The 70,183-nt window shown below is 49.8% G+C and overlaps 3 protein-coding genes and 1 long non-coding RNA gene across 6 annotated transcripts in view; 2 read left to right on the top strand and 2 right to left on the bottom strand.

Annotated features, from left to right (window-relative positions):
* The first annotated feature begins 18,677 nt into the window (after positions 1-18,677).
* On the top strand, positions 18,678-26,254 carry LOC124988076 (uncharacterized). The gene is made up of 3 exons (XR_007109354.1): positions 18,678-19,377; positions 19,735-20,453; positions 20,801-26,254. It is a non-coding gene; the product is annotated as an uncharacterized LOC124988076 (long non-coding RNA).
* Positions 26,255-37,051: 10,797 nt separating this feature from the next.
* Positions 37,052-48,841, bottom strand: Psmb1 (proteasome 20S subunit beta 1). Its single transcript, XM_047559525.1, has 6 exons — positions 48,680-48,841; positions 45,619-45,726; positions 44,500-44,581; positions 42,847-42,976; positions 38,200-38,306; positions 37,052-37,350 (listed from the first exon to the last, which is right to left on the bottom strand). Exons 1-6 carry the CDS (start codon positions 48,787-48,789, stop codon positions 37,165-37,167), a joined length of 723 nt encoding a protein of 240 aa, XP_047415481.1. The 5' UTR covers positions 48,790-48,841; the 3' UTR covers positions 37,052-37,164.
* Positions 48,842-50,193: 1,352 nt separating this feature from the next.
* Tbp (TATA-box binding protein) lies at positions 50,194-65,488 on the top strand. 3 transcript variants are annotated; one of them, XM_047557432.1, is made up of 8 exons: positions 50,249-50,398; positions 53,335-53,499; positions 55,667-56,043; positions 58,062-58,149; positions 62,462-62,553; positions 63,124-63,291; positions 64,238-64,332; positions 64,870-65,488. In XM_047557432.1, exons 2-8 carry the CDS (start codon positions 53,446-53,448, stop codon positions 64,947-64,949), a joined length of 954 nt encoding a protein of 317 aa, XP_047413388.1. In that variant the 5' UTR covers positions 50,249-50,398; positions 53,335-53,445; the 3' UTR covers positions 64,950-65,488. The 3 variants fall into 3 exon arrangements, with proteins under 3 accessions (XP_047413390.1, XP_047413388.1, XP_047413389.1); XM_047557433.1 differs by lacking the exon at positions 50,249-50,398 and adding an exon at positions 50,490-51,018; XM_047557434.1 differs by lacking the exon at positions 64,238-64,332 and having other exon boundaries at positions 50,194-50,398.
* Positions 65,489-68,870: 3,382 nt separating this feature from the next.
* Pdcd2 (programmed cell death 2) overlaps positions 68,871-70,183 on the bottom strand; it is a 6,086-nt gene continuing 4,773 nt past the window's right edge. Inside the window, exons 5-6 of the mRNA XM_047557431.1 lie at positions 69,304-69,417; positions 68,871-69,148 (exon numbers count right to left, since the gene is read on the bottom strand). Of these exons, the coding sequence (XP_047413387.1) occupies positions 68,990-69,148; positions 69,304-69,417 (273 nt within the window). The 3' untranslated portion in view covers positions 68,871-68,989. The remainder of the gene's footprint in view (positions 69,149-69,303; positions 69,418-70,183) is intronic.

Here is a 70,183-nt window from a genome sequence, read left to right as displayed (position 1 = left end):
TAAGACAGGAGCTGTAGCATGCTCTACAGTTATCCGATGACGGGTAAGGACGGTAGTTGACCACTCCGCCTAAGACAGGCTTGGTCCCGAGCTTTTCTTTTAAAAGAAAAAAGGGGGAACTGTCGGGGTTGCGTACGGACCCCTGGCCCTAGGTGGAGCCTGGCCAAGATGGCGCCTGGCAAGCTGCCAGTGCGGTTGGAAACTGCTATTCTGCACGCAAACAACTAACTTCACCTTGAGGAAGTCTCAGTAATTGGTCAGGGCCTCTGCATGATTCTTGCGTGATTCTTAGGTGCTTCAAGTTATACCCATATACGTCTATGTTCTCCCCACATATCATGAATATTCTAATTAGTTGATATAACCTATATAAGTGACAATAACTTCCCTAAGAGAAAGAAGAAGAATCTGCTGTTAATAAAGAAGTTTGCCACCCATCACGTCTCCGGGTCGTTCTTGCTGGCGAGAGCGACAATGAGGCAGGAGCAGGGCAGCGTCCTAGGTACCTGTGACCAGCTGCTGACGGTGCGCACTTTTAAGTGGGTACAAGTAGGGAGCAATGAGGCAGGAGCAGGGCAGCGTCCTAGGCACCTGTGACCAGCTGCTGACGGTGCGCACTTTTAAGTGGGTACAAGTAGGAAGCAATGAGTAGGAGCAGGGCAGCGTCCTAGGTACCTGTGACCAGCTGCTGACGGTGTGCACTTTTAAGTGGGTACAAGTAGGGAGCAATGAGGCAGGAGCAGGGCAGCGTCCTAGGCACCTGTGACCAGCTGCTGACGGTGTGCACTTTTAAGTGGGTACAAGTAGGGAGCAATGAGGCAGGAGCAGGGCAGCGTCCTAGGTACCTGTGACCAGCTGCTGACGGTGTGCACTTTTAAGTGGGTACAAGTAGGAAGCAATGAGGCAGGAGCAGGGCAGCGTCCTAGGCACCTGTGACCAGCTGCTGACGGTGCGCACTTTTAAGTGGGTACAAGTAGGGAGCAATGAGGCAGGAGCAGGGCAGCGTCCTAGGCACCTGTGACCAGCTGCTGACGGTGTGCACTTTTAAGTGGGTACAAGTAGGGAGCAATGAGGCAGGAGCAGGGCAGCGTCCTAGGCACCTGTGACCAGCTGCTGACAGTGCGCACTTTTAAGTGGGTACAAGTAGGGAGCAATGAGGCAGGAGCAGGGCAGCGTCCTAGGCACCTGTGACCAGCTGCTGACGGTGTGCACTTTTAAGTGGCTACAAGTAGGGAGCAATGAGGCAGGAGCAGGGCAGCATCCTAGGTACCTGTGACCAGCTGCTGACGGTGTGCACTTCTAAGTGGCTACAAGTAGGGAGCAATGAGGCAGGAGCAGGGCAGCATCCTAGGCACCTGTGACCAGCTGCTGACGGTGTGCACTTTTAAGTGGCTACAAGTAGGGAGCAATGAGGCAGGAGCAGGGCAGCATCCTAGGTACCTGTGACCAGCTGCTGACGGTGTGCACTTTTAAGTGGGTACAAGTAGGGAGCAATGAGGCAGGAGCAGGGCAGCGTCCTAGGTACCTGTGACCAGCTGCTGACGGTGTGCACTTTTAAGTGGGTACAAGTAGGGAGCAATGAGGCAGGAGCAGGGCAGCGTCCTAGGCACCTGTGACCAGCTGCTGACGGTGTGCACTTTTAAGTGGCTACAAGTAGGGAGCAATGAGGCAGGAGCAGGGCAGCGTCCTAGGTACCTGTGACCAGCTGCTGACGGTGCGCACTTTTAAGTGGCTACAAGTAGGAAGCAATGAGTAGGAGCAGGGCAGCGTCCTAGGCACCTGTGACCCAGGGCTGCTGCCCTTGCCTGGCAGAGCAGGGGCCAGGTGGGGGTCAGGGTAGGAGGAGGAGTGTGCGTGTGGCTCCTTGAGAGTGTGCCTGTCCTGCAGGTGTGTGACCCTCACCTGGCCAGCGTGTGGAGACAGGAACTTGCACGTGGCCACAGGGCTGATGGACCTTGCGCTTAGGTGAACTGATGTCGTGAGATGTTGAGAGAGAAGCCCAGGACTAGCCTTTTATCACTTCAGTTCAAAAATACAAGGATCTTTGAACACCCCACAAACAGGAATTTGTAATGAAATATTTGATTACAAATTAAAGGACCGGCACTTGAGACAGGTAAGAAATACACAAGAGGTGTAGAATACAGGCTGGACTTGGCGCCCCAACATGACACGAGGTCTGCCCCATCCTGCAATCCCTCTGTCCTTGAAGGAGTGAGCTAGAAACGGTTGCTCCCCTTGGGCTGGGACCTGGAGTGAGAAGGCTCCATGCTGTCCTCAGGCAGGCTAGGGGAGGCCAGGGGCAGCCAGCACCTCCCCAGGTGGAAGCCACTCACCTTGGCAGGCTCACAGGGCTTGGGACTTGGCACAGCGAGGTCTTGGACTCCTGAGAGGTCCAGGAAGGAGTCCGCTCAGGGGAGAGGCCACTTGCTGCCTGGTGCAGACCTGGGGGTCCAGAGTCCCTGGCAGACAGTGTGGGTGGGGGCCTTCGGTCAACAGGACATGGGTCAGAGCCAGGAAGTGGGAGGTGTGCAGAGAGGTGTGTGCTTTGCCACTTTGCCACAGGCGTGGCACCCAAACCATGCCCAGGCAGCCATTCCCCGACTTCTCGGCCTTCACAGGCAACCACCACCACAACTAGTACTGATCTCAAAAGGAGGAGATGGTAACACGCATGCCCGTGTCTACAGAGGCACAGTTCACAACAGCCAAACTCAAGAACCAGCCCAGCTGTCCATCAGTGGACGAGTAGACAAAGAAAATGTGGCGCATACACTGTGGTGCTTCGTTCAGCCATAAGGAAAAATGAAGGCGTTTGCAGGAAAATGGATGGAACTGAAGAGCTTCACGTCAAGCAAAAGAAGTCAAACTCAGAACGTGAAGGTTGTGTTTTCTCTCCTATATGGAAGCTAGAGAGGTAAAAAGGAAAGAAGGGTGTGGGCAGATATCCTAAAAATCAAAGGGAGATCAGTAGAGCGAAGGGACAGGGTGGGGGTGCTGGGGAGTGATGTTGGCCAAATGATATTATTATATTGTGTGCAGGTATGAATATGTAACAATTCCCATCAATACATACATCTATAATGCACCAATAAAAAGGAGGAAGAAAAAAAAAAGAAATACCCACAATACCACCACCAACATTCCCATTTTCGATATTTCAATGTATTTCTCTCCAGTCCATTTTCTGTGTGTGCATTTGCTTGTACATGATTTTAACTTCACAAAAGTCAATCACACAAACATGCTGCTTTTGACCCAGTTTAAAAGGTAACGGTGATGATAAGACCCCGTCTCTGAGGAGTGGTCCTTTGTTCAATCTCAGATCTGTGGATCTGAGTTGCCAGAGTTCCAACAACTACCTGTGAGACTGGTGCAGTCAGCAAATGCAGGTATCCTGAGGTTGTTCTGAATCTAGATCACAGTCTATATGTTTTAAAAGCACATCATTAAATGCAATTTAGCATTTGAAACTTTATACACATTCTTATATAAATCTGTTTACAAATCAGAAATCAATCCTGATTGGAGAGTTCAGTTTTGAGGTCTGAACATAGGAGTTGGCATATGACACTGGGCTCTTTACCAAATTTTGCACATAGGAAACTGCAAAACGGGCAGAAGATGAGAAAAGCAAGTACCAAATCTCAGAGCTGTTTGTCACAAAGTGACCCCTGGGACCTTGGGGAGTAGCCAGGGGATGGTGGCCAACTCCAAGGCAGCCAACAGAGCGTCAGGCCAGACAGAGGCAAAGCATTGAGGCCAACAGCGAGGTCCCTGGTCAGCTGCAGAGCGCTGGCCAGCCTCCCTGGCAGCTGCTGTTTCCTAAGCACAGAAAAGAAACACATACCATGGAGAACAAGCTCCCAGTGGATGGGAACAGGAGCCAGCTCAGCATTCCTCAGCTACCCAAGAGCCTTTCTGTCTCTTCCGCCCGACTTCTATTGCACGTTTGGAAGGTTTATTTTGCAAAACTGCATCTAGTAACACACATTCCTCAAGAATCAAAGATATTTATAATAGCCAGCTAAAGTTTTAGTCACAAAAAGACTACAAAATTGTTTAAAAAAAATTTAAAGAAACTGGCATTTATGTTTTGTAATCTTATTGCAATTTTGCTAATAAGTGTCTGCAGAACAGCTCAAGACCATTCAGTAGGAGGCTGCTAGGTAGGCACAGAGGGCACCTGCACACCTTCAGTGGCCGACTGGGCTCCCCAGTCTTCTGTAGGACACTGCTGGGTAGGTACAGAGGACACCTGCACACCTTCAGTGGCCCACTGGGCTCTCCAGTGTCTGTAGGACATGGAAGGGTATGCACAGAGGACACCTGCACACCTTCAGTGACCGACTGGGCTCTCCAGTGTCTGTAGGACACTGCTGGGTAGGCACAGAGGGCACCTGCACACCTTCAGTGGCCTACTGGGCTCTCCCGTCTTTTGTAGGACACTGTGGGGAGGCACAGAGGGCATCGGCCCACCTTCAGTGACCGACTGGGCTCTCCAGTCTTTTGTAGGACTCTGCTGGGTAGGCACAGAGGGCACCTGCACACCTTCAGTGGACGACTAGACTCTCCAATGTCTGGAGGACACAGCTGGGTAGGTACAGAGGGAACCTGCACACCTTCAGTGGCCGACTGGGCTCTCCAGTGTCTGTAGGAAACTGTTGGGTAGGAACAGAGGTCACCTGCACACCTTCAGTGGCCGACTGGGCTTCCACTCTTCTCTTGGACACTGCTGGGTAGGCACAGAGGGCACCTGACCACCTTCAGTTGCTGACTGGGCTCTGCAGTGTCTGTAGGGCAAAGCTTGATAGGCACAGAGGGCAGCTGCACAACTTCAGTGGCCGACTCGGCTCTGCAGTGTCTGTAGGACACTGCTGGGTAGGCACAGCAGGCCCCTGCACACCTTCACCGGCCGACTGGGCTCTCCAGTCTTTTGTAGGACACTGCTGCGTAGGCAGAGAGAGCTCCTGCACACCTTCAGTGGCCGACTAGACTCTCCAGTGTCTGTCGGGCATTGCTGGGTAGGCACAGAGGGCACCTGAACACCTTCAGTGGCTGACTGGGCTCTCCAGCGTCTGTAGGACCCTGATGGGTAGGCACAGCGGACACCTGTACAACTTCAGTTGCCTACTGGGCTCTCCACTGTCTATAGGACACTGCTGGGTAGGCACAGAGGGCACCTGCACAACTTCAGTGGCCGACAGGGCTCTCTAGTCTTCTGTAGGACCCTGCTGGGTAGGCACAGAGGGCACCTGCACACCTTCACCGGCCGACACGGCTCTCCAGTCTTCTGTAGGTCACTTCTGGATAGGCACAGAGGGAACCTGCACACCTTCAGTGGCCGACTCGGCTCTCCAGTCTTCTGTAGGACACTGCTGTGTAGGCACAGAGGGAACCTGCACACCTTCAGTGGCTGACTTGGCTCTCCAGTCTTCTGTAGGACACATCTGGTTAGGCACAGAGGTCGCCTGCACACCTTCAGTGGCCAACTAGGCTCTTCAGTGTCTGTAGGACACTGCTGGGTAGGTACAGAGGACACCTGCACACCTTCAGTGGCCAACTGGGTCTCCAATGTCTGTTGGACACTGCTGGGTAGGTACAGAGGACACCTGCACACCTTCAGTGGCCGACTGGGCTCTCCAGTCTTCTGTAGGACACTGTTGGGTAGGCATAGAGGGCACCTGCACACCTTCAGTGGCCGACTGGGCTTTCCAGTCTGTATGACACTGCTGAGTAGGCTCAGACGGCACCTACACACCATTAGTGGCCTACTGGGCTCTCCAGTCTTCTTCAGGACACTGCTTGGTAGGCACAGAGGGCACCTGCACAGCTTCAGTGGACTACTGGTCTCTCCAGTGACTGTTGGACACTGCTGTGTAGACATAGAGGGCACCTGCACACCTTCAGTGGCCGACTCGGCTCTCCAGTGTCTGTAGGACGCTGCTGGGTAGGCATAGCAGGCACCTAAACCCATTCAGTGGGCGACAGGGCTCTCCAGTCTTCTGTAGGACACTGCTGGTTAGGTTCAGCAGTCACCTGCACACCTTCAGTGGCCGACTGGCCTTTCCAGTGTCTGTAGGACACTGCTGGGTAGGCACAGAGGGCACCTGCACACCTTCAGCGGTCGACTAGGCTGTCCAGTGTCTGTAGGACACTGCTCAGTAAGATCAGCAGGCACCTGCACACCTTCAGTGGCCAACTGGGCTCTCCAGTGTCTGTAGGACACTGCTAGGTAGGCAGAGAGGGCACCTGCACACTTTCAGTGACCTCCTGGGCTCTCCAGTGTCTGTAGGACCCTACTGGGTAGACAGAGAGGACACCTGCACACCTTCAGTGGCCGACAGGGCTCTACAGTCTGTAGGAAACTGTTGCTTAGGCAAAGAGGGCACCGGCACACCTTCAGTGGCCACTGGGCTCTCCAGCGTCTGTAGGACACTGCTGGGTAGGCACAGAGGGCACCTGCACACCTTCAGTGGCCCACTGGGCATTACAGTGTCTGGAGGACACTGCCTGGTAGGCACAGCAGGCACCTGCACACCTTCAGTGGCCTACTGGGCTCTCCACTGTTTGTAGGACTCTGCTGGGTAGGCACAGAGGGTCGTGCACACCTTCAGTGGCCGACTGGGGTCTCCAGTCTTCTTTAGGACACTGGTGCATAGGCACAGAGAGCTCCTGCACAACTTCAGTGGCCGACTAGGATCTCCAGTGTCTGTCGGGCACTGCTGGGTAGGCACAGAGGGCACCTGCACACCTTCAGTGGCGGACTGGGCTCTCCAGTGTCTGTAGAGCACTGCTGAGTAGGCACAGAGACCACTTTCACACCTTCAGTATCCGACTGGGTCTCCAGTATCTGTAGGACCCTTCTGGGTAGGCACAGGGGGCACCTACACACCTTCAGTGGCCGACTGGGCTCTCCAGTGTCTGTAGGGCACTGCTGGGTAGGCACAACAGGCATATGCACAACTTCAGTGGCGGACTGGGCTCTCCAGTGTCTGTACGACACTGCTGGGTAGGCACAGAGTGTCGTGCACACCTTCAGTGGCCGACTGGGTTCTCCAGTGTCTGTCAGGCACTTTTGGGTAGGCACAGAGGGCACCTGCACACCTTCAGTGTCCGACTGGACTCTCCAGTGTCTGTAGAGCACTGCTGGGTAGGAACGGACACCACCTTCATACCTTCAGTAGTAGACTGGGCTCTCCAGTCTTTTGTAGGACACTGCTGCGTAGGCACAGAGGGCACCTGCACTTGTTCAGTGGCCGACTGGGTTCTCCAGTGTCTGTCGGGCACTGCAGGGTAGGCACCGAGCGCACCTGCAATCTTTCAGTGGCCGACTGGGCTCTCCAGTGTCTGTAGGACAGTGCTGGGTAAGCACAGAGGTCACCTGCACACCTTCCGTGGCCGACTGGGCTCTCCAGTCTGTAGGAAACTGTTGCGTAGGCACAGAGGGCACCTGCACACCTTCAGGGCCTACTGGGCGCTCCAGTGTCTGGAGGACACTACCTGGTAGGGACAGCAGGCACCTGCACACCTTCAGGGGCCGACTGGCCTCTCCGGTGTCTGTAGGGCAATGCTGGGTAGGCACAGAGGGTCGTGCACACCTTCAGGGGCCGACTGGGCTATCCATTCTTTTTTAGGACACTGCTGTGTAGGCACAGAGGGCATCTGCACACCTTCAGTGGCCGACTGGGATCTCCAGTGTCTGTCGGGCACTGCTGGGTAGGCACAGAGTGCACCTGCACACCTTCAGTGGCCAGCTGGACTCTCCAGTCTTTTGTGGGACACTGCTGCGTAGGCACAGAGGGCACCTGCACACCTTCAGTGGCCGACTGGGCTCTCCAGTCTTCTTTATGACACTGCTGGTAGGCATAGAAGGCACCTTCACACCTTCAGTGGCCGACTGGGCTCTCCATTATTCTGTAGGTCACTTCTGTGTCGGCACAGAGGGCACCTGCACACCTTCAGTGGCCGACTGGGATCTCCAGTGTCTGTCGGGCACTGCTGGGTAGGCACAGAGTGCACCTGCACACCTTCAGTGGCCGACTGGGATCTCCAGTGTCTGTAGAGCACTGCTGGGTAGGCACAGAGACCATCTTCACACCTTCAGTAGCCAACTGGGCTCTCCAGTATCTGAAGGACCCTTCTGGGTAGGCACACGGGGTACGTACACACCTTCAGTGGCCGACTGGGCTCTCCAGTCTTCTTTAGGACACTGGTGCATAGGCACAGAGAGCTCCTGCACAACTTCAGTGGCCGACTAGGATCTCCAGTGTCTGTCGGGCACTGCTGGGTAGGCACAGAGGGCACCTGCACACCTTCAGTGGCCGACTGGGCTCTCCGGTGTCTGTAGAGCACTGCTGAGTAGGCACAGAGACCACTTTCACACCTTCAGTATCCGACTGGGTCCCAGTATCTGTAGGACCCTTCTGGGTAGGCACAGGGGGCACCTACACACCTTCAGTGGCCGACTGGGCTCTCCAGTGTCTGTAGGGCACTGCTGGGTAGGCACAACAGGCATATGCACAACTTCAGTGGCGGACTGGGCTCTCCAGTGTCTGTACGACACTGCTGGGTAGGCACAGAGTGTCGTGCACACCTTCAGTGGCCGACTGGGCTCTCCAGTCTTTTGTAGGACACTGCTGTGTAGGCACAGAGGGCATCTGCACACCTTCAGTGGCCGACTGGGTTCTCCAGTGTCTGTCAGGCACTTTTGGGTAGGCACAGAGGGCACCTGCACACCTTCAGTGGCTGACTGGGCTCTCCAGTGTCTGTAGGGCACTGCTGGGTAGGCACAGAGGGAACCTGCACACCTTCAGTGGCCAACTGGGTTCTCCAGTCTTCTGTAGGACACTGTTGTGTAGGCACAGAGGGCACCTGCACACCTTCAGTGGTTTACAGGGCTCTCCAGTATTCTGTAGGACAATGCTGGGTAGGCACAGAGGGCACCTGAACACCTTCTGTGGACAACTGGGCTCTCCAGTGTCTGTAGGACACTGCTGGTTAGATACAGAGGGCACCTGCACACCTTCAGTGGCCAACTGGGGTCTCCAGTGTCTGTAGGACACTGCTGGCTAGGCATAGAGGGCACCTGCACACTTTCATTGGCCGACTGCGGTCTCCAGTGTCTGTAGGACACTGATGGGTAGGCACAGCCGGCACCTGCACACCTTCAGTGGCCGACTGGGCTCTCCAGTCTTCTGTAGGGCACTGCTGGGTAGGTTCAGCAGGAACCTGCACACATTCCATGTCCGACTGGTCTCTCCAGTGTCTGTAGGACACTGCTGGGCAGGTCCAGAGGGCACCTGCATACCTTCAGTGGAATACTGGGTTCTCCAGTTTTCCTTAGGACACTGCTGGTTAGGCCCAGAGGGCACATGCACTCCTTCAGTGGCTACTGGGCTCTCCAGTATTCTGTAGGACACTGCTGTGTAGGCACAGAGGGCACCTGCACACCTTCAGTGGCCGACTCGGCTCTCCAGTCTTATGTAGGATACTTCTGGGTAGGCACAGAGGTCACCTGCACACCTTCAGTGGCCGACTGCGCTCTTCAGTGTCTGTTGGACACTCCTGGGTAGGTACAGAGGGTACCTGCACACCTTCAGTGGCAGACTGGGCTCTCCAGTCATTTGTAGGACACTGCTGGGTAGGCACAGAGGGCACATGCACTCCTTCAGTGGCCGACTGGGCTCTCCAGTGTCTGTAGGAAACTGCTGGGTAGGTACGAGGGCACCTGCACAACTTCAGTGGTCAACTGGGGTCCCCAATGTCTGTTGGACACTGCTGGGTAGGCACCGAGGGCACCTGCACTCCTAAAGTGGCCGACTGCACTCTCCAGTCTCGGTGGGACACAGATGGATAGGCACATCAGGCACCTTCACACCTTCAGTGGCTGCCTGGACTCTCCGGTCTTCTTTAAAACACTTCTTTAAAACACTGTAGGCACAGAGGGCACCTAAACACCTTCAGTGGCGGACTCGGCTCTCCAGTGTCTGTAGGACACAGATGGGTAGGCACAGCGGGCACCTGCACACCTTATGTGGCCTACTGGGCTCTCCAGTGTCTGTAGGACATTGGTGGGTAGGCACAGAGTACACCTGCACACCTTCAGTGGACCAATGCTCTCTCCAGTGTCTGTAGGATACTGCTGGGTAGGCACAGCGGGCACCTGCACATCTTCAGTGGCCGACTGGACTCTCCAGTGTCTGTAGGACACATGGGTAGGCACAGAGGGCACCTGCACACCTTCAGTGGCCGACTGGGCTCTCCAGTCTTCTGTAGGGCACTGCTGGGTAGGTTCAGCAGGAACCTGCACACATTCCGTGTCCGACTGGGCTCTCCAGTGTCCGTAGGACACTGCTGGGTAGTTCCAGAGGGCACCTGCATACCTTCAGTGGCAGACTGGGTTCTCCAGTTTTCCTTAGGACACTGCTGGTTAGGCCCAGAGGGCACATGCACTCCTTCAGTGGCTAGTGGTCTCTCCAGTATTCTGTAGGACACTGCTGTGTAGGCACAGAGGGCACCTGCAACACCTTCAGTGGCCGACTCGGCTCTCCAGTCTTCTGTAGGATACTTCTGGGTAGGCTCAGAGGTCACCTGCACACCTTCAGTGGCCAACTGCGCTCTTCAGTGTCTGTTGGACACTCCTGGGTAGTTACAGAGGGCACCTGCACACCTTCAGTGGCAGACTGGGCTCTCCAGTCTTTTGTAGGACACTGCTGGGTAGGCACAGAGGGCACATGCACTCCTTCAGTGGCCGACCGGGCTCTCCAGTGTCTGTAGGAAACTGCTGGGTAGGTACGAGGGCACCTGCACAACTTCAGTGGTCAACTGGGGTCTCCAGTGTCTGTTGGACACTGCTGGGTAGGCACTGAGGGCACCTGCACTCCTTCAGTGGCCGACTGCGCTCTCCAGTCTCGGTGGGACACAGATGGATAGGCACATCAGGCACCTTCACACCTTCAGTGGCTGCCTGGGCTCTCCAGTCTTCTTGTGAAACACTGTTGGGTAGGCACAGAGGGCACCTAAACACCTTCAGTGGCGGACTCGGCTCTCCAGTGTCTGTAGGACACAGATGGGTAGGCACAGAAGGCACCTGCACACCTTCATTGGCCGACTGGTCTCCCAAGTCTGTAGCAAAATGTTGGGTAGGCACAGAGGGCACTTGCACACCTTCAGTGGCCGACTGGGCTCTCTAGTATCTGTAGGACATTACTTAGGCACAGCAGGCACCAGCACACCTTCAGTGGCCGAATGGGCCCTCCAGTGTCTGTAGGACACACCTGGGTAGGCACAGAAGTCACCTGCACACCTTCAGTGACCGACTGGACTCACTAGTCTTTTGTAGGACACTGCAGGTAGGCACAGAGGGCACCTGCACACCTTCACTGGACGGCTGGGCTCTCCAGTGTCTGTAGGACACTGATGGGTAGGCACAGAGGGTGCCTGCACCCCTTCAGTGGCCGCCTGTGCTCTCCAGTCTTCTGTAGGACACTGATGGCTAGGGACAAAGGGCACCTGCACACCTTCAGTGGCCAACTGGGATTTCCAGTCTTTTTTAGGACATTGCTGCGTAGGCACAGCGGGTCCTGCACACCTTCAGTGGCCGACTGGGCTCTCCAGTCTTCTGTAGGACAATCATGGCTAGGCACAAAGGGCACTTGCACATCTTCAGTGACCGACTGGGCTCTCCAGTGTCTGTACGACACTGATGGGTAGGCACAATGGGCACCTGCACACCTTAGGGTGGCCGACTGGGCTCTCAGGTATATGTAGTACACTCCTCGGTAGGCATGGAGGGCAACTGCACACCTTCAGTGGCCGACTGGGCTCTCCAGTCTTCTGTAGGATACTGATTGTTAGGCACAGGGGACACCCACACACCTCAGTGGCCAACTGTGCTCTCCAGTCTTTTGTAGGACACTGCTACTTAGGCACAGAGGGCACCTGCACAGCTTCAGTGGCCGACTGGGCTCTCCAGTGTCTGTAGGGCACTGCTGGGTAGGCACAGACAGCGCCTGCACAACTTTGTTGCCGACTGGGCTCTCCAGTATCTGTAGGACACTGTTGGGTAGGCACAGAGGGCACCTACACACTTTCAGTGGCGGACTCGGCTCTCCAGTGTCTGTAGGACACTGATGGGTAGGCACAGCGGGCACCTGCACACCTTATGTGGCCTACTGGTCTCACCAGTGTCTGTAGGACACTGGTGGGTAGGCACAGAGTGCACCTGCACAGCTTCAGTGGACGAATGCTCTCTCCAGTGTCTGTAGGATACTGCTGGGTAGGCACAGCGGGCACCTGCACAACTTTAGTGGCCGACTCAACTCTCCAGTGTCTGTAGGACACTGCTGGGTATGCACAGAGGGCACCTGCACTCCTTCAGTGGCCGACTGGGCTCTCCAGTGTCTGTAGGACATGGATTAGTAGGCACAGCAAGCACCTGCACACCTTCAGTGGATGACTGGGCTCTCCAGTCTTTTATAGGACACTGCTGTGTAGGACAGTGTGCACCTGCACGCCTTCAGCGGATGACTGGGCTCTCCAGTATCTGTAGGACACTGGTGGGTAGGCACAGATGGTCCTGCACACCTTCCGTGGCCAAATGGGCTCTTCAGTGTCTGTAGGACACTGCTGGGTAGGCATAGAGAGCACCTGCACACTTTCAGTGGCTGACTGGGCTCTCCATTGTCTGTAGGACACTGATGGGTAGACACAGCGGGCACCTGCACACCTTCAGTGGCCGACTGTACTCTCCAGAGTCTGTAGGGCACTGCTGTGTAGGTACAGAGGGTACCTGCACACCTTCTATGGCCGACTGGGCTTTCCAGTGTCTGTAGGACACTACTGGATAGGCACAGGGGGCACTTGCACACCTTCAGTGGCCGACTGGGCTTTCCAGTGTCTGTAGGACACTGCTGGGTAGGCACCGAGGGCACCTGCACACCTTCAGTGGCCTACTGAGCTCTCCAGTGTCTGTAGGACACTGCTGGGTAGGCACCGAGGGCACCTGCACACCTTCAGTGGCCAACTTGGCTCTCCAGTGTGTATAGGACACTTCGGTGTAGGCACAGCAATCACCTGCACACCTTCAGTGGCCGACTGGGCTCACCAGTTTTTTATAGGACACTGCTGTTTAGGAACAGCGGGCACCTGCACAACTTGAGTGGACGACTGGGCTCTCTAGTATCTGTAGGACACTGCTGGGTAGGAACAACTGGTCCTGCACACCTTTAGTGGCCTACTGGCCGCTCCTGTCTTCTTTAGGACACTGCTGGGCAGGCACAGAGGGAACCTGCACACCTTCAGTTGCTGACTGGGCTCTCCGGTCTTCTTTATGACACTGCTGGGTAGGCACAGAGGGCACCTGCACAACTTCAGTGGCCGACAGGGCTCTCTAGTCTTCTGTAGGACCCTGCTGGGTAGGCACAGAGGGCACCTGCACACCTTCACCGGCCGACACGGCTCTCCAGTCTTCTGTAGGACACTGCTGTGTAGGCACAGAGGGAACCTGCACACCTTCAGTGGCCGACTCGGCTCTCCAGTCTTCTGTAGGACACATCTGGTTAGGCACAGAGGTCGCCTGCACACCTTCAGTGGCCAACTAGGCTCTTCAGTGTCTGTAGGACACTGCTGGGTAGGTACAGAGGACACCTGCACACCTTCAGTGGCCAACTGGGTCTCCAATGTCTGTTGGACACTGCTGGGTAGGTACAGAGGACACCTGCACACCTTCAGTGGCCGACTGGGCTCTCCAGTCTTCTGTAGGACACTGTTGGGTAGGCATAGAGGGCACCTGCACACCTTCAGTGGCCGACTGGGCTTTCCAGTCTGTATGACACTGCTGAGTAGGCTCAGACGGCACCTACACACCATTAGTGGCCTACTGGGCTCTCCAGTCTTCTTCAGGACACTGCTTGGTAGGCACAGAGGGCACCTGCACAGCTTCAGTGGACTACTGGTCTCTCCAGTGACTGTTGGACACTGCTGTGTAGACATAGAGGGCACCTGCACACCTTCAGTGGCCGACTCGGCTCTCCAGTGTCTGTAGGATGCTGCTGGGTAGGCACAGCAGGCACCTAAACCCATTCAGTGGGCGACAGGGCTCTCCAGTCTTCTGTAGGACACTGCTGGTTAGGTTCAGCAGTCACCTGCACACCTTCAGTGGCCGACTGGCCTTTCCAGTGTCTGTAGGACACTGCTGGGTAGGCACAGAGGGCACCTGCACACCTTCAGTGGCCCACTGGGCATTACAGTGTCTGGAGGACACTGCCTGGTAGGCACAGCAGGCACCTGCACGCCTTCAGTGGCCTACTGGGCTCTCCACTGTTTGTAGGACTCTGCTGGGTAGGCACAGAGGGTCGTGCACACCTTCAGTGGCCGACTGGGGTCTCCAGTCTTCTTTAGGACACTGGTGCATAGGCACAGAGAGCTCCTGCACAACTTCAGTGGCCGACTAGGATCTCCAGTGTCTGTCGGGCACTGCTGGGTAGGCACAGAGGGCACCTGCACACCTTCAGTGGCCGACTGGGTCTCCAGTATCTGTAGGACCCTTCTGGGTAGGCACAAGGGGCACCTACACACCTTCAGTGGCCGACTGGGCTCTCCAGTGTCTGTAGGGCACTGCTGGGTAGGCACAACAGGCATATGCACAACTTCAGTGGCGGACTGGGCTCTCCAGTGTCTGTACGACACTGCTGGGTAGGCACAGAGTGTCGTGCACACCTTCAGTGGCCGACTGGGCTCTCCAGTCTTTTGTAGGACACTGCTGTGTAGGCACAGAGGGCATCTGCACACCTTCAGTGGCCGACTGGGTTCTCCAGTGTCTGTCAGGCACTTTTGGGTAGGCACAGAGGGCACCTGCACACCTTCAGTGGCTGACTGGGCTCTCCAGTTTCTGTAGGGCACTGCTGGGTAGGCACAGAGGGAACCTGCACACCTTCAGTGGCCAACTGGGTTCTCCAGTCTTCTGTAGGACACTGTTGTGTAGGCACAGAGGGCACCTGTACACCTTCAGTGGTTTACAGGGCTCTCCAGTATTCTGTAGGACAATGCTGGGTAGGCACAGAGGGCACCTGCATAAATTCACTGGCCGACTCGGCTCTCCAGCCTTCTGTAGGACACTCATGGATAGGCACAGAGGGCACCTGAACACCTTCTGTGGACAACTGGGCTCTCCAGTGTCTGTAGGACACTGCTGGTTAGATACAGAGGGCACCTGCACACCTTCAGTGGCCAACTGGGGTCTCCAGTGTCTGTAGGACACTGCTGGCTAGGCATAGAGGGCACCTGCACACTTTCATTGGCCGACTGCGGTCTCCAGTGTCTGTAGGACACTGATGGGTAGGCACAGCCGGCACCTGCACACCTCAGTGGCCGACTGGGCTCTCCAGTCTTCTGTAGGGCACTGCTGGGTAGGCACAGAGGGAACCTGCACACATTCCATGTCTGACTGGTCTCTCCAGTGTCTGTAGGACACTGCTGGGTAGGTCCAGAGGGCACCTGCATACCTTCAGTGGAATACTGGGTTCTCCAGTTTTCCTTAGGACACTGCTGGTTAGGCCCAGAGGGCACATGCACTCCTTCAGTGGCCTCTGGGCTCTCCAGTATTCTGTAGGACACTGCTGTGTAGGCACAGAGGGCACCTGCACACCTTCAGTGGCCGACTCGGCTCTCCAGTCTTATGTAGGATACTTCTGGGTAGGCACAGAGGTCACCTGCACACCTTCAGTGGCCGACTGCGCTCTTCAGTGTCTGTTGGACACTCCTGGGTAGGTACAGAGGGCACCTGCACACCTTCAGTGGCAGACTGGGCTCTCCAGTCTTTTGTAAGACACTGCTGGGTAGGCACAGAGGGCACATGCACTCCTTCAGTGGCCGACTGGGCTCTCCAGTGTCTGTAGGAAACTGCTGGGTAGGTACGAGGGCACCTGCACAACTTCAGTGGTCAACTGGGGTCCCCAATGTCTGTTGGACACTGCTGGGTAGGCACCGAGGGCACCTGCACTCCTAAAGTGGCCGACTGCACTCTCCAGTCTCGGTGGGACACAGATGGATAGGCACATCAGGCACCTTCACACCTTCAGTGGCTGCCTGGACTCTCCGGTCTTCTTTAAAACACTTCTTTAAAACACTGTAGGCACAGAGGGCACCTAAACACCTTCAGTGGCGGACTCGGCTCTCCAGTGTCTGTAGAGCACTGCTGGGTAGGCACAGAGGGCACCTGCACACCTCCAGTGGCCGACTGGGATCTCCAGTGTCTGTAGAGCACTGCTGGGTAGGCACACGGGTCACGTACACACCTTCAGTGCCCGACTGGGCTCTCCAGTGTCTGTAGGGCACTGCTGGGTACGCACAGAGGGCACCTGCATACCTTCAGTGGCCAGCTGGACTCTCCAGTCTTTTGTGGGACACTGCTGCGTAGGCACAGAGGGCACCTGCACACCTTCAGTGGCCGACTGGGATCTCCCGTTTCTGTAGGTCACTTCTGGGTCAGCACAGAGGGCACCTGCACACCTTCAGTGGCCAACTGCTCTCTCCAGTCTTCTGTAGGCACAGAGGGCACCTGCACACCTTCATTTGCCAAATGGGCTCTCCAGTCTTCTGTAGGACACTGCTGGGTAGGCACAGAGGGCATCTACACACCTTCAGTGGCCGACTGGGCTGCCCAGTCTTCTGTAGGACACTGCTGTGTAGGCTCAGCGGGCAACTGCACTCCTTCAGTGGCCAGCTGGACTCTCCAGTCTTTTGTGGGACACTGCTGCGTAGGCACAGAGGGCACCTGCACACCTTCAGTGGCCGACTGGGTTCTCCAGTCTGTAGGACACTGCTGTGTCGACACAGAGGTCACCTGCACACCTTCAGTGGCCGACTGGGCTTTCCAGTGTCTGTAGCACAGTACTGGGTAGGTACATAGGGCACCTGCACACCTTCAGTGGCCGACTGGGCTCTCCAATGTCTGTTGGACGCTGCTGGATAGGCACAGAGGGCACCTGCACACCTGCAGTCCAGTCTGCAACCTGGGGTGGAGTAGCAGTGAATTCGGAGCTGGAGCAGTCCATTCACCCTGAAATGCCTCCTCGTTCACAGCTGCTTCGGCAGCAGCCTGCTCTTCCTTTTCAGTCTCTTGAGGATCTCTGTAGAAGTAGAGACCGTGCGTGACCTCCCACGGGTGTTCACGGGAAATTATGCCACACGTGCGCAGAACTTCTCGGGCCGCATCCCCCACATCAGATCCACAGAAGGAGCTCCCTTATTGTTGTACAGAGCAGCAATGTCCCCACAGTGCAGAGGAGAGCCTGTCACACAGAGCAATGGCAGGCAGACCGACACAGATGCTTCCGTAAGAGGCGGGTGGTCAGCCCTGAGAGCAGTAACCACCAGGAGACATGGCTCCCGGAAGGCTGCCTGGATCTGGTCAGTGGAGGTTCCAGGAGTGAAGCGGCAGCGACGGGGGTGTCTCCAGTGGCAGCAGAACGGCCCGCTGGCCATATTCCTAGAGGATGTGACAAGGACGTCAGCAGGGTTTTCAATGGCAACGATGGCACGAGCCAGCAGAAGCTCCTCCCGGGTCCCCTTCAGATTTACGACGTAGATGCCATCGCTTTTCCTTGTGTAGATATATTGTTCCACCTGGAAATCAAGGGTGGTGTCACCTAAGTGCATTCCTGCTGCAAGGAATTAGAGGACATTCTCTTCCTTCATTTGCAGGATGTCAAGGACATTGTGACGATTCCCCTCTAAGTTACGGTGGGAATCAAGGACGCCTATGAACGCCTCCCTGGGTGGTGAGGAAAGGCCAGAATTATTTTTAACAAATAATTATCAAGCAATAATGGTAGCCGTGCAGCTGGGGTATGGAGGCAGCCAGGCCCTTTCCCTGTGGGGAATATAAGCACAGAGCGGAAGTGTAGTTGGGTCAGGACAGGAGGAGGCAGGAGGTGGGTGGGAGGTGCCCCTCAGAGAGGCACAGGAGCCTCTGTCTGAAGGTGAGCAGAGTTTCCAGGCCACTCGCTGGTGGAGTGGCTCCTCCAGGGACAGGGCCAGCACTCCAAGCTTGGTAGGAATGCCTGGTCCACCAAGAGCCTCCAGAGGGTGCCTCGGTCTCTCTGGCAGAGGCCCATTCAGGAATACCCAGCTCTGGGATGAGGCCACGTAGGCAGCATGTGGGGTGCTTCTTCCACGCACACTGGATTTCTGCCAGAAACCTGAGCATCGGAAGACAGGTGAGGGGGCACCTAGCCCCAGTTCCCTGGGCTCATCTCTGGGGTTCCCTGGGTCGTGAGGACAGTGGAGTTGACTTCCGGCCTGTGCAGCCATCCTCTGACTCAGGGTGACATTTCTCCAGTCCTCTTTGTAAGGCCCCTGGAGATCTGAGCCACAGGCAGGGAACTGGCCAAGCAGCTGGAGCCTGGGATCATTGCCAGGAATAGCTTGACTCTGACGTTTCTAAAAGGGAGCCTAGACCACCTGAGTCTCCAGGGACGTCTGAGTCATAGTGATCTGCCACTGCTACTGATGTGCGTGGCTGGAGCGTGAAGGCCCTGTGAGCCTTCAGCTCAGGTGACATGTGGCCCACTGCTGACACCAGGGTGCACTCCCAGAAATAGTCTCAGTGCAGCAATAAAGGAGATGACAGCGCAGGGGCAGGGATGCGACGGGGCAGGGACGCGACAGGGCAGGGACACCGCTGCTGTCTCTTGGAAGAAGACATGTCAGTCAGGCTGCTGACCAGCCAGGAGCATAGAAGATAGTGCCGACGTTGGGGCTGCCTGAACTGAAGGCCACCACAGGACAAGAGAGGCAGTCCTTGATTAAGAACCAAAGTCTGGGAGACCTGTGGCTAGAGAAAGCAAGTGAGAAAGCAGAGTGGGGTGACACGGGAACAGAAAACACAGCCTTGAGGAGAAGGTGCGATGTGCAGAGGAGCTTCCCAGACACCGTGGCCATTGGGGCGTGTTGGGATCTTTGCCCTGAGCTGTCCCGAGAAGGTGAGTGCCACCCTGTGGGCAGGAAGGGCCCTGTGAGGAGAGCCCACAGTCCTGCTGTGTCTGATTGGTCGATCCAGAGGGCAGCTGTTGGTCTGTTGTTAATGGAGTCTGTCTCACGTTGGTACAAATTCAAGACTCAGTGATACTGAGAAGCCTCCTAGCACAGAAAGATTTCTGTCCCTGTACATAATTGCCTAACTAGTTTAAAGAGGTCCAGTTCGCTCACTTAAGTGACTTATATGAACATAAAGCAGTGTTGATGGAAACCTGAAGCCTCTGAATCTACTGACATCTGAGAAGAGGGAGCAGAAACCACAGCAGAGCCGCAGGGGTACCCAGAAGTGGGGACTCTGGGACAAGCCACCTTGCTTCCTAGGCAAGCAGACTTCAAGTGAGTTGGCCAGTACTGAGAGAGGGAGAGAGAGGCTGCTCCAGGCTTAAACATACTGTCCACGGACAGTTGAGACAATCGAGGAAATTTTAATGTGGACTAGGCATTTGAAGTTTAGGAGTTAGTTACTCCTGTGGTTAGCACTACAATACTGTGATTTTATTAAAATATGATCAGTGTTTTTAGAGGCACTAAAATACTTGCAGATGAAATTACAGGACTTGAAGATTGGCTTCAAAATCGTCTAGGGGGAGGTAGTGGGGATGACACAAGGGTGGCTGTGGGTAGTTACCTCCTGGGGCGAGGGCACAGGGGGTCCCTTGCGCTGGTCTCTCAGCTTCCTTTGTCTGCATACAGCATGCTTCATGGTGAAACACAGGACCAGAGGGACAGAGCGATGGAGGAGTTGAAACCAGGAGTGGCTTGTGTTCTGCCAGGCACGCTGGGCACTTAGAGTGAAGGGAAGATGAGGTGGTGCCCTCTTGTCTCCTGCTCAGGACACATGGCCCTTGCCCACACAGGCAAGTGGGGGGCTGGAACCTCAGGCTACTGAGGAAGCCACTCACACTCGAGACTCATCTCTGCCAGATGGATGAGGGACAAGGGACAATGCACACTTAAGAGTAGGTCTGCCCCAAGCCCACACTGACCTCTAATGACCCCTTCAGGCTTGTGAGACCAGCACCCATCTGCCGTGTGGATGCGCAGCCTCACCATTTCCAGTGGAGAAAAAAAGGCATTGGCCGTTTTCCATTTGGGTTTTATTCTTGAGTTTTTGCCAGCTGTTTTCTGCTAGAGTTCCGTGTCCATCATATCACTATTTCATTACAGCTGTGAAATGTGTGCTGAGGGTTAAAACTCCTCTTCACCTTCATGAAATCTGAGAAATCAGACTCTTCTGTGGTTTTCCCCAGGCAACCCAGAGGCTTCGCACACATCTGCCTAAGAAGCCTGGGGCTGGTCTTGTGAGTCTCGCAGAGACCACTCCCTTCACCCCAGACCCCTCCTGTGCTTGCAAGTCCACGACCTCCTGCCTGCAGCCACGCAGGTCGGCAGTCAGGAGAGGATCAGATGAAGTAAGTGTTGATGTCTCCATGTGGCTAAAAGGGTAGAACCAATTCTTCAAGAGATTTCATACCAACGCCAACCGAGCTACCAATGACGTTTTTTCATTAAGTTGGCTGGTAGATTGCAGGCACAATCAAAATAACATTCTATGAAGTTTGTTTCTTTTGGAATCATTCAAGTTTCAGTTATTAAATGTAGAATTCGAAAGCTATTTGTCCTAAAATCTAAAAACTGATAAAAGTCCATCACACGAGGCCTGTAAGATAAGGAAATCCACCCACATTAGGCCACGCCACCTTACTCAGATGCTCAACTGCATTATCAAATTGCTTTCGCACCCTGCCTCTCTGTGTAGGGCCTGGTGTCCGGCGGACCTCCTCCAGCTCCACCCTGCCCTTCTGCTGTGCCGCATGGGTTCCAGCCGCCGTGTTCTAGGAGGGACAGTTCAGATTGTTCCTCCACTTCACTGCTGGTCCTTGGGGAATGTCAAGCAGGCTCTGCTCTGTGACAGGTGCCTTGTTTCCAGTAAGCACGTGTCACCCAGCAGCAGGGCTCTGCCCCAAGGTGTCCCAGTGCTGTGCTCAAGGAAGCCGGAGGCGGCACAGGCACACAGATCCCCTCCTGCTCGGAGACGCCACAGCAGCACCATGGTGTGTGGGCAGACAGTGCAGGCCCCGCTGCTGCCCGCCGCAGGAAGCGCCTAGGCCCTCACTGTCTCCCAGGCCTGCTGCCTCCTGCAGCTGCACACTCACCCTCCCGTTATCTGACTCCATGCAGTGACATGCTCCCTCTGCTGCGGACTCCCGGTGCCCTGCACATTGCTGGGCCCAGACCTTGACTGCACCCTGGCCACGGGGGCCACTCAGGTCTCTCAGTCGTGGAGACAGCCCACCCAGGAAACACCTGCTCTCTGTGTCTCACTCAGGCCTCTCCTGCACCGGGATACTCTGGTGTTTGACTACTGTCTACCTCTAGAGAGCAGGGTTCAACCCCTTACTGCCATGTCCCCAGAACTTGGGAAGAGTGTCTGGATAGAAAACCCTGCTCCCATTTCCAACCGAACAGCAGAAGCGATCACTTTCTGGCTTCCTGGAAAGGCACAGCCTCTCACAGCCCAGCAAGGCCAGCTTCATGCATGTCCTGTCCTTTCAGAGCCTCAGAAACAGCTGTGTGAGCACACGGCTGACTCCAGCAGTCTCCCTGACTGACTTTGTTCTCTGCTTCCTCTGGGGGTGCCAACCTGGAGAAGTCACTGCATGAAGCTTTCAGGACTGTTCTGTGAGGGGTTCACAGGACCACACAACTTCCCTGAGACTGCATGACTTTACACCTCAGAATCAGGCGTGAGATGTTGGCAGGTCTGTTCCCCAAATCTGAGAAGGGTCTAGAGAATCTGCAAGTAGCACTCCTAGGCCACAGTGGGAGTCATGACTTCAGTGGAAGATGGACAGCATTTTGGTTTTTGTAGATGTATGTTCTTCACATTTTTGAAAATTAGAGCATTATAATGACACAAAGTATTTGGGTTCATTTTGACAAGATCTTACAGGCGAGGAGTATAATTTCAATCCTCATACCCCTTGATCCTCCCTCTGCTCTTGACGTCTCTAAAGAGGAAACAGGTGCCTCAGAGATGCTCAACAGCCAAACCTGAGCAGCAAACCAAAGCTGCCACAATGAGTGAGTCGGGACAGAAGAAGGAAACAGGCTTCAGCCATCGCTTTTCAAATAATTAATGATAACACTTAAAAACTAAATTAAATGGGGACTCTCAAATAAATATACCACAAGGGTTGGCATTTCAGAGTCTTAGGTTCAAATGTTTGATCAGCCAAGAACTCAACTCTAGTTTGGGAGACGGTATCACACGTTCACGTGGCCGACCGCGCATCCAGCCTCTGGTTCAGGAGACGGTCACACGTTCACGTGGCCGACCGCGCATCCAGCCTCTGGTTCAGGAGAGGGTGTCCCACACTCGTGGCCGACTACGCATCTGCCTCTGGTTTGGTAGAGTCATGATAACTGTACTTCCCTTTTACTCCATATACGGCACATTTGCCTTGAACCTGACTTCTCTGAGCAAAGGAGCAAAAACCAAAGCACCAGTGACATAGACGTCACTGTGTTTCAGCGTGCAGCGGCACGTGAGGATAGTCCATGTCAGGAAAAAGACCTTTCTTGCACTTCCTGCAGTTGTATGCCACAGAGGACACCTCCCTGTCCCTGGGGACCTACATCCTGACTGCTCAGACGCTGCTCCTCGAGTCTGTGGGTGCTGTCTAGTACTCCACCTACACAAACTGCTCAGCCCAGAATCTCAGGGCATTTATAGACACAGACCCTTCTATCATCTTAGCATAGGGTTCCATCCGACAGGATTTTATTGAAGTTCCAGAAATTAAAAGGACATGGTAGCACAAAATAAGGAAAACCCAGGGAGAAAATGCAAATGAAACAAATCCTGATTTTTGCCTCTCCAAACCATTTCTAATCTAAGTCTCCTCTCTCTTTTCCCTCACCTTTCTGTCTTCCCTTTGCACCCCTTAGGAACCCAGGCTACCTTCAATATAGGCTATGCTGGCTATGCTGGCAATATAGGCTATCTTTTGCCGTTCACCCTTTGACAAGGGTGAGCTGGGATTTAGGGTGTCCACAAAGTGTCCCTGTCCCAGATTATGAAAGGGAGCTTTGGTTTGGCCCTGGGACCCCTCCTAGGAACTCAGTAACTGAGCTCTGGAGAGGTGTGGGCAGCAGACTGCAGTGCTCAGAGGCGAGTGGTCAGGCTGGATGAGTCCACACTGCCATCTGGAGGCCCCTGGGAGAGTGACATGGAGTCCTGGCATTCCTTGAGGAGTGAGGGTCCTCCATGCTTTCTGGGACCTCAGCCAAGTCTTCACAAATCTCGGCTGTCTAGTCAGGCCGAGGTACAGCCCACTCTTGAGATCACCCGTGACTCCGTACCCCTTCCTGCGGACATCAATCTACATTCCACATTTTTGGAATTTTCCTAGTATAGAAGAAACGTTTTTTCAGGATGATTCACAAGCAGTCAGGAGACAAGGAGAGCAACATGGCCGCTGAACTCATGCCCAAGTGGACAGGGGCAATGCGATGCCCCCCCCCCCCCGGCATAAGTCTCCCAGGCCTTGGGTGCTCACGGCTGAATGGTCCAGGCCTCTCCTTTCATCAGCGGCAGAGAACAGTCGCCACCTTAAATGCACACACATCCACTAGGAACTGAAGAAGGTGGGCAAGGCTGCGACGATGACCCAGAGGTCCCGGGAGACTACGCTCCCATGCCGCTCTGAGAGCTCCAGCGTGGCCTGACTTATGCCTGGCTGCGGCCCTCAGCCCCAAGCTCCAGACCATGTGTGGGCATGGCTGCCACCCTCCCCACCCGTGAAGCGCCTTCCTTTCAAGTCTACGCCTGCTGCTAGAAACCCAGGGAGTGGGGAAGGAGTTTGAGCTGCACCAGGTCTCAATCTTTTTCTCACAGCTGAAAGCAGATAGCAGCCCATGATGGCAACAGTAAGTTTTGTTCAGGTTCAAAGAAGCTCTGAAGCAATTCATGAATTCTAGAAGAGTCAGGGAGATATCAGCAGAGACAATAAGACTTTACCTGGACTCCAAAGAGTGTCTTTTATACAGCTCAAGTGGACAGGAAACAGTATTAGAACTAAAGAGTGATGTGACGTCACACCCGCTTGGTGAAGCAGCCCAGCTAATCAAGGAAGCTGGGTGGGGAGGAAGAGTCTATTTGTGGAAGAACGGCAAGACCTGAACTTGAGGTGGCATAAAAGCCATGGTTGGGTGCTAAGCAACTATGTGGGTTGCACACGTGAGTGTTCAGGTGGACAGGGTATCATGGTTTGGATGTAAGGTCCCCCAGAAGTTCATGTGTGACAGTGCAAGAAGGTCTAGAGGAGAAATGATGGGGTTACGAGAGCCTTAACCCAATCAGTGAATTAATCACCTAAAGGGTTTAGCTGAGCAGTAACTGGGGGCAGGTGGGGTGGGTTGGAAAAGTGGTTAACTGGGGGCGTGGCTTTGGGGTATATATTTTGTATCTGGTGAGTGGAGTTGCTCTCTTTGCCTCCTGATCATGCGACCTGCTTCCCTCTGCCACACTCTTCCGCCATGATGTTCTGACTCACCTTGAGCCCCGAGGAATGCAGTTAGCCTTCTATGGACTAAGACCCCTGAAACACTGAGCCCTCAAATAAACTTTTCCTCCTATACAATTGTTCTGGTCGGGTCTTTTACTCCCAGCAGCAAAACAGTTGGCTAAGACACAGTGTGATGGGCTGTCAGAGCTGGGTGTGTTCTTTACCTGTTGGCTTACCTGGTGGTGTGATCACACCTGGGACCCCCGTTCCCTCAGCTTCTGGGCCCTCTGCTTGTCTAGCCCACAGCACAGGAGACCTGCTCACTGGAGGGAGGCTGGAGCGGGTGAGACTGACTCAGGAATCTCCGTGGCAGCAGGCCCTAGTCCCATCTGTCCTTGTGGCACCCCCCAATTCCAGCCTGTGCTGTGGATTTCAGTTCTAGTATTGAGCACAGAAACAAAGGCCTCACAGATTAACCCAGATCCTTATTAATTTGGTGAGATCAAATTTTACCACAGACCCATCTTGTGCTTCCCAGGTTGCTTCTCTGGTGGAACCTGTCTGCTGAAGATGTAGACACTCCCCAGCTGTGTCTGCAGGGATCACCACTGGGATCAAAAGATCTGATGAGAGGAACTTGGGAGGAGAAAAAGCCCATCTTGGCTCAGAGGTGTTTCTGGTTCTGAGGTTTAGTCCCTGGTTGTCAGACTCCATAGCTCTGGACCAAGGCGAGGCAGAACATCATGGCACAAGGGCATGGTGGAGCAAAGTTGCCCGGCTCATGGCAGCCTGGAGGCACAGGGAGGGGAGAGAGCTGCAGGGACAATGCACTCTTCCAAGGTCCCTGCAGGGCAGTTGACAGGTCCCTGCAGGGGCTGGGCATATGGCCTAGAGGTGAGCAGTGAGCTCTATAAATCCCAGGAGCCCTGTTCCTAAGATAAACTGGCCAACAAGATAGATTTCTCCAAAATCCTTGAAAGAAAGCATCTTCCCTGAACATCCCCAGGGACCCACCTTCTCCAGATATGTCCAACCTGCCTGGTCACCACCCAGTTAGTTCACTCAGACTAGGATGGACCACTGGGTTACAACTCTCATAATCCAATCATTTTGCCTCTATAAACATGCCTGCATAAACTTTACGGGGCACTTACATTCAAAACATTACATCTGAGTATTTGATATTAAAAAAGCAAATTTTTATATCCTAATCCTATGGCAGGGACAGCCCAAGAGCTGGTGTGAATCTAGGGAAGGGAGACTGAGTGAAATATTAACATACATGTACTGCAGATCATAAAGGGCGCAACTGGGTAACATGTACAGAAAAGAAAAGAAGGAACCCTACTGGGGTAATAAATAAGACCCTTGGTAGAAAGATAATTGTCCTGCTAATTTGTCAAATCCTGATCAGCTGGACTGTAGTAATCTCCAAGAGTAGGCCTGCAGCTGAGGCAAATGTCCAGCTCAAGAGTAGCACCTATGCACACAGGCTTGGATCAGGTTATGTTCTAGAGGTCAAACCTACTAAAGCACATGGCAGGAAGCACTTCCACACTACACATATAGGCATCGAGAGTCAGTCTGTGCCCAGGGAGCGAGGGCAACACCTCCACAGTGGGCAGTGAGCAGATGAGTGAGGGCAACACCTACACACTGGGCAGTGAGAAGGGAGTGAGGGCAAAACCTACAGAGTGGGCAGTGAGCAGGGAGTGAGGGCAACACCTCCACAGTGGGCAGTGGGCAGTTGAGTGAGGGCAACACCTCCACAGTGGGCAGTGAGCAGGGAGTGAGGGCAACAACGTCACAGTGGGCAGTGAGCAGGGAGTGAGGGCAACACCTCCACAGTGGGAAAGGCAGTTGACTGAGGGCAACACCTCCACAGTGGGCAGTGAGCAGGGAGTGAGGGCAACACCTCCACAGTGGACAGTGGGCAGTTGAGGGAGGGCAACACCTCCACAGAGGGCAGTGAGCAAGGAGTGAGGGCAACACCTTCACAGTGGGCAGTGAGCAGGGAGTGAGGGCAACACCTCCACAGTGGGCAGTGAGCAGGGAGTGAGGGCAACACCTTCACAGTGGGCAGTAGGCAGTTGAGGGAGGGCAACACCTCCACAGAGGGCAGTAGGCAGTTGACTGAGGGCAACACCTCCACAGTGGGCAGTGAGCAGGGAGTGAGGGCAACACCTCCACAGTGGGCAGTGAACAGGGAGTGAGGGCAACACCTTCACAGTGGGCAGTAGGCAGTTGAGTGAGGGCAACACCTCCACAGTGGGCAGTAGGCAGTTGACTGAGGGAAACACCTCCACAGTGGGCAGTGGGCAGTTGAGTGAGGGCAACACCTCCAAGTGGGCAGTGAGCAGTTGAGTGAGGGCAACACCTCCACAGTGGGCAGTGAGCAGTTGAGTGAGGGCAACACCTCCACAGTGGGCAGTGGGCAGTTGAGTGAGGGCTAAACCTCCACAGTGGGCAGTGGGCAGGGAGTGAGGGCAAAACCTCCACAGTGGGCAGTGGGCAGTTGAGTGAGGGCAACACCTCCACATTGGGCAGTGGGTAGTTGAGTGAGACAACACCTCCACATTGGGCAGTGGGTAGTTGAGTGAGGCAACAGCTCCACAGAGGCAGTGAGCAGGGAGTGAGGGCAAACCTCCAAATTGGGCAGTAGGCAGTTGAGTGAGGGCAACACCTCCACAGTGGGCAGTGGGCAGTTGAGTGAGGGCAACACCTCCACAGTGGGCAGTGGGCAGTTGAGTGAGGGCAACACCTCCACAGTGGGCAGTGGGCAGTTGAGTGAGGGCAACACCTCCACAGTGGGCAGTGAGCAGGGAGTGAGGGCAACACCTCCACAGTGGGCAGTGAGCAGTTGAGTGAGGGCAAACCTCCAAATTGGGCAGTAGGCAGTTGAGTGAGGGCAACACCTCCACAGTGGGCAGTGGGCAGTTGAGTGAGGGCAACACCTCCACAGTGGGCAGTGAGCAGTTCAGTGAGGAAACACATCCACAGTGGGCAGTGAGCGGAGTCGAGGACAACTCCTCCACAGTGGGGAGTTAGCAGGGTGCGAGGGCAAAACATCCACTCTGGGCAGTGAGCACAGAGCGAGGGCCACACCTCCACAGTGGGCAGTGGGCAGGGAGTGATGTAAACAACTACACAGTGGGCAGTGAACAATTTATGAGGGCAACACCTCCACAGTGGGCAGTGATCAGTAGAGTGAGGTCAACAACTCCACAGTAGCCCTGGGTAGTTGAGTGAGGGGAACACCTTCACAGTGGGCAGTGAGCAGTTTAGTGAGGGCAACTGTCGGGGTTTCGGCCGGACCCCTGGCCCTAGGTGTGGCAAGGCTAAGATGGCGCCTGGCAGTGAGCCAGAGCAGTTAACTTTTGCACAAACAACTGACATTATTTTGAGGAAGTTCCAGGGATTGGCTGAGCTCCCTGATGGACAGTGCAGGTCCATGTATGCCTGCCTTTGCTGCCTGTATCTGTTAATGCTCTCCCCTCGTGCGAAAATGCTGATTGGTTACAAGTACTGTATATATTGGAGTGTAAGTTCCTCAAAGAGAGAGAACAAAGAAAGAACTAAGAGAAAGTAAGCGCGCAAAATAAAGAGCTCATAAAAAAGAACTAGGTTTGCGTCTCTTCTCTCTGCGGGCAGGGAGCGCGACAGGCAACAATTCCACAGTGGGCAGCTGGCAGTTTAGTGAGGCAACACCTCCACAGTAGGCAGTGGGCAGTTGAGTGAGGGCAACACCTCCAGACTGGGCAGTGAGCACTTGGGTGAGGGCAACACCTTCCTTGTGGGCAGTGAGCAGTTAGCGAGGGAAACACTTCCAAAGTGGGCAGTGGGAAGGCAGTGAGGGCAACACCTCCACAGAGGGCAGTGAGCATGAAGAGAGGGCAAACCTCCACAGCGGGCAGTGAGCAGGAAGAGAGGGCAAAACCTCCACAGTGGTCAGTGAACAGTTGAGTCAGGTCAACACCTCCAAGTGGGCAGTGAACAGGGAGCGAGAGCAACACTTCCACAATGGGAAGTGGTCAGCTGAGTAAGGACAAAACCTACGCAGTGGGTACTGAGTAGTTGAGTGAGGGCAACACCTCCACAGTGGGCAATGGGAAGTTGAGTGAGAGCAACACCTCCAAAGTGGGCAGTGGGTAGTTGAGTGAGGGCAACACCTCCACAGTGGGCAATGGGCAGTTGAGGGAGGAAAACACCTCCACATTGAAAGTGAGCAGGGAGTGAGGGCAACACCTCCACAGTGGGCAGTGGGCAGTTGAGTGAGGGCAACACCTCCACAATGGTCACTGAGCTGTTGATGAGGGCAACACCTCCACAGTAAGAAGTGGGGAGTTGAGTAGGGCAACACCTCCACAGTGGGCAGTAGTCAGGGAGTGATGGCAACACGTCCACAGTAGGCAGTGAGCTGTTGATGAGGGAAACACCTCCACAGTGGGCAGTGGGGAGTTGAGTGAGGGCAACACCTCCACAGTGGTCACTGAGCAGTTGATGAGGGCAACACCTCCACAGTGGGAAGTGAGCAGTTGAGTGAGGGCAACCTCTCCACATTAGGCAGTGAGCAGGGTGTGAGGGAAAAACCTCCACAGTGTACAGTGGGCAGTTGAGTGAGGGCAACACCTTCAAAGTGGGCAGTGGGCAGTTGAGTGAGGGCAACACCTTCAAAGTTGGCAGTGGGCAGTTGAGTGAGGGCAACACCTTCAAAGTGGGCAGTGGGCAGTTGAGTGAGGGCAACACCTTCAAAGTGGGCAGTGGGCAGTTGAGTGAGGGCAACACCTCCACAGTGGGCAGTGGGCAGCTGAGGGAGGGCAACACCTCCACAGTTGGCAGTGGGCACTTGAGTGAGGCAACACCGACACAGTGGGCAGTGAGCAGTTGGGTGAGGGCAACACCTTCACTGTGGGCAGCGGGCCGTTGAGTGAGGGCAACACCTCCACAGTGGGCAGTGAGCAGTTTGTGAGGGAAACACTTCCACAGTGGACGGTGGGTAGGAAGTGAGGGCAAAACCTCCACAGTGGGAAGTGGACAGGGAGTGAGGGCAACACGTCCAAAATGGGCAGGGAGTTGGGGCAACACGTCCACAGTGGGAAGGGAGTTAGTGCAACATCTCCAAGTGGGCAGTTAGCAGATGAGTGAGGGCAAACCCTCCACAGCGGGCACTGAGCAGTTGAGTGAGGACAACACCTCCACAGTGGGCACTGAGCAGTTGAGTGAGGGCAACACCTCCACAGTGGGCAGTGGGCAGTTGAGTGAGGGGAACACCTCCAGACTGGGCAGTGAGCAGTTGGGTGAGGGCCACACCTTCCTTGTGGGTAGTGAGCAGTTAGTGAGGGAAACACTTCCACAGTGGGCAGTGGGCAGGCACTGAGGGCAACAGTTCCACAGTGCGCAGTGGGCAGTTAAGTGATGGCAACACCTCCACTGTGGGCAGTGATCAGTTGAGTGAGGGCAACATCTCCCCAGTGGGCAGGTGGCAGTTTAGTGAGGGCAACACCTCCACAGTGAGCAACGAGTGAGGGAAACACCTCCACAGTGGACAGTGGGCAGTTGAGTGAGGGCAGCACCTCCACAGTGGGCAGTGGACAGTTGAGTGAGGGCACACCTCCACAGTGGGCAGTGGACAGTTGGGAAAAAGTGAGGGCAACACCTCCACAGTGGGCAGTGGGAAGTTGAGTGAGAGCAACACCTCCACAGTGTGCAGTGGACAGTTGAGTGTGGGCAACACCTCCACAGTGTACATTGTGCAGTTGAGTGAGGGCAACACCTCCACAGTGGGCAGTGGGTAGCTGAGTGAGGGCAACACCTCTACAGTGGGCAGTGGGCAGTTGAGTGAGGCAACATATACACAGTGGGCAATGAACAGTTGGGTGCGGGCAACACCTTCAGTGTGTGCAGTGGGCCGTTGAGTGAGGGCAACACCTACACAGTGGGCAGTGAGCAGGGTGTGAGGGAAACACCTCCACAGTATACAGTGAGCAGTTGAGTGAGGTCAGCACCTCCGCAGTGGACAGCGAATGGTTGAGTGAGGGCTACACATTCACAGTGGGCAGTGGGCTGTTGAGAGAGGGCAGCACCTATATAATGAACAATGAACAGTTGAATGAGGTAAAAATCTCCACAGTGGGCAGTGAGCAGTTGAGTGAGGGCAACACTTCCACAGTGGACAGTGAACAGGTGACTGAGAGAAAAACTTCCACAGTGGGCAGTGGGCAGTTGAGTGAGGGTTACACCTCCACAGTAGGCAGTGGGCAGTTGAGTGAGGGCAAAACATCCACAGTGGGCAGTGGGGAGTTCAGTGAGGGCAACACCTGCACAGTGGGCAGTGGACAGTTGAGTGAAGGCAACACTACCACAGAGGGCAGTGGGCAGGTGAGTGATGGCAACATCTCCACGGTGGGCAGTGGGCAGTTGAGTGAGGCAACACCTCCATAGTGGGCAATTCACAGTTGAGTTAGGGCAAAACCTCCACAGTGGGCTGTAGAAAGAGAGTGAGGGCAACAGCTCCACAGTGGGCAGTGGGCCGTTGAGTGCTGGCATTACCGCCATAGTGGACACTGAACAGTTGAGTGAGGTAAAAATATCCACAGTGGGAAGTGAGCAGTTGAGTGAGGGCAGCACCTCCACAGTGGACAGTGAACAGTTGACTGAGAGAAACACCTCCACAGTGTACAGTGGGCAGTTGAGTGAGGGCAACACCTCCACAGTGGGCAGTGAGCAGTTGAGTGAGGGCAACACATTCACAGTGGGCAGTGGGCAGTTGAGTGAGGGCAGCACCTACATAGTGGACACTGAACAGTTGAATGAGGTAAAAATCTCCACAGTGGGCAGTGAGCAGTTGAGTGAGGGCAACACTTCCACAGTGGGGAGTGGACACTTGAGTGAGGGCAGCACCTCCACAGTGGACAGTGAATAGGTGACTGAGAAAAAAACTTCCACAGTGGGCAGTGGGCAGTTGAGTGAGGCTACACCTCCACAGTAGGCAGTGGGCAGTTGAGTGAGGGCAACACCTCCACAGTGGGCAGTGGACAGTTGAGTTAGGGCAAAACCTCCACAGTGGGCAGAGGAAAGAGAGTGAGGGCAACAGCTCCACAGTGGGCAGTAGGCCGTTGAGTGCTGGCATTACCGCCATAGTGGACACTGAACAGTTGAGTGAGGTAAAAATATCCACAGTGGGAAGTGAGCAGTTGAGTGAGGGCAGGACCTCCACAGTGGACAGTGAACAGTTGACTGAGAGAAACACCTCCACAGTGGGCAGTGGAAGTTGAGTGAGGGCTACACCTCCACAGTAGGCAGTGGGCAGTTGAGTGAGGGCAAAACATCCACAGTGGGCAGTGGGCAGTTGAGTGAGGGCAATACCTCCACAGTGGGTAGTGGGCAGTTGAGTGTGGGCAACACCTCCACAATTGGCAGTGAGCAGTTGAGTGAGGGCCACACCTGCACAGTGTGCAGTGGGCAGGTGAGTGAGGTCAGCACCTCCGCAGTGGACAGTGAACAGTTGAGTGAAGGCAACACCTCCACAGTGGGCAGTGAGTAGTTGAGTGAGGTCAGCACCTCCGCAGTGGACAGTGAACAGTTAATTGAGGGCAACACTTCCACAGTTGGGAGTGGACAGTTGAGTGAGGGCAGCACCTCCACAGTGGACAGTGAACAAGTGACTGAGAAAAAAACTTCCACAGTGGGCACTGGGCAGTTGAATGAGGGCTACACCTCCACAGTAGGCAGTGGGCAGTTGAGTGAGGGCAACACATCCACAGTTGGCAGTTAGCAGTTGAGTGAGGGCAAGACCTCCACAGTAGGCAGTGGCCAGTTGAGTGAGGGCAAAACCTCCAGAGTGGGCAGTGAGCAAGGAATAAGAGCATCACCTCCACAGTGGGCAGTGAGCTGTTGAGTGACGGCAACACACCCACAGTGGGCAGGGGGAAGTAGAATGGGAGCAACACCTGCACAGTATGCAGTGGGCAGTTAAGTGAGGGTAATACCTCCACAGTGGGCAGTGAACAGGGAGCGAGGGAAACACCTCCACATTAGGCAGTGAACAGGGAACGAGGGAAACACCTCCACAGTGGGCAGTGGGCAGTTGAGTGAGGGCTACACCTCCACAGGAGGCAGTGAGCAGTTCAGTGAGGGCAACACCTCCACAGTGGGCAGTGGGCAGTTGAGTGAGGGCAACACCCCCACAGTGGGCAGTGGGCAGTTCAGTGAGGGCAACACCTCCACAGTGGGCAGTGGGCAGTTGAGTGAGACAACACCTCTAGAGTGGCAGTGAGCAGGGAGTGAGGGCAACACATCCAAGGCGGGCAGTGAGCACAGAGTGAGGGCATCCCCTCCACAGCGGGCAGTGGGCAGTTGAAGGAGGGCAACACGTCCACAGTAGGCAGTGAGCATTTGAGTGAGGGCAACACCTCCACAGTGGGCAGAGGGCAGTTGAGTGAGAGCAACACCTGCACAGTGGGTAGTGGGCAGATGAGTGAGGTCATCACATCCACAGTGGACAGTGAGCAGTTGAGTGAGGGCAACACATGCACAGTGGGCAGTGAGCAGGGAGTGACGGCAACACCTCCACAATGGGCACTGAGCAGGGAGTGAGGGAAACACCTCCACAGTGGGCAGTGGGCAGTTGAGTGAGGGCAACACCTCCAGAATGGGCAGTGGGAAGTTGAGTGAGGCAACACCTCCACAGTGGCGAGGGAAATTGAATGAGTGCAAAACCTCCACAGTGGGCAGTGGGCAGTTGAGTGAGGGCAACACCTCCACAGTTGGCAGTGGGCAGTTGAGTGAGGCAAAACCTCCACATTGGGGAGTGAGCAGGGAGTGAGGGTAACACCTCCACAGTGGGCAGTGAGCAGTTGAGTGAGGGCAACACCTCCACTTTGGGCAGTGGGCAGTGGAGTGAGGCAACACCTCCACAGTGGGCAGTGAGCAGTTGAGTGAGGGCAACACCTCAACAGTGGGCAGTGGGCAGTTCAGTGAGGCAACACATCCACAGTGAGCAGTGAGCAGGTCGATGGGAACACCTCCACAGTGAGCAGTGAGCAGGGAGCGAGGGCAAAACCTCCACAGTGGGCAGTAAGCAGTTGGGTGAGGTCAACACCTTCACTGTGGCTAGTGAGCAGTTAGCGAGGGAAACAATTCCACAGTGGGTAATGGGCAGGGAGTGAGGGTAAAACCTCCACAATGGGCAGTGAGCAAGAAGAGAGGGCAAAACATCCACAGTGGGCAGTGAGCAGTTGATTCAGGGCAACACCTCCACAGTGGGCACTGAGCAGGGAGCGAGGGGAACACCTCCACAATGGGAAGTGTCAACTGAGTGAGAGCAACACCTAGAGTGGACACTGAGCAGTTGAGTGAGGGCAACACCTCCACAGTGGGCAGTGGGAAGTTGAGTGAGGACAACACTTCCACAGTGGGCAGTGGGCAGTTGAGTGTGGGCAAAACCTCCACAGTGGGCAGTTGAAAGAGGGCAACACGTTCACAGTGGGCAGTGAGCAGTTGAGTGAGGGAAACACCTCCACCGTAGGCCTTGAGCAGGGAGTGAGGGCAACAACTCCACGGTGGGCAGTGGGCAGTTGAGTGAAGACTACACCTCCACAGTGGGCAGTGAGCAGTTGATTCAGGGCAACACCTCCACAGTGGACAGTGAGCAGGGAGCGAGGGGAACACATGCACAATGGAAAGTGGTCAGCTGAGTGAGGACAACACCTACACAGTGGATACTGAGCGGTTGAGTGAGGGCAACACCTCCACAGTGGGCAGTGAGCAGTTTAGTGAGGGCAACACCTCCCCAGTGGGCAGTGGTCAGTTTAGTGAGGGCAATACCTCCACAGTGGGCAGTGGGCAGGTGAGGGCAACACCTCCACAGTGGACAGTGAGCAGTTTAGTGAGGGCAACACCTCCCCAGTGGGCAGTGGGCAGTTTAGTGAGGGCAATACCTCCACAGGTGGCAGTGGGCAGGTGAGTGAGGGCAACACCTCCACAGTGGGCAGTGAGCAATTGAGTGAGGACACCTCCACAGTGGGCAGGCAGCAGTTGAGTGGGGGAAAACACGTCCCTAGTGGGCAGTTGAGTGAGTGCATCATCTCCACAGTGGGCCGTGGGCAGGTGAGTGAGGGCAACACCTCCACAGTGGGCAGTGGGCAGTTTAGTGGGATCAACACCTCCACAGTGGGCAGTGAGCAGTTGAGGGAGGCCAACAACTCCACAGTGGGCAGTGAGCAGTTCAGTGAGGGCAACACCTCCACAGTGGGCAGTGGGCAGTTGAGGAAGGTCAACACCTCCACAGTGGGCAGTGAGCAGTTGAGTGAGGGCAACACGTCCACAGTGGGCAGTGGGCAGTTGAGTGAGGGCAACACCTCCACAGTCATCAGGGAGTGAGGGGAACACCTCCACAGTGGGCCGCTCTTCAACAGTTCTTGCTTCCCTCTCATGCTCTCCCTTACCTGTGGGGGCAGACCAGCCTCTGCGTGACCACAGTGTCACTATAATTGAATGGCTCCTCTCTTCTTCATCCATGGCTACTAGGCCTACGCTTACAAGTTGGCATTATGGCTGAGCCTCCATAAATGTCACCCAAATCATTGGCTATGTTGGCTTGGGATCCTCTGCCAGCAGACTCTGAACCACAGCATGGAGGCCATCCAGAGGCCACAGGCCAGATAGGTTAGTGTGATCTGGGATGGTGGTAAAAAGACATCAACAGGCAGAGTCATGTGCCACTGATCCCACTCATTTCACAGAATTACCCTGGCAATCTGGGTAGGTGAGGGTGTTTCAGAAAATTTGATACACACAGATTAATACTGGCAGTGAAAAACTGAATCCTGAATAATGAAAAATCCTTTGGAAAAAGAATAAAATAGACAAAGTATCTAAAGATGAAAATCATGTTCTGTGTGCAAGTTCACTGATCTCAGCTGTGGTCTCTGAAGGGTCATGTCCGGGCTCAGCCTGACCGGTTTAATGGTGCCTGTAGAGCTGGTAAAGCACTGCTCTGCAGTGGGCTGGGTGGGGAAGATCTACCCTGGATGTGGACGCATCCTGCGGGGCCCTAAGGGAACGAGAAGGCAGAGGCAAGGGGAAATGTGCCTGCTGGGCTGGACTGCCAGCACTCCAAGCTCTCAGGGGGACGGAGCCGAGCTCTGGCACCCCAGTCTCCAGCATGCAGAATGCCTACTGTGGGATTTTCCAGCCTCTGAAACCCGAGTGCCAGTTCCCCTAAGTGAGCCCCCATGTACATCCATCTTCCTGGTCTGCCTCTCTGGAGAGCCATAATATGATGGAAGAGATTCGAATGAGACCCTCCTGCCTTGTGCCAGTGCTTGTGCAGACTGGTCAGACCTGTTTGCAGGATGAATGTTCGCAGTACGCTTCTACCAAGAGTTTTTGGTAATCTGAACCAAATTCAGTTTAGCAAGAGGTAAAATAAATGGAACTGGTTCCTAATATCAACCAACATCATGAAAATTCCATCACACCACAGGCTAGCAGTACATGTACAGTATATGCTGTACAGTACAACTTGTTCACCAAGAAAACTGCTGGGGGCAGTGTCACAGTCTGTAATCCCAGCAGCTTAGGAGGCTGAAGCAGGAGGATCACAGGTTCAAGGCCAATCTCAACAACTGAGCAAGGCCCTACCTTAAAGAATAAAAAAATAAACATCAAGGGCTAGGGAATGTATCAGTTCAATCCTCAGTACCAAAACAATATTAAAAAAACCAAACCACAAATGACAACAGGGTTAAAATGCATTTTACAGTTCTCAGACTTTAAAAAGTCTTTAGCTCTATCAAAATCTAGGGACCTCTCTTTTTGTGGTGCTAGGGTTTTGGGTTTGGGCCTGTAGCATGCTGGGCAAGCACTCTACCACTCAGCTACACCCCAATCCTGTCTATTTTATCATTACCAAGGTACTTGTGAGATTACTCCAAAATTGCCTTCCACTACTTAGAATTACTATTTAAACATTTTGTAATTATTATCCAAGTAGTTTTTTTTAATAAGATCTATTTTTAAAGAAAAAAATTACCCCAGATTTCTGGCTGAAGCCCATGTAAAAAGGTAATCACTTTTACAAGACTTTTCCCAGGACAGTCATTTCAGACTGCCTGCTTGATAGTCCCAGAGGAAAATCTTAGGTTATTTCATTTATATGCATTGACGTTTTAATAAAACCCTTATAAACAACATCCCTTCTGAGCGGCTTGCAGAGCTTAGGGATGTAGCCTAGAAATAGAGTGCTTGCCTAGCATGCATGGGATCCTGGGTTCAATCCCCAGCACCACAAAAAAAAAAAAAAAAAAAAAAAAAAAAAAAGTGCTTTAAATGTCCCTTCAGGCGAGCAAGTGAGCTAAATAAATATCAAAAACCCTAAGATAAGCTGGCCAATAAGATAGATTTCTCCAAAACAAGTTCCTTGCTGATAAATATGAGGGAAAATTCACCAATACCTCTGGATGACAAGCAATTGTGGGAAGAATGAAAAACATATGAAATTCTACTTCCTTAATCTGTCTTGTCAGATAAAATACATTTTCATAGAACAGGTAACTTTAGGGTTCTTTCATAATAAAACAACCTTGCCCAACAGCCCCAGGGACAGCCCGTATCAGTCCTTTCGCAGGGGAACCGTCTCTTCCCGTATGCCCTCCTTGGTCACAATGCAGATCCTGAGGGCATCCCCAGTGTACACGTCCCTCTCAGCTGCAGAAATGAAGACGTCCTTCACCAGCCTCATGGCTCTGTCCAAAGACAGTGGCACATGCTCCACGTTCTGCATGTTCTTGAAACCAACCTGTAAGGATAGGAGGCTGGCATGAGTGTCCTGTGACAGTTAAGGCCAAAGAAAGGTTCCAGTCATCCCCAGTACTCTCTCAGATCTGCAGATTCATAGTGAAAATATCACCCTAGAATGTCCTTTAGACCAAGAACCTGCTAGTCCAGGATGAATCAAAACCTAGGGAATATTTGTTGGCAAAGCTCCCACTCCTGAGAAGCTAAATCAAACCAGGTAGACACAGGTAGGCAGAGTAAGAGATAGTGCCATAACTAAGAAAATGGACCAGGACCATTTTCTTTAGACACCAACTAGATTAGGTTCACAAGAAGCAGGCGGAACCCGGGCAGGCAAGTGCTAAAGGACACACTGCAGGTTGAGAGCACCAGGCGTTCCTGACTGCAGGGGAGGCAGACAGGAAGAATGCGTGGTTTCAGGGAAGAGCAGCGTTCAGTGGTGGGTGGTGGGAAGTGAGGCAGATAGGCAGGAAGCAAAGACCTGGCCAAACAAATCACACTTCACAAGTAAGCTAGGGAAACCTGGAGGCAGAAAGGGGATTGGGAAGTAAATCCAAAAATGCACCTTTGAATCTCAGCAACTGTGATGGTGGAGATGAATGAAAAACATCCCTGGGAGTTAGAACCAGGAAAGTGAAGGGGTAGAAAGGCATTTTCATGACTTCAGAAGGGCAAAGACCAACTGCTGCAGAGGTCAGAACTCAGAGAGCTGGCAGAACAGACATGGCATGGTTTGGGCAGGGCAACTGGCCAGGTTAACTCAGCAGCTCCTTAGGAAAAGGAAGAGCGCTAGGAGGGAGGTGCTACATCTGGCCATGGCTATGGCCACAGCCAGACGCAGCTTCCTTACCTGGTTGTCAAGCAGGGGCTGCAGCATGGCACTTGCTGAGCCTCCAGCCTTGAAGGAGTCTCTCTGGTAGGAGCCCACTGGGTCGAAGCTGTACACAGCTCCCTTCCCTTAAAGAAGATGACAGTCTTCGTAAGGACGGCACCCCGATCACCACCCAGACCATGGTAAAAATGAAAATAAATCCAGTCAAACCATGATATGAAATGTACCATCTTGGCTACTTTAGCCAATGATCAGAGTTCAACCCTAGGGTCAAACACTGCAGACAACCTGCTCACTGGACACCTTATGTGCTCTGAAAACTCACACTGCTGGTACCAACGTGTGGCCCCAACACGCAGTGGGATTCAGATGCCCTGGCTAATGGTTACAGGGCTTGCTCTAATTTCTGACCAAATCCACTATTCCTAAATAGTGAACTCATATAGTTTTGACACAGATCTGACAGTTTAAAATTTTTGTAGTACTGAAAGTGTGAGTGATTGCAAGGAACACTTAATGTGTTTAAAGCATTAAACCTATCCTTAATAAAGGAGAAATTTTAGAAAAACATAAATGATACAAGTAAAATATTAGGTTTGCCCAAAATATAACAACTTGAACTACTGGAATGATAAAGAATAGCTTCTTTGTTGGGTATGGTGGTGTAAAAACGGGATCTGAATCTACTTCCTTGCAACCTGACAAGAGACTTGTGGGGCCCTCAGAATGTGCCTGGTAGACTACACTGAAGCAGGTATAAGTGAAGCAGGTATAAGTGATGCTCACTCTGGCATAAGATCTTCCCAGTGCAAAAGCACAGACCCTATGACTCGGTCATACCGCCTCATTAACAAGGAAGGCACTTCTGTATCACCCAAGAGCAAACACTTACAAGCAACCAAAACTCATCAGTAGAAAGATGGCACACACACACAATGAAAGGCAGAGCAGTGCCACCAGGGCAGAGCAAACCCTGGAGCCAGCCCCACCCCTCAGTATCCCAATGTGGCTGCTCAGGCCACGTTTCAGGGATAAAAGGGTTAACATCTGGTGTCACCCCAGAGGGTCGATGAAGTTAATACACTGAGAACACTCAGGTAATTTCCAGTGCACACATGTTCAGGGTGCACCTTGTTACCACTATTCAGCAGCCCTAGAAGAAGACTTACACGTACATAATGGGACTGGGGAATACAGGACAACGCAGAATGAAGAGCTAGGTCATGCACAGGACAATCTCATTCTTTTAAGATGTAAGGAAGCTGTATATATGCTTATATAGGTATACAAAAGCTGGGGGAAAAATAGCAAACTGTACTTGATCATCTTTGGAGTGTGGGATTAAATTGGGACAACAGTTGACACCAGAAAAGGAGCACTCCAGCAGCTCGCCTGGGAGACATGAGGTAGGGAGAATCTCTTACCACTCATGCACAACTGCCATTGTTATCTTTGTGTTTTTTTTTTTTTTCCAATGCAAAAATATGAAGACTGAATTTCCTGCTGGATAAGACAACGTGGAGTCCCCCCAAGAGAATCTAGGGACATGGCTTTGAGGAAGAAAAGGGCCATTCACCTCAACCAAGAAGGAAGGGAGAAGAGGCACAATGGCAAAAGAAGACCGAATCTCCAATCCTAACTGGTAATTCAAGCTGAGTGGCCACAAGTAAAATGAGACCCAAAAGGGTTCCTGAGGGTGGAACTAAGTTAAGAAAACCACAAAGAACAGATCTGAGGAAAGCAAAGGAAAGGGTGCAATCTGTCCAAGAACAGGCTTCAAGAGGCTCCTAGAGAAAGCAAAAGACACGGGCAATGTCTGTGCAGGGGCTTAAAGCTTGACCGTGAAGCACTTTTCCTCAACAAAAGAATCCAGAAACTCCATGATTTTCATGCAAAAAATAAAGTCAGATACGTCCTTGAGAGACACAGATGAGCTTTGGCTCTCCTAGCCAGGTAGGAAATGCTAAGACCGACAGACTGGGTAACACTCAGAGCCATCTGTGCAGCAAGAGACATTCCCAAAGGGTCAAGGACACTTTTGGCAGCACCCACCACATTTATGATTGAGGCTGACCCAGATGAGTGGAGTTTTTGTGAATCAACACTGAGAGACAAATCTACAAATAAGGGGATGCATGAGGTGGACACTGGGCCAGTACCCAAGTAAAAAGGTCCATGAGCACATAAGAGATGCCCAAAACATGTGCAAATTAAACAAGAACACACTTAATGGGCAAAGATATGCTACAAAATGCGTACCGAGAATGCACATAAAATCAAGCTCTCACACTGGCAGAAGTGAACATCCTTTCTAGAGGACTGGGCAGTAACGAAAACAAAAACAAAAAAACAAATAAACAAAAAAAAAAAAAAAAAAAAGGAAAAGAAAAAATTCCCTGGCCTGGTAATTCAACAATGAGGAATTTTTTCTGGAGGAGAAAAGCACAATTAGAGAAATACATCAAGGTACACATACAAGGACGTTTACCATGTTGTTTACAGTAAGTGGAACAACCTAAATGCTTGCAGAGGACGGTGAGGCACATTGTGGTACAGCCATATTATGGTACAGCAGTGAATCAGACACTGAGTCCTTATGCATACCTGGATTCAGAAGCTTAAAACTATATAATACATCCGATGTACAGTTAGAAAAATAGAGGTTGAACATCCCTCATCCAGAATGCTTAGGACCAGGAGAATTTCAGATTTTTAAATTTTGGAATACTTACATATACAAAATAAGGTATCTTGGGACTGGGACCCAAATCTTACTGTGAAATTCACTATGTTTCACATAGCCAAAAGGTAATTTTATTCAATATTTTACATAATTTCATTCATGAACAGTTTTGTGGTATGAATTTTTCCACCTGTGGTACCAGTAAAATTTTGAATTGTGGAGTACTTGGGGCTTCAGATTAGATACTAAACTGTACGACAGCACTACTCATGCAAAACGTGAGTGTACATGAGCAAGAATTTATTGTTCTCACTACAAAAAACCAAGGTTCCTTTTTGGGGAAAATGTCTAGAAAGCTCTGGCAGCAACGAAGAGACTGAAGACACAGACTCAGGTAACGCAGACATGGAAGGGTAGCTGCTCACCACGTCGGAAAGCCTCAACAGGAAGCACTGCTTCAAGGTTGCCTCTCAGAAGGCAGAGAAGCTCTGGACTCAGGGCACCAGGCTCAGAGCAGACAGGGTTCAGGAAGGAACGAAAATAGAAGCATGAAATGGAAAGCTGACAGAAGAGAGAAGACATCTAGCTTTCCTCCCCTTTGAGGCCTAGAAGGCTGGCACCAGGCATTAAGAAACTTTCATCCGAAGGGGTGCAGGTCACCTAAGTACCTAGCTGAAGGCTGTTGGTGGGCCGCATCAAGACCTTCTGCTATACAGTTCTGAAAGATGGTCACCTAGAAATCAAAAAAATGTGAAGGAAGGCTCTGCTACAGAGACAGGAAAGGAAATAAACAAAATCACACAAAAAGAAATCTAGTGAAATGCAAACAACACAGGAAAATTTCAAATTAAGTACAAAATACCTAATGGAACTAGGATTTTAAAAAAAAAGTCACTGAACAGGGAAAAGCTCTTAGAAACTGAAGACACCAGAAACAATAGCAATAATAAGAATAAAAAACTAAAGTTGTAGGCTGGGCATATAGCTCAGTGGTACTCCCTTAGCATGTGAGAGGCCCTGGGTTCTATTCCAGCATTGCCAAAAAACCCAATAAATACATTTGAGAAAGTCTTTAAAAATCAGAATAAAAACATTAAGAGACGGACAATATACAGGGCAAAAACAAGAAAATAAGGGGTAAAAATCCTCATACTTGTTGAGAAAATAAGGAAGGATAGCAGACAGAAAGAGAGCACATGAAAGAGGTAAGATCCCAGTCAAAGATCGTCATCCTTAAATGTCAGATTCTGAAAGAAAAATCTCAAAAAAGGCCACCCTGATTTTTTTCTAGAAATATCTGGAATATGTATGCCCCCAAAATAAGGAAATAAACCAAGAGGAAAGCCTGGGATCCAGTCACTACATGGAGACATGCATCCGTCCTGAGAGACTGTGTTTTTGGAAGCAAATGAAATCTAAATCACAAGTGGTAGAAAACAGCAGCACCATGAGGGGCAAAGCAGCTGTGGACCAAAGACAGATGGAAACATCAGGTGAAAGGACACTTTCTCAGATGTTGCCTCTTATCTGACAGAAAATCAAAGAGGTGTTTCAGAAAGGTTCTCAGAACACTGAGAAAGTACAGATAGTAATTACATCAAATGACTTTGACAACATCACTTTTCAAAAACTTTTTGAGTCAACTACTAAATACGTCAATAGTTCCTTGTGATCACTTAGGATCACACTTAGGTCAAGCTCCCGTACACCAGATTTCTAAAAGATAAAAATGAGAATTACTAACTTTAAGGCATGGGAGACCCCAAGGATAGAATAAAATAACTGACTGCTCAATGTGCACCACATGTAGCACTTGCTACGTGCCTTCTTATGTCATCGATCCCTCTTAGCTTCAGCTCCTCACTGCATGACCAGAACATGATCTGCTGCGCTAGAGGGAGGTTACAGCTCGTTTCCACTACAAGTGGAAAAAAACACATCTGGAAACCATGCCCCTCCCTTGCCAGAAAGCAGGGCTCTACCTTCTTCATCAAGTCCACCGATGATGTTGTAGACGTAGTATGGGAAGAAACGCCTTGAGTACAGAATGGTAGACAGCATTGCAGCAATGGCCCCCGTTGTCATGGCCTTATTATTGGAATGCTTGTACATCTGCAGGATTTGGTAAAAACAGAAGGTGTGTGGAGGTGGAACCTGCCAGTCTCTTTCATGATCAAACACAACAATAGCGACGTAAAGTGGTACTCCATTAGACCTTTAAAATCTCAAGGGAATGAGTACTAAGCTTGTCTTCTACTCTCTGGCACTGCAATAGGCACATGAGGTGCTCTGGGGAGGATGTTCCAAATCCACACCTACCCTTCACTGTGAACCTAGACCAGGGGCCAGCAAAACCCAGCATGGGCCAAATCCAGCCCAGTGCTGGTTTCTGCAAATACGGCTGTGGTGGAACATAGCCACACTCCCTCATCACACACTATTTCGGGCTATCTTTTCAGGACAACAGCAGAGTGGGGCAGCTGCAACAGAGGCCAAACAGCCCATGAGGCTGAAAATGATTGCCATCTGGCCCCTCACAGATCAATCTGCTGACCCTGATCAGAGTCAGATGTAGGCCCCTGTCTCTGCAAACACCTGTAAGAACAGGAGACAAAAGGCAGACCCTCAGTCAGTAGATAGCAGTGGTCTCACTCCTTGAAGGACCCCCCAGTGGAGAATGCAAGTAAAAACAACAGGTTCCTAGGACGACAATACACTGATTTCATACTCCTAGATTTATCAGACCCTTGGGAATCCAGAATTATTCAACGGAAATTCTGCAAAAATCACAAACATGATATGGATTTAGGTTGACTTAATTTTTGTCAATCACATAGCATCTCTAAAGAGAAACCCAAGAAGTACTACAAAACCATGACTTTCAAAATATAAAAAATGTTTAGAAAAGAGCTACCTGTAACAGAAGTTATGTAAAATATGCATTAACTATCACTGTCACATCTGCTAACACGTATGAAACCTTCAACATAAGGTCCTGAAAAGCACAAGTGACTGATGAACAGCGAAATCATTTCTATCCAGCTGAAATCGGTGCCAGTGAAGCCAACACACACCTGCCTAGTGATGGTGAAACTACTGGTGTATGAACAGCTTCAACTGATGGTCACAATAGGCAAAGCCACGTGACCATACCTTCCCTGCTGGCACTCTCCTACCATACCTTCCCCTGGTGGCCACTACTGAGGCTCCACCCTCACCCCTGGTCTACTCTTTCCTCTTCCTGCTCATGTGTCTGTCCACTAAGGTCAACAGCATGAAGAGGGAGCATTTCAGCTGTCAGTGCTCCAAACCAAGTGCCTGCTAACACACTCTGGACCATCTGCCCAAGACCGACTTGTTTGGTTTTGGAGGGAAAAGTTTCCTACCAGCCCCTCTAATGCTACTCTGGAGAAAGAACCTCTCGTAGTGCAGAGACTTCAGCAGTGAAGGAGCTGCTGTTTCACACTGAGACCTCTACGATGCTGGTCAGCAGGATCACTTCAGTTCTGGATACACTGTTTGCCTGTTAAATTCATACTTCTCCAGCTGTTCTAGGCAATAGTCATACTGCAGGCTTAAGAATCTAATGGATCATTTCTAATCTTCAATGGTGTAGACAGGTACAAAGCACCTACCTTCAGTCTTGCTTCAATAATCTTTGTCAGGGTAAGACAATCTCCATGAAAACCACTGCATCCAATGACTGTTTTGTCTGTTCTGTAAAAAGCACATTTCAGCAAGGATGGTTAAAATCTGATGGTGGTGTATTATTCTCAATCTTCATATCCAGTGTATTTCATTTGAAATGAAGGAAAAGGGTGTTCACTTCAGCAGCATATTAACTACAACAGGCATTACCCAGGTGACAAAATCTCATATGGGATGGTATCTGTAAAGTCAAGTTTAAAACTTTCTTTTCAACATTTAATACTCTCAAACTCTGAAAGCTACATCTTGAAAGAGGAAAGCAACGGCACAGAAAAAAGCAGCATCCAAAGACAGAAGTGGGCAGAAGGGACTGGAACAAACTCAGTGCTTCTTAGGTTTAAGATGTGGCCATGCTCGAGCCAGGAAACAAGGGGGAGCTGTTTTCTTCCTCACCTACTCCCCACAGACCACAAGGGCATGCGCAAAGGATCCATACCTTATCTATCTCATTCCCACTCCAATTCAGGCTTAGAGAACTGTGACTAACCTTGAGATTAACAGGGATTCACAGCATTTCCCAAATGATCAAATATGGACCACAGTTAACCAGCAAGATGCACTTAGGTGCTATACATAGACAGTTGTATATATGGCTTCATTTCATACGTTTTAGGAAAAGAATAACCTGGAACATTCAAACTTTGAGCCAAAACACTTCTGTTCACATAAATGGACTTAGACAAACAGATAGAGGCAGAGAAAGAAATGTTAACAAAATGCTTGTGGTAAGATCCTGGGGATGGCATATTGGTGTTCACTATGAAATTTGTTAAATGCATGTGCTTGAATTTCTCATGATAAGATGCTGAGATAAAAGCATATAGGTTTACCAAAAGTACTGCTGGTACCCAGATATGGCAAATATCAAAAACACTACACAATGAATTTAGGAAATGCTTAGAAAATTGTTCTGTAGAAAAAATACAAGATAAGGTCCCAAGGCCGCCTAAAAACTTATGAAACAAACTGTTTAACCAGTGGAATCTTTTGCAGCATTATCTCATCACAAAACATCATGAAATATATCCCTAGAAACATTTACTTACAACTTGTAACATTTGGGGCTGTCCCGGGTGTGAATTGAAAAGCCTTCACTCAGTCGAGTGTCAGAAGCAACAATCGAAAAGTCTTCACCAGCAATTGCCAATACAGTACTGAGGAAAGAGAGAGAAAATTAATGCTTCAGGATGTAACCCTACCTTTCCATATGGAAGAGTGTATCACAGGACACATATGGATAAAGTCCATGGATGTGAACAAGAACAGGATTCCAAATGGCAGAGGAAAGACTGGCTATAAATATCTTGAAAAATCCCTAATTCCAAGTTCAAGCAAAGGCACCCTGACAGAATAAATGAGAAAGCCACTGAATTATCATCATCAAATCAGAAACATACTAATGTAAGGGTGTAGACTAAAACCCCTGATATTATGAAATGACTGAGGACCAGGTATAGACAGTGGCACAACTCAATCAAGCTCAGTTCAGCAGAGGGGAGCAGTGCATCTTCATGTGACAGACTGTACATAACGTCCTGCACACAGCACACTCTGGAACTTGCTGACAAATGAGTGGACAGAGAGTAAACTTCCTCTAAGAGGCTTATAGCACAAACTCCAAAAGCAGCCTGGGTCCTAATCCTGGTTCTCCAACTTACCAGATACAAGAAGTTGGGTATGTTACTTAGCTTCTCAAGGCCCCAATTTCCCTGTAAGTCACTGCCTTGTAGGGGTGTTGGCAAGGGTTAAGTGAGCTGACAGTTGTAAAGCCCTTATAACAGTGCCTGTGCAGAACGGCTCTTCCAGTCAGTGAGCTGTGACTGTAGTGGCATATGCTTGAATGAGACAGTACAGTGTGATGACTAAGCACCTGGGTTCTGGAATTTCTGGAGGCAGAGACCTACACTTGTCACCTAACACTTGTGTGGCCTTTGACAAATTCTCCAAGTTCAAGTTAATGATAATAGCAGTACCTGTATTAATGAAATGACATTAATTCACATAGAACACCAAGGGTTGAGGATGTAGCTCGGTAGAGTGCATAAGCATGTGCGAGACCCAGTACTGCCAAAAAAAGAAAAGTCACAAAGAGCACCTAGCATAGTGCCTTCCAGAATATAAACACTTAGGAAACTTGAACTACTACTTTTACTAAGGAGTGTTTTCACTAAAGCTCCAAAGTACAAGAGAATGGCATTCCAGGGATTAGCAAGCAAAGGGAAACAGCTAATAATTACACAGTACATGAAAGCAACCATTCAGGTGGCCATTTTTGTGTAAGAGAGTGGAGGGACATACTCTTTCATGATGAACAGGGATCCTGCTATGGAAGCGCCCAAATGCCAAGCTAAAGATTAAAAAAGATTTATTTTAGCCAAGTAACATGAAGATTATCTGAGCATGAACGAGGAAAGTTCAACTTGCACAACAGGGTTTAAGACTACTCTGACAGTAACATAATGTGAAATGGGACAGAAACATGCTCCAGAAAGAGTACTGCAAAGGGAGGGAAGCAGGGTAAAGAGAAAGAAATCAGCATACCCCCAAATCCCCGCCCCCAACACACACGCACACAATGGACTGAAATGTGGAGCTGGGAAAACCAATTATGATACCATGATTTCAAACTTGTAGAAGCAGAATAATAACATAACTATACGGCACATTTTAAAGCAGAAGACATGGTTAAAAAGAGTAATTAGCTTGTTTTGTTCACTCTCTTCAGCTATGGTGAGAATAGAAAAATCAAGGCATAAATGTTTTACAGAAAACCAAAAACCAGAACTCAGGAACTTATGAGAAATAGAATTGGAGAAACAGACGTGGGAATTATCCTCCCAGGACGGGACATTTGAATGCTACCTGACAGAACTAGAGGTTAATGATAAGAAATAAGCCTCACTTTGTAGAAGCAGAGGCTGCCTGAAAGCCAGCTGCAATACATGCTAAAGATTGAGAAAGGGTGACAATGTAATAATCAAAAGGTTATAACTTTTAGAAGAGTAATAGCTTAAGCTGGATCACAAGTTGAAATGGATGAATGAGAAGTGAAACTCCCTGAAAATTCCTACTAACAAGAATTTATGCTGGGAGCAGTGGCACATGCCTGTAATCCCAGCAGCTCAGGAGGCTGAGGTAGGAGGGTCACCAGGTTCAAGGCCAGTCTCAGCAACTTAGCAAGGCCCTAAGCAGCCCTGTCTCTAAATGGGCTTGCGGGGAAGGACTGGGATGTACAGTACTAAAAAAAAAGTATAACAGTTTTATGAAAACGGGTCTGACAATCCACTTTATGAGTACTAATTAGTCATCACAGGACGTGTTAATGAGTGCAATGGAAAAGCAAACATAAACTCAGTGATGAGAGAATTCTGTGTAATTCAACTCCTGGCTCAATTCACACCAGGTCTGTGACAGAGGCTGTTTAACTTCTAAGAGGCCCACCGGGCTAAATATCCTGTAACATTTACTTATCCGGAAAATTAAATAATATCATTGCTGGGAGTTTACTAAATGTCTTTGATTCTCCCCAGAAATATTAAGTCGCTAAGGAAGAAAAAGAAATTTAAGTTCAAGAAATGAAGAGGTACCCAAAGACCACATTGCCCTTCAGTAGCATAACCAAGGCTACAGTTGACTCCTCACAGTCTTATACTCTCAAACTCTGAATATTCAATATTTCAAGTTCATTAAGGACCTGATTGGTGTTTCGGTTTTTTTTAATGAACCATCAGCACGCCTGTCATCCCAGGGACTACAGAGGCCGGCGCGGGCAGGAGGATTCCAAGCTCGCGGCCAGCCTGGGCAACTTAGAGAGATCCTTTCAAAAAACAAAAAGGGCCGGGGGTGTGGCTCAGCGGCGGAGCTCCTGGGCTCCACGGGCAGCAGCACAACAAAAGGGAAAACCGCCCGTCCGTGAGAACCGGCTGCGATGCACTACCCTCGGCGTCACTGCACAGCGCTCGGCGGTCAAGGGAAAGGACTCGGATCAAGCGGCCGAACGGCCGCTCATCACACGCAGCTGTCCCCGTCGCGGGCCGAGCTACAGAGCTCCGCCGCGTGCACTCGGTCCCGCCGCCCCTCCCCAAAGACCGCCGCCGCGGCCGTTACCCTCCGTTGAAGGCGTAGGGCGAGAAGCGCAGCCGCCGAGGGCCCGCGGCGCCGAGAGGCTCCATCTCCGTCAGCCCGCCGAGCCCCCAGGGTGAGACTGCGGACGACATCGCGCTGCGCGGCTGCTGCTGTCTCACGGCGAGATGGCGGCCCAGCCGGAAGTCGCGCCGCTTCCGGCTTCCGCGGGCTCCTCTATCCGGCTCACCTCGTTGCTCCTGGAGGTCCGCGCTGCCCGTGGCAGGAGGGCGGGCGAGACGTGAAGGGTTTTTTTTTAAGAAAAAGAAGACGTTCGAATTCGCTCCTGGCGGGCCAAAATGAGAGACTAGTCATACCAAAACCTTGGCCAAACTAGAGCAGCGGTAACGCGAAGGCCTCCGCGGTGGACCTGGTCCAGGACGCACGCGGAGTCGGACTGCAGCGTTCTGAATGGCCCCGGTCCACAGGAGCCGGAGGCCGTGAAAAGCAGAACGACTAAATTAACCGAGGAACTGCCTTAAAATGGGATATGTCACCCCAAAGAAATGAGGCAGCCTCGCTAGATAGGAGACACAGAGAAGACACACCGGCGTCTCAACCCCGACAGGACAGGGTGCAGAGTAGGTGGGGCCTGTCCTGCCGTGGTATCGGAGGGGTGCTCGGTGCTCGGTGCGCTTCTTATAGCTATTGGTTAAACCGCACACGTCTTTATGCACTTTTGTACATGAATTATATTTTCAATCGTACATGCAAGCAGACAAACAAATAGCTGACTAATGTAGGATGGACCACAATTCTGCAACCCGAAAAAAATTTTTAAACTACTTTTTAAAAACTTTTCTCATGCTTTCCTGTATACAAAGGATAAACCAAAGGATTTTCCTTAATGGTTATGGCCAGAGAAGATCAGCATTGTGCTTATTCCGGTCCTCCACAGCTTAACAAGTTAAGTTAAAAAGGTGCCGGGTTCTGTCCTGGATACAAAATAAGTATACCACGTTTCTTACTTTTAAGGAGCACACAACCTCACTGATAAAAGAAATACAAAGGAAGCAGATAAGCAAGCAGCATGACATGGATACGCCTAGCATCAGGAAGCAGTCTAACAGCAACAGATCATATCTTGTGACAACTGTGAAGAATGAGGAGTACATGAGATGGTAATAGTGGAATTAAAATATAAATGAATGTGTGAGGACAAGCCATCTGTTTTTTTTCTTTTGCGTGGTTGACGATCAGCTCGCATTTGCGAACATGGTAAGGAATACGTGAGTGCCATGTGCCATCTCTAAAGGTCAAGTTCTGTGATTATCCAACTTTCCAGAAGAAATCGAGTTGGAGATGTTAGCTTCGAAAGAGTACACCACTAGTTGGTTTAAAAAAAAAAAAAAAATGAACATTTAAAAAACAGTTATTTTTCCCGCGTCTGGCAAGGACCAATTAGAAAAGGTTCTGGCAAGAAGGCCCCTTCCCGCTTGGTCCCGGAACTACCGAAGAGCTCCACCCTGCGTTTCCCTTTCGTCAAACACCCGGGGAAACACCGGAAGTGACCGACGCCCACGCCTCCTGTGGACGGCGCGCTCGCAACCAGCTGAAGCCGAGGAAGGGACTGGCGGAAGTGACATTATCACCGCGCGCCCGAAGTTCGGTGGGGTCGAACAGGGTCGCCGTGGCGGGCGCCTGGGCCGCCTGCGGCTGAACTTCGTTTTCGCGGGTGCGTCGTCGTCTCTGCCGTGACTCCAGGTAACAGCCCTCCCAGCTTTCCCTCTTTCCCGAGGGCTTGGGCGAGCGAAGGCACTCCGACAGCGAGGCCCGAGGGCCGCGGCGGGCGTCTCGCCGGGCGGGCGCGCAGGCCCGCGGGGCCGTTGCTCCCGCTCGTGCTGCTGCCCCTCCCGCCTGTACCGGCCGCTCGGCCGCGGCTGCAGCCCAGTGCCAGTGCCGGCTCTTCTGCGCTCTCTGGGCCGAGCGCGGGGTGCAGGGAGCATCGAGGACTCAGTCTGCCTGCCTGGAGGGCAGATTGACCCGCAGGAGCCCGCCCGCTCTGCTGCCAGCAGGGGTGGGTTCTTTGCGAAGTCGTGCTCCAGACTTGAAACGTCTAGTCGGAAGCCCGCGCTTCTGCGCGGTGGGACTTAAGAGAGAAACACAGCACTTTCTTTACAAGGTCTCCATCAGGCCAGCATGGTTTCTCACACTTGGGGTAGGCTTGTTTTAGGAAAAGATTATGCCCGAGTTATCCAGGCATGTATGAATCTACTTCCCAGAAATATCTAATTTGATACTCCAGTTTCCATGAAAAGACAACGTTGCAAACAGCCCTTTACTGAGGATGATTGCAGTACTCGCGGAGTGATTGTATGATACAGGTGAGGAAACATGGTCTGTGCCATTGTCGAGAGCTCTAAATAATCTGCTAACCTTGGGTAACCAAGGTTAAATACCCTAACCTTGGGTAACCAAGGGTTCCTTCTGGAGACTTAGGGCCCAAAAAGTGATCTGGAGCCACCAAAGTTTCCAGATAAGTGCATATGTAGGGCTTTAAATCCTACCCTCATTACCTCTTGACTCAACCATAGCACTGACCCCTTGAAGTGAATTTTCAGCCTTCAGTGTTCTCCTCTCGTATTTATCCATACTCTTGCCAAAGTAGATCTAACTCATGCTGCTCTTCAAAATCCTGTAACTGCGCTTGCTGCCTATGTAATAACATCTAAACTTCTGGTGACGTGACCTCCTATGGCTGCTGTCTCATCTCCTGCAATGACCTTCCATACAGTACAGTGCTAACCTTGTCACTTGCACTCTGGATGCTTTATCTTTGTCTCTGTGCTTCATTTCTCTTTCAGACAGAAAAATTTTTACTTGCCTTGCTTAACTCAAGTTAGGTGGTCCCTGCTTTGTGAAAACAGTGACCTCTCTTCAGAGTACTTGATTTTAGCCTATGTTGTCTTCTTTTCCACAGAGTATGTGCATTCATTCATGACTACACACTATATGCATAGTGATAGGTGCAGAGATTTCAGACAGGTGATGCTGGTGTCTGTTCTCAAGGATCTTAGCTTACTTGGGGCATACCCTCTGCTGGGCCTACCAAGTTTTAACAGTAATTATTTGCATGTCCTTCATGTTGAACTATTTGATGCCAGGGATCAATATTATTGTTGTGATAAAGTAACAAGTTCAGAAAACATAATTTTATTATACCTCTGAGGTGTTCATTTTCAGAAGTAGAGCTTGCTTTGGTTTGATTTTCAATGATAAGTTTGTAGGATAAGTAGTCTTTGGGGTCCTTTGCCCTCTCAAAGTGATTGTCTGATTCCTTCACTGCTTTTGCAAGTATCTTACTCTGTACCAGCACATACTTTAAGTGAACGTGGATCTTTGGACATATAACTCTGAGACCTGTAAGTTCTATGCAAGAATATCTTATTAGATGATAATAAATGTTTGAATTCAAGTCTTACAGTAGTAGCTAACATTTGACCTGTACTTAGTGTGCAACTAGATGTGTTTTGATATATTAACTCAGTCAATCTGTCAGTCCTGTGTTGATTAAATCAGTTCTTACAGCAACTCTGGAGGGTTGCAAACCCATCTAAACAGAATTGATAGATCTTTTAAGGGCTGGGAGTCTAGCTCAGTTGAGAGTGTTTGCCTGTCCTGAGTGAGGCCTTGTTGATCCCTGTCACCACTCCTCCACACACCATAGAGCAGTCACTCAGTTCCTTCATTGGAAAGTTATTTCAGATATATATCTAGTACATAGATGATGATTAAGCCAGCTGTGGTGGCACAGGCCTGTAATCCCAGCAACTTGGGAGGTTGAGGCAGGAGGATAGCAAGTTCCAGGCTACTCCATAGAGCTTAATGAGATAACCTGTCTCAAAAAAAAAAAAAAAAACAGGACTGGGAGTGTAGCTTAGTATGAAGCACTTGCCTAGCATGTGAGGCCCTGTGTTCAGTCCCTAGTACTGAAGAAAAAAACTGATTTAAGAAAAGCCAGATACAGATACAGTTTGTATTTTGAAGATTTAAGATTATCACATTGATAAAAATACAGTGTTTTACTTATTGATGTATCATACAGTTTTTACAGTCTTTCATTGAAGTAGGAGCTCAGTGAAAGATCACGCCAAAATATATTGGGTTTAATTCAGTATTTATTGGACTTTACGTCCAAGGCATTGTGGAGGTTATAAAATCGGGTGGAATATTTAAAAACCTGAACTTGGCCTATCTATACACTATATATACACTCGCTCTGTATGTAGTGCTTGGTAAATGTTCTGCTCTGATGCACAGTTTGCTTAGGAATTAGTTTTCTCGAGATGTTTTCCTCCACCATTTTTTTTTTTTTTTCCCAAACACAGTGCTAAGAATCGAACCTAGTGCCTGACACATACTAGGCAAGTGCTGTACCACTGAGCTACAACCCCAGCCCCCAGTTTTTAATGCTGGTTATGACACCTTAATTTTCACTACTGTCAGAGTATTTAAATTAAACATGTAACAGAGCAAAAGTTGCCTTTTGCAGTTCTGCATGCAGTTACAGGAAACATGGAAGGAGTAGGCTGTGGTTGTATTGGTTTTCTTATTTATGTTTTTGGTAACCACAAAACTGGGGTTATAAGACTATACAGGTTACCCGTGTTCTTACATTAACCTTTAAACTTTTTTCCAAGGAGCATTGCCGTTTCTTGGTGTGTGAAAGTAACCCAGAGAATTGAGGAAGTTGCTAAGAGTGTGCTGGGAATGCTCCAGGAAAAGACCAAGTGCTGAAGAAAGTGAACATCATGGATCAGAACAACAGTCTGCCACCGTATGCCCAGGGCTTGGCCTCCCCCCAGGTAATGCAGCAGTTGGGGGGTGGGGGGCAAGACTGCCCACAAGAGAGAGCACAGGCCCAGGCCATTTGGCCACTGTTGCCAAAAATGGACTTTTGTTGGCAACTTCCCTTAGTTTGGGAAAGTTCTGTTAGGCTTTGAGTGGGCACAGGAGTGTTTTACTTGGGAGTCTTTTTGGAAGCCAGAGTACGTATTTGTGTATAAAACACTTTGCTTTTGATGGACACTGAGAATATTACAAATGATTATAGGGTCACTCTCACCAAATTATTTCCTAGTTTTATTGCTTCCTTTTTAAGAATGTAATTAACCTTGTTGAGGTACAGTTCACATACAAAAACCCCCTATCCATTTTAAATGTTTTTGTAATTAGTTCTGTAAGTTAGAACACTTTGTTTACCCTAAAACGGGCCTCTTTGCCCTCTTGTGACTACTCTCCTAGCCCCAGTGGCTGCTCCATCTACTCTTCAGTGCTGAAGATCCGTTCTACCTGCTCTAGAGCCTCACATAAGTGAAGTCCCACAGTGTGTCTTCTTGGTTGGTCTGTTTCCTTCACCCAGTGTAAGGTTTGTGTATTGGTGAATAATCCCTTTTTATTGCCAAGCAGCACCCTCGTCTGTTTTCCATTTGCTATGTGGGTGTTCCCAGCTTGGGGTGTTAAGGTGTACCCCAGAGATCCTGTACACTTTTTTCTATCTTGAGTATCTTGAGTAGATACTCGGAGTGGCATTGCAGGGCCATGTGTGCTTGTGTCTGACTTTACTCAGAGGCTGCCAGTTGCTTGCTGAAGTGGCCGCGCTGTTCTGCAGCCCTCCAATGGTGGGAAGAGTTTAATTGCTCCACTTCCTCACCAGCACCTCGGGTGTTGGTTTTTACTTTTTGCCATCCTAGTGGTTGCTTAATAGTTTTTTTAATGTGTTGTCCTGATGACTAATAATCTTGAGCATCATGTCAAGTATTTATTGGCCAGTTATCTATTTTTATTTGTAAAATGCCTGTTGCCTAGCCCAGGAGCACCTAGCCTCTGAGCCACATATCCAGCCCTTTTTATTTTTTATTTTGAGTTGCTAAGACTGGCTTTGAACTTGCAATCTTCTTCCAACTCCCAAGTGACTGGGATTACAGTCTGCACCATTGCATCTGAATGTTGCCTATTTTTTTGTTGGTTTATTTGTTCATCTTTTATTGAGTTTATTTGTTCATCTATGTATTCTATATGCCTTCCATTCTTTTCTTAGATGTCTGAAGTATACGTGTTGTTTTCTCAGCATTAGGTTGCTGAAACAATCTTATGCTTTCTGCCAAATAAGTGGTGGAAGTGAGAAAGAATCATGGCTCTTTTTGGGTCTTACATGCATTTGAGAATCTAATAAAAACTGTGGACCCTCTCCGTAGAAAAAGCAGAGAGAGTTACACATGATGTTGAGGTTTGGAAAACTGTTTTCAACTCTGTGGGTGCTGTGGGTGAGGGGAGGCACTGGGCTGGGTCTTGGGACATCTGTGGTCTTGGCTCATCTGCCAGTGGGGCTTCGACCTTGGGTGAGTTGCTAACCTTCTCTGGTCAGTTTCTTTACTGCTTCCCTCTCCCTTTCTCAAAGGGCTGTTGTGAGACAGATAAATTAATAAATGTAGCAGCGTCTGGAGAAGTTTGGGAGCAGTGCAGGAAAGCAGACTCATAGTGTGTGACAGGTTGTATTGATTCACATTTTGAGGAGGGCAAATGATCAGCTTTGAGTAGTGTTCTATAATCATCTCTGTGGTTGCTTGAGTAACACTTCAGCATCTCTGGTGTGTGTACCTCTAGAATGATTATCATTGATCATGCACAGGGGGCCAGATGCTCCCCAGGTACGGGGGTGGCACTTTAAACAGGAGCATGTCTGTCTAATAATTGGGACCATTATTATTCTCTGGTCATGCTGCAAAGGTTAAGCCACTCCCCAGGTTCTCTTGTGGCAAGTGAGGTTGATCCAAGTCCTGAACTCTGGTCTGCTACGTTCAGGATTAAGGAAGAAAACACACATCTGAGGATGGCGAGTACTGTCCCCATGGTACTTGGCAGCCCACTCTTCTAGAGCATCTTGCTTAGCCGTCTCCTGCGGCTCCACCAGGAAGGCTCACAGACTCTCAGCAACAGCAGCCTGACTCTCCCCACCCTTGTTCTCTGCAGGGTGCCATGACGCCTGGGATCCCCATTTTTAGTCCCATGATGCCTTATGGCACAGGCCTGACGCCCCAGCCTATTCAAAACACCAACAGCTTGTCTATTTTGGAAGAGCAGCAACGGCAGCAGCAACAACAGCAGCAGCAACAGCAGCAGCAGCAGCAGCAGCAGCAGCAGGCGGCTGCAGCAGCGCAGCAGTCAGCACCCCAGCAGCCAGCACAGGGGGCCTCCGGCCAGACCCCGCAGCTCTTCCACTCACAGACTCTTACCACCGCACCCTTGCCGGGCACCACGCCCCTGTATCCCTCCCCGATGACCCCCATGACCCCCATCACTCCTGCCACACCAGCCTCCGAAAGCTCTGGGATCGTGCCGCAGCTGCAGTGAGTACTCCGTGTCGTGTCTCCGGAGGTGGAGGAGCCCTGGGCTGTGCTGTGCCTGTGCCTCCAGCAGTGGCACAGCGGTGCTGTGCGCCACGGCGAGAGCTGAAGCTGCTGAGTCAGCCCCTCCACCCTCGTGGAGGACTTTCACAGCATCCTCAGAAAGGGCACCTCACACTGAAGCTGGGTGTGGTGGCTGTGTAGATGGCGCTGTAGCGGATGCACTGTGGGTTAGGCACAGTTCAGCACAGGTCCCCGTGCTCCCAGGTTCCATTTTACTGTGAGGGCTGCGTACAAACCTGTGGTCTTCCCATAAGGTGAGAATGACTGTTACTGTCCCAAGTGAGTTTTTCTACCGTGTAGTGGGTCCTATATATAATAAGGTAGGGAGGCAGGAAAAATCTCCTTTCTTCCTGAAAATCAGAATTATTTCCAGATGGTTGTCAATGAGAAGCATGTAGATCTTGCCCACAGGAAACTATCGGCCAAAGTGAAGTGCTGGTTGCAGTCCCAGGATGTCGGTGCTCCTGTATGGCTGTGCCCTCCCTGTGCTCTTTGGAGCTGATGGTCCTTCTGTGCTTACTCATTCTGTTTCTTGGATGGCTATTATTTATAAGCCATTGCTGATCATTTTGGGGACTAAGTAGTGTGTGGTCATGTATTCTGCCTGTTACTCAAAGCCCTGGATCTTGGTTCTCTGTTGTTTTTTTGACCCCATTTTTAAAAACAAAATCCTATTGATTTTTTGTGGCTTTGGAGTGATAAGTGCTGCTAGCTTTCCTTTGTCCTTGTTGCTCCCAGGGTCCTGAATGCTTGCTGACTTCTGTGGGCAATTGGGATCACTCTGGCCTGAGTTGTAAATGACACCTGTTGGCAGTAGGCAGTTGTTTCTGACATTCCATGGACATTCAGTCAGCTAGGTTACTTAGTTTTCACTGTCTTCTTAGAGCCCTATTGGTTCATTGGTAAATATTTAATGAAAACATACAAGAATACATTTACCAAAGATGACTGAATTTATGACAGATGCACCAAAATTTATTTGACAGTTTGTACATGGACCTGTGTTGAAGGCAGGTCTGTGCACAGAGTGACAGGAAGGAAGCAGCTGATACAGAAATGAGAACACAGCCCAACTGGCTTTAGGAGTGTGTATCAGAGAAGACCACTGTCCTCTCAGTAAATTATGGGCCATCAAATTTCAAGAGACTTGCTTTTTGGCAGTACCAGAAAAAGCAGTGACAATGAAGTAGGAGCTCTCCTTCGTGAACTGAGGTCAGAGTTCTCTGGTGGCAAGGCTCTAGGTCCTTGGCATTGTTCATTTCAAGTCTGTATGCTTTCAGATCCAGGAAAATACAGAGTAAAAATTTTGAGTTTGCCATGTTTCAGTTTTTATTTTAAGTCTCTAATGAAGTTGATTTTCAAATCTGTCATTATTCTTTTGTAAGTTGTTCATGAAACAATTCAAGAATGCTAAAAAATGAAAAGGTTTCCTTGGACACACAAGATGAGTGATGATTCTGCTTATCTGGATTACTAAGACTAATCAGAAGAGAAATCAGGCCTCCTTCCTTTGCCAAATAAACTGAATTCTTATTCTTCCAAAAGATTACTTACTTGTAAAGGACTGAGGAAGCCTTGCCTGCCTGTTTTCATTACAGACTGTGATTCAGGGTGGGCTGGTGCTGGCTCCCTGGGAGGAAGCCCAGGGCTAAGTAAGATCAGGGCCAAAGACAGGCTCAGATCCTGGCCCCACCTTGGAGCACAGTGTGCTTTCCGGAAGCCTCCATTCTTCATCCAAGTGTGTGATGTTGGCAGCTGCTACCTGGCTGTGTGCTGTGAATGCTGAGGCTTTTGTGAGGTGCTCAGCATGCTTTGTGGTCCTTACTTAACACTTAACAAGGGTCAGCAGTTCCTTAAAGCTAGTGAAAGAACAAGGCTCCTAGGTCATCATTTACTACTTCCTTGTGTAAAAGTTAAATAATCTAAATTATCATGTTTTCTTTTCAAATTTCTTCCAGAAATATAGTATCCACAGTAAATCTTGGTTGTAAACTTGACCTTAAGACTATTGCACTTCGTGCCCGAAACGCTGAATATAACCCCAAGGTCAGTGCATTTTCATGTATTTCAAACTGGTAAAACTGGAATTTCTCTGGGTCAGAAAGTTTGTGTTTTGCTTAAGTTTCTTGACACCAGCAAAATGAAAATCTAGGGGGAAATGTGTCATTTTAATCTTGAATGTTCAGTAATTAGAACAGCTTCATTCTATTCATGTTTTACTCAGTAGCTACTGTGTGTGTGTGTGTGTGTGTGTGTGTGTGTGTGTGTGTGTGTGAGTCCCTTGGGAATTAGCAGTGTGCAAGGTAAAGACAAGTTATATGCTATGTCATGATGGAGACCACATGAAGCTGGAGAGCAGAATCTAATCCCATTTATAACATGAACCATTAGGGTAGAATGGCAGGGTGTATTGACTTTAGTAATCCTGTGGTAGGGGTGGGAGGGGTCGTGTGGATGAAGCAAGATTGGCCAAGAGTTAATAGTTGTTGAAGTTGTATAAGGATAAGACAGCTTATTATGATATGGTTTTCTACCTTTCTATCACTTTTACATTTTTTTGTAGTAAAGAGATTACAGGGGAGAAAGATCCCTGAGATTTTTTATATATATATTGATATATATTGATATTTTGATATATTTTTTAATATAGCAGCCTGAGTTTATGTTAAAGCTTTTGTGCCTGTGCCAGGGGAAGTATTTTCTAACATAGTAACCTTTGCGTGAAGAAATGAGTGCTGGGTAGAGGAGCTTGTCCTACAGAAGCAGTGCCCTGCAGTGGGGCACGTCCACCAGAGAGGCATCACGTGCCTGAAACCTTTATCCCAGGGAGACCAGTGTTGAGTAGAATGCCTCTAACAAAAGAAAACAAGCTTTATGTAAGGAAGAGAGGGCAGAAGGAGAAACGGGGATCATTTTGAAATGTAGTCTGTTTTTCATCTTTAGATAAGCTACTGTTAGCTGCTAGCTGGTCAGACTGTTCTGCCCTGTGCAGCTTGGCAGGTCAGCAGAGGACACATTGAGTTACTCATGGAATCTCAAGAAACCCTGGGAGTTTTCCTGAGTTATGCATGTCTGCCAGAGTCAGTACCCACCTGAGTTTTGCCCGGTTGGCACTGCTTCCCTTGCCATTGTGCCTCAGCTTTCTCCTTTGGGTCAAACCCCCAGTGCAGGTTGCACTTTGTGATTGGGCTTTCTCTGTAATTTCCTTGTTGAATGTCTTGAAGCAGTGGCTGTGTAGCAGACGGGAGGAGGGGGGAAAGGGAGGGCAGTCTTAACTATCGGTAAACACGTGGAACTGCTCTCACTTCCAGTTTTTAGTTGGCTGAAGGCTAACCAAGAGAATAATCATCACAAATAAGCTTGACTCCTTTCTTAATTGATTAGTTGAAGTATTTATGTAGATAATACAAGGTGAATAAACTTATATGCAGATTCTTTCCTGGTTGGGCAGTGAAAAGTTGGGATAGTTCTCTTACCTGGACCTTTAATAGCCAGTCTGTTTCAGTAATTTGTTGGACTTCTAAAGTCCAAGTTCTTTCACTTTTCACTTTTTTTTAAATTTTTTCTTTTTTTGCGGTGGTGGTGGCTTATGTGCATTAAGTGAAATTTGAAGGTGGTTTTGGATGAGATCAGCCATTTTGAGATACTTAGATAAAATAAAGAGCAAGGATGATGACTAAGTTTCTGCCTCTCCCCTGCAACCTGGAAAAGAAGCAGACAGATTATCTTTGTGATGCCTTGGCAGCAAAACTGAGAGCGAGTGTTCAAATGCAGGCTGTGTCCCTTGGAGACTACTCAGAAGTCTGGTTTCCTCCAGCAAGTCCTTGGTTTTTAATACTTCATTTTGGGGTAACATTTTATGATGACAGACTGCAAAGGCTCATCTACAATTAACGCAGCTATTTATTTATGAACATCTAATAAGATGACTACCTTAGTAGAAAGAGCTGTTGGTAACAGTGTTTCATAATGATACCAGAATGTACACTGTGTCAACATGAGTTGCATCTTGATTGTTCTAAGTCTGTGAGTGAGGAGAGTTGAATTTATTTTAATGGTCAACAACTTTTTTAAAGAAGGGAAGGGAAATAGAAGAGCTGGGTTTGGACTAGAGTCCTAGGGCAGATGTTCCTCAGCTTGCTGTGGCATCGCACCTCCTCTTGCACCCACCACCTGCCCTTGGCCGAGCCACCCTGTCAGTTTCCCTCCCATGGCCTGGCCTGGGGATGCTGCCGGCTGCTGCTGCCCAGCAGCTTGGCAGTGTCGTTCTGCATGTGAACCGTGGCATATGCTGAACTCATGTTGCTTTCACAGCACTGTAGCACTGAGTGTTCCCGAGCCACACCTCAGTGAGTCGGGCATGATCTGTGTACAGGAGGCAGTTGAGGATGTGATGCACGGGTAGGGTGGTGGACCTAGGTGCATCTCTTAACCCCGAGGCATCAGCTAGACCTGGACCTTGAGTGCAAGTGAGAAACCTGGCCCTGTAGGTGGGGAGGTCAGAGTTGCTGTGCTAACTTGTCAAGAAAGAAACAGAGCCTTCAGATGTGGGGATGTTTAAGTTAAGCTACTTAAAATATGGAATACATCAAATATGCCTGATTATTTTTAACTTCTTAAAGGTAAGTTAATCTTCGTGTCTACCCAGTGGCCATTTAGGAAAATACAAAAGTATTTAGATGCAAAAGGGATCTAACAGTTTTATTTTGAATTGAGCAAGAATTAAAAAAAAAAAAAATAAGGTATATCAATTATTGGACTTTTTCATCATTTCAGAGTTTTTACTTTTGACTTTAAAATATGTCAACATATAAATAAGACAATGTACATAGCATGTTGAATTGAAACAAATATTAATAAACTTAACAATTTCCCTAAAAAGAAAACAAAAATTTCTCCTTGATTATTGTACCTCATATAATCTCAATTATTTCTGCTAGTTATAACATAAAAATGAGAGTAAAGACTAGATAAACCTGTTCAGTGACAGGAGTTTGTGTCTTTATCTTAAATTGTCTAATAGCCGAAGATGTTTGTACTTCGTTTTAAGATCTCAGGGAGCTAAGCTGGGGACACGATCCACCATTAGCCTGTCAGTGAATCTGTATCACAACAAGTGTCTGAAGATGAATCTCGGCCCATCGCAGTCTGAGTTCAGTGTTCATTTTACGATTTAGTCATGTGATCTAGAACATACTGCTAGCATTTTTGTGGGTAAGGAAGGGGAAGACAGTGATTTTTTTAAACTAAAAATGTCAAAGCAATCTAATTTGTCAGTGAGTTATCTTGGGGGTTGGGGGTGTAGCTCAGTGGTAGAGTGTTGGCGTGCATGAGGCCCTGGGTTCAGTCCCCAGCAACAAGGGGAGAAGAAAAAAGAAAACATCATCTTGATTAGAAATGTTAAGGACCTTTTCTTGTGTAAATATCATATTTTAGCTGGTGCAATAGTCGTGTCTGTAATCCCAGCTACTTGGGAAGCTTAGGCAGGAGGATTGCCAAGTTCAAGTCCAGCATGAACAACTTAGACCCTGTCTCAAAATAAAAAATACAATGGACTAGAGGTAGAAGGCCCCTGGACCATCCCCAATCCCTAGTACCAAAATAGGAATAAATCATATATTAATTTAAGCTATTTGAAAATAGGTTTCCCCATGACTTAAAATTTTAGCATGAAAATGTTTTCAAAGAGCCAACATGTTTAAAACATAAATAACAAAATAAAAGTAAAAAACCGGTATTTTTTCTTACTTTGCATTTGTAATTGTTTAATATTTTAATATTCTAAAGGCCAGCTGCAAACACGATCTTACTTCATTGATATGCTTGTTAATCCTCTGTGGAAGTAGAAAAGGCTTACTAGTTTATTTGATTGAAAGTTTGTATATAAACTGAAAATTTATATTTACAGATGCTAGTCATGATAAGTAGCAAATATAAGAGGGAAACAGTTTTTGTTGTTTACTGAGAATATAAAGAAATAGGTTGAGAGTGCAGCCCAGTGGTACAGTGCCTGCCTAGCATGCACAGGGCCCTAGGTTTCATCCCCAGCACTTCAAAACAACAGACAAAACAAAAGCAGAGTACAAAAAGCCAAGTTGTATAACTGTTAGCTTTGGTGGTGGGATGCATGTGTGATAACACACAGACCTTGGTATGACCTGGTCATGGTGGCTGTTTGTTCTGTTCCCTTGTTACTTGTGATGTAAGAGAGTCCTATACAGGAATTTGGGACAGATATTTTAATAACTGTATGTGCTAGGTCTTCCTCATTAGTTCTGATGTTCTTTGTCCCTTTTTAGTTCCAGCAAAACCCAGCAGTTTGGATGACCCCACTAATGCTTCTCTCTGACCCTTTTAGCGGTTTGCGGCTGTAATCATGAGGATACGGGAGCCGCGGACCACGGCGCTCATCTTCAGCTCTGGGAAAATGGTGTGCACAGGAGCCAAGAGGTAGCTGAGGGTCCACCCTCCCAGTGTGTGTTGTGTTGTCTTGTGGCTTCTGGTTGTTGGGCTCGCACTTCCACAGGTGACTACCGCGTTACGTTTAATCTGTCACGTGGTTCTACCCACTTCAGTCAGCACTGGTTCCTTTTCTTAACATGAGTCATGAGTTTAGATACATGTTACAGTGCTTATTCATCCATGCAGTTCAGCTGCATTTTGGGTAATATCATGAAACCAGAAGTACTGATAAAGATCCCTTGTGTAGAAAGTTCCTGCATAACAAATTCATGAAGAACTAGGGTTAAGAAAGACAGAGGCTAGAATTCTGTGGGCCAGGAAGAGCAGCCATGCTGACCGTCTGACTGGTGGAAAGCATGCTTGGTAGGCCTACAGTTTCTGTGAGAACACAGGAGTACTGGAGGATGCTGTCAGCGAGTATTGATCTTTTCCTCCTATTAGGAGGAGATTGAACGGTTTACTTTATTGGTTTCCTAATTTGGGCTTTTTGTGTTACTCATCTAAGTAATTACTGCAGATGGCTTCAGTTCAGATAACTCACTTTTCCCTGTTGTCTAGTGAAGAACAGTCCAGACTAGCAGCAAGAAAGTATGCCAGAGTCGTACAGAAGTTGGGTTTCCCTGCAAAGTTCTTGGATTTCAAGATCCAGAACATGGTGGGGAGCTGTGACGTGAAGTTCCCCATAAGGCTGGAAGGCCTCGTGCTCACCCACCAGCAGTTCAGCAGGTGAGTCTGAGGTGTGCTGGTGACCTCAAGCCGCTTAAATCCGGCTCAGGGAAGCCCGTGCAGAGGTAGTGTGAACACAGGTGTAGTACTGGACGGCTGCTGCTGACCCCACCGGCCTCTTAACCTCCCGTGTCACTGAGACACCCAGGTGGCTGTAATGGAATGAACTGTGTTCCACGTGTGTGTTTATCGTTTTGTTGCTCAGTAAACACACTTTAAACACATGAATTGAAGCCACAGTTCCTCGTGTCACTTTTGCCCCAGTTGAAGCTCTTCTTTTCATCAGCATTACATCAGACCTGCCAGCAGTCACCTCTGGTTGTCCCTGCTGCTGGCTGGTGCAGACTTTGGGGCAGTGTGTCCTGCAGCCTCATCTCCCAGTTCTCATCTTCTGTTCTCCATTGACTGCCACACAGCTCACCCCCGACCCGGTGCCCCAGGATTTTTGCACATGCCACATTTATCCCTGGTGCAGTTTCACTTTTCACCTGGGAAACTCCCCACCATGCCACTCTTCCCTGGTCCAGCACACAGACACACAGCGACTTCCTACATTTGTTCTCTGACGCAACAAACATGAAAGACCAAGTCCATTGGGGTAGCCAACATTGCTGGGGCTAGGTTCCTTCTCAACCTACCTGACCAGTACTGACAGCTTAAGGTGAGGTGCCATCAAAGGCAGCTGTCACTCTCAGCTCCTAGGTGGAGTGCTTGCCCAGAGTGAATCTGAAGACAGATCAGAAAGCAGAAAGTAGACACACAGCTCCTGTTCTTACACAGAAATTCCAATTCAGTAGAAAGGGTCAGACACTGGAGGACAGCCAGCAGGAGCAGGCTCTGTGGCCCCATTTGTGAGCCTGTTCAGTGTTTCCCTTGCTCAGTCCTCGTTGTGTATGGTAACAGGAAGCTCACAACTTCTAACCTGTTTCTGCCATTTTCCTTCTAGTTATGAGCCAGAATTATTTCCTGGATTAATCTACAGAATGATCAAACCCAGAATTGTGCTCCTTATCTTTGTTTCTGGGAAGGTTGTGTTAACAGGTGAGGCACAGCAGGGAGCAGTGTTTGCCTGTTCCAGTTTTTAGGGTGGCCTTTCTGGTGGTCCTTGGCGGTTGCCTTTGCCCTGTTTTCTTCTTCCACCCCAACATTGCTGAGAAGTGTCTGGACCCTTTGGAGGGGAAGCTCTGCAGCCTCAAGCAGGGCAGGGGCAGGATGCCGTGTCTCCGTCACTGGGGTTAGCCCTGTGACCTGTGTGACGCTGGGGCAGCAAAAGAGAGAGGAGAGCTTGGCCGGAGGCAGCTCAGTGGTTCTCCCTGCTGCCCACCTGGTGTGAGCTGGCCCAGCACCATGTGGGAGGGGTAGGGTGGGAGCCTGGTGTCCCCAAATACACCGCCTGACAGTGCATGTTGTTTTAGAAGTCACACTTAGGACTGTGGCAAGGGATCCTGCCAGTAGTGTTTCAGTGCCTGCATCTGTTAATTAACTGGGTATGGAGGATGGTGCTTGTGGCTTTAAGGAAGTGATCTCTTTCTGTTAAGAGTTGCCATTTCACACTCTGCTCCAATGTGTCCTATGCAGGTGCTAAAGTCAGAGCAGAAATTTATGAAGCGTTCGAGAACATCTACCCCATTCTGAAGGGATTCAGGAAGACCACGTAGTGGCTGCCACCGCTCCTGCCTGCCCCACCCACTTGCTTTTCAGTGAATCAGTTTGGTGCCGTTCGTGGACTCAGGTGCAGCCCGTAGCACTAGGCCACTCGTGCAACCCTCTTTAGGTGCAGGAGGGGCTGCTGCTGCTCTGGGGCTCCCGCAGCACAGCTGTGAGTTGACAGCTGTGCAGCTGTGAGGGTGGCGCTGCCCATTTATTTATATTTAGGTTTCAAACACTGCTGTTGGCAAGTTGGTTGGCGTAAGGGACAGAACTTAAGTGTTAAAGCCACCTGTACAATTGGACTTCTTACTTGTTTAATCCCCTCCACCCCCATAAACCACAGTTTTTATATTTCTACCAGAAAAGTAAAAATCTTTTTTAAAAGTGTTGTTTTTCTAATTTGTAACTTTTAGGGGTTATTTTTTGTGCCAGACACATTCCGCCTTTCCAGTATTGCAGGACAGAATAGATGTATTAATGAAAACAAATGGCTGTACATATTTTTCTTCCTTCAGAGTACTCTGTACAATAAATGCAGTTTATAAGAGTTAGACTGTTGTTTTGAATGATGCCTTGTAAGAGTCACGTGGTCTCGCTGTTACACCTACTTCAGACGCGGTGCCTGCGGCTGCTGCCTGTCTCAGTCTGCACTTGGCAGTGCGTTGCGCACAGTGCCCAGACCTCTCAGCACTCCTCAGGCCTGCTCCTGTGGAGGTGGGAGCCGCCTCCTGCAGGGCCTGCCTCAGCTCATGCAGCCGGGGAGGGGCAGAGGGCTGCATTCTCTGGCTGTGGGGCTGGTGTCTGTTCCAAGTCTCTAGTGAGGCTTTTTTGGTTTGAACCAAGGGTGGAACCCAGGGGCGCTTAACCACGGAGCCACATCCCCATCCCAGAGGTTGGCCTTGAACTTGTGATCTTCCTGCCACAGCTTCCTAAGCCACTTCTGGGATAACACCACATCCACTAGTGAAGGCTTTGGTTTGTTCTTTTTGTGGCATATCAGATGGACATTAAGTTCTTGGTTGTCTTTTTTTTCCTTTTTGCCTATTGTAAACCAGACAGTGTATAGTAAAAGTATACCGCACACAGTGCAGGGTATGTAATCAAAGGGAAGTCTGTCCTTCCTTGCCCCTCTGCCTCTTTCTCTGGGATAATCGCCAGATAACTGGCTGTACTCCATGCCTTGCCCTCTGCAAGTCTGTCCTTTGGGGGTGCCAATACCACTTTTGGAAAAATACCTGTCAGTGTATCAGACACATCTTCAACACCATGTCATTCCTGCTATCTCCTGAGCTTCCCACGGTACACAGCTTCAGGGAGTGCCCTTGCCTGTGTGTTCTGGATGCTACATGTACTTCTATAGTAAACTCTCAGGAACTGCTGTGGTGAAGGTCATTTTATCTATTCTTAGCCAGGTTGCAGCCCATACAGCCAGTATACAGAATGCCCTTTGTATTTCTGTGGCATGACACATTTGGAAGGAATTGGGAAGACATCATTCTAAGATTATCTGTCCAAAAAAGTGCCTCTCCCTAGAAGCAGGTCTTCTGTTCCTGAGCAAATTTCCATGACTTTTTCATACAGGGCTTCAGCATTTCACAACTCCTCAATTCCTAAATACATTATGGTTCCTGTTATGTTCTTAGTGGAATTTTTTCTTGAAAGTTTACAAGTAATAATCATTGTATTATTCCAGACTGGCTTACTGAACTTAGTACTGCTGTTGATTCTGTAGTTGGTTGCACCGTAGGTTCTAGATACGCAATGGTCTTTAAATAATAATTTTATCTTTTCAGTGTTTCTTATTTCAGTGGCTAGGGCTCTGAGATTTAAAATCTTGCATGAATGTTCAGCATAAGATACTACGCTGAGGCAGTGTGGCCCAGAGTTACTCCTCACACTTGCATATCCAGTCCACAGAAACTCCTAGACACTAACACTGGCTCGATTTCCATTGAAAGTAGCTGTTTCTACATGTTTAATCTTTAATTTCCCCTCCATCTCTTCTTTTCACGTACTGGTTCTGTGGCTTGTAGAGCTTCTGTGCAGGTTTTGCCAGCTGCAGACTTAAAGACTGCAGTTCAGCATGTATTTGCTAGATACAGCTGTGTAACTCCTAGGGTCATCCATTCACTAGTGGGTTGCAAAATGATGGAATCAATCTTTTTTTCATTTATTAGCTAGAATATTTCACTTAGGATAAATGCTTGTTTTAAGATATTTGGTGAGCTATGCTATTATATCCAGTCCAAATTCAGGACTATAGGGTTTTGATTTAACCGGTTATTTATAGCCTTTCTTTTACACAAAGAATGTGTGCTTTAAGTATAAACCCAGAGCCCTGAGCTCCATCTCAGTCTAGAATCCCTGATGAATGAAGAGTATCTTGTAATTGCTCATTTACTTTACCCACATTACACTGCCAAAAACATCACAACACGATCCCTGAAACTGTCAAAGGGTTGTTACACCAGCACTGGATATATGAAATATAAAGGCAGAGTGGAGCGTTGCTCTCTAGAGTGGCTAGGAGCACCTCAGCTAGGCAGAGTGCTGGAGCATGCGCCGTGTGCAGATGGCAGTGATATGCACCTGAAGGAGCATGGTCATGTGGTCATGTGGTGATGTACTTGTCATCTTATGGTGTTTTCAAATGTCTCAACGTTGCTAGTGGCAATGAAGCTGCTTAACATATTTAAATTTTATACGTGGTATTATTAATTTTCAATGTCCCTAAATAGCAGCTCTTACCATTTAGACCCTAATACATCCTAAGACCCATCTGGTCCACTTTTCATAAGCCACTGCCCTTCCCACCAAGTGCTGTGACCAACTTTTGCCACTAGCTGATGACAACATACTCTAGCAGCACGTGGTGGCTGTCACCTAATGAGCACCCAGCTTCAAAGCCACACTGCCCTCTCCCTCTGAAGGAGTAGCATGTCTCCCCCTGTGAAGCCACATGGCACACAGCAGTCCCCATGGTGCCAACTGTGTCTTATAGATGGACTTGGTATGGACAAACAGGCCAGGGCTTTGTGACATGCATGAGCAGCCCTCAGTGACGTTAGCAAGTGATGTGACTTCTGAAAACTCAAGGCTGTGACAGACGTGTAGGGGAACATGAGCCGGAGTGCACCAGGAGTTCCCTGAGTTACCAGGATGGCTGTCAGTGTCGAGTGCTTAAGAGCAGTGTCTTCAGGCTTGCCTGGGTGTTGGGCTGGTGTTGCCAGGCTGAGAGAACCGGGAGCTGGGAGCTGCTGCAGGCCAGAGAACGTGAGCATGAAACCAGCCTTGGCCACTTGTCTACAGATGGACCAGAGAGAACGCGGCCCACTTGAAGCTGACCTCCCCTGGCCCTCAGGCTGCATCACTCTGTCCACATCCTGTCACTTTGGTGAAGGCAGCCTGTGGCCTCTGTCCTCTCTGTAGGCACCCCTAGCTGGTGAAGGTCAGTCCTGGATGGTGCCTCTTCCCTTTCAGGCTCTGTGCTACTTTACTTCCTGGCTATCCCAACATGTTCTGGCCTCCAACAGTCTATTGGGATTTTACCTAAATATCTCTTTGCCTTTGCAAATTACAGGGGGAAAAGTGCTGAGTGAGATGGTTTGACTTAAACCCATTTTATTACACAAAAAATAGTACTTAGTAAAAAGACTATTTCACTTAGTCCCACTATTCATAGGTACACTAGTTTGTACTTGGTGTGCAATTTTTCAGATTTATATTTATGCATGTATACATGTGTAAATATTTTTACAAAAATACATACCATGAATATGGCCTCTTGGTGTTAATTTAGATCTCCCTCTCATTTGGTATCCATGTTAAGTGTGTATCATTAAGAATAGCCTTTCATTTGGATGTACCAAAATTCATGTGAATCCATCACTGGATATTGTTTTAGTAATACTTAAGAATTAAACAAGACCCCAAGTCACATCTTTGTTCCTCCATCTCTGGTACAGTTACTTTCTTAGGATAAAGTCATAGAAATGGAATTGCAAGCATGTAAGATGTTAGTAACCTTTTTTAGGGCTCGAAGATGTCTTTAAGGTGTATCTGTTACATCCTGCTTCCACACAAATTCCTCTGTGTAGCCAGTGCCCAGGCTACAGCTCTCTGCACAGGTGAAGACAGCCAGGACGCCCCAGTCAACACTCCTGCCCAGTCTGTCCACCTTGAGGTGGTTCAGCAGCTGCGGCATGACCTGAGGAGAGTGACATGGGTAAGAAAGCTACCGAGTGGCAGGGCACCTTCTGTACTACCACACTGACCCCTGGGTATCTGCTATTTTGGTGCAAATGTTCAAAAACTTAAAGCAGGGTGATTATACACTAAAATAGTTCTGACTTAAGCCCATACCTGGAATTCAAATATTCTCTTGGCACCACACGGACAATTGGGAATATCGTCCTCTTGAGGGATGTTTTCACCAGAAATCCAGATGGGCTCAGTACCCCTGCCATATCTGAGAATCTGAAATCAACAAGGACCATGTTCAAACAATAACACCTCACCCAAGGGTTTCCAATGGTAGTGATCTCTAACAATCATCCAAAGGCTGTGCAGTGCATGATGTGGCCCTGACCCAAAAGGCAGTTCACGGTGTGTGTGGCAATCGACTGGCTCAAAGCCACTATCCCAGCTTCTTTCCCAGATGGTGCCTTCTCATCAGAATCCTCACCTGACAAGCACATCGTGAAGGGACTAAAGCTTGTGACTCCCCTTCCCATACAAAGTGCCACCTGAACCTTCTCACACTCAGGAACTTGAAACATTTTCAAAAGGACAAATACCTAGTGAATCATGGTGCCTACAGTAAATTCAATGTAATCAGCTTCCCAAAACAAGCTCGTGGTTGTCTTCTTAAAAGCACAGTTATTGCCAAAACCACCTTCTTAGTGTTTGGGACACAGGTCAAAGGTCAATTCTTCACATAAATTGCTGGATACTTGATTCTGTGACTGGTTTTTAAGAATGTATCTGAGTTATCTTAGGTGTGTATTTGTGGTGAAAGAAGTCATAGGGGAAAGTGTTTTTATCTGTCACGTGAGTTTTACAGGCAAAGATATCTACTGGAGAACTGGCTGTGTGCACAGCCAGTGGTGTCTAAATGTCAGTATCTTAGGCAATGTCACATCTCCCATCGCTGATGTTTTCTTTAGAAAATTAATCCAGTGTGATAAACAGTATAGCTTTAGGAATTCAGTGAAGTGGAGAATAACTGCCAAAGCACCTTTCT

The sequence above is a fragment of the Sciurus carolinensis genome, chromosome 7 (genome assembly GCF_902686445.1).
Source record: "Sciurus carolinensis chromosome 7, mSciCar1.2, whole genome shotgun sequence".
NCBI lineage: Eukaryota > Metazoa > Chordata > Mammalia > Rodentia > Sciuridae > Sciurus > Sciurus carolinensis.
The sequence above is the reverse complement of the archived record's forward strand: the minus strand, read 5'-3'. Positions and strand labels throughout refer to the sequence as shown.

Excerpts from the sequence above, each read along its gene's own strand:
- Psmb1 (XM_047559525.1), bottom strand. The coding sequence starts at position 48,789 with ATGTCGTCCGCAGTCTCACCCTGGGGGCTCGGCGGGCTGACGGAGATG. Across the intron at positions 45,727-48,679 it reads CCCTACGCCTTCAACGGAGG|TACTGTATTGGCAATTGCTG; the intron begins GTAACGGCCGCG and ends CTCTTTCCTCAG. Across the intron at positions 37,351-38,199 it reads AGCCCCTGCTTGACAACCAG|GTTGGTTTCAAGAACATGCA; the intron begins GTAAGGAAGCTG and ends CTATCCTTACAG.
- Tbp (XM_047557432.1), top strand. The coding sequence starts at position 53,446 with ATGGATCAGAACAACAGTCTGCCACCGTATGCCCAGGGCTTGGCCTCC. Across the intron at positions 56,044-58,061 it reads GGGATCGTGCCGCAGCTGCA|AAATATAGTATCCACAGTAA; the intron begins GTGAGTACTCCG and ends AATTTCTTCCAG. Across the intron at positions 62,554-63,123 it reads GTGTGCACAGGAGCCAAGAG|TGAAGAACAGTCCAGACTAG; the intron begins GTAGCTGAGGGT and ends CCTGTTGTCTAG.